The sequence below is a fragment of the Triticum dicoccoides genome, chromosome 4B, assembly GCF_002162155.2.
Source record: "Triticum dicoccoides isolate Atlit2015 ecotype Zavitan chromosome 4B, WEW_v2.0, whole genome shotgun sequence".
Lineage (NCBI taxonomy): Eukaryota > Viridiplantae > Streptophyta > Magnoliopsida > Poales > Poaceae > Triticum > Triticum dicoccoides.
Window position 1 is genome coordinate 657161812 of NC_041387.1, and position 72089 is coordinate 657233900.

Here is a 72089-nt window from a genome sequence, read left to right on the forward strand (position 1 = left end):
CGAACCCCGGGATGCATTTACGTGTCGATCATCAACAGTCACAAATTTGGCCGATTCTTGTCCTTTCGTGCACTATTACTCACTGTTTTGGGGTCCGAGAGCGATTTCCACGTTTGACGATCCCCTGGGTGCGTTTACGTGTCCATCGTCAACACTCATAGTTTTGGCTAATTCTGACCCATTTCGTGCACTATTACTCACCATTTTGGGGCCTCGAAGCAATTTCCATAGTTGTTCAACCTTAACGTGCACTTACGAGTCCGCCATCAAAACTCACAATTTTGGCTTATTCTGGTCCGTTTTGAGCACTTGTACTCATCGTTTTGGGTTGCCAGAGCGATTTCCACGATTGACGATCCTCGGGGTGCGTTTACGTGTTCGATGTCAACACTCATAGTTTTGGCCAATTCTGGCCCATTACGTGAACTATTACTCACCGTTCTGTGGTCCCAAAGCGATTTCCATAATTGTTGAACCCCAAGGTGCGCTTATGTGTCGGACATCAACGCTCACGATTTTTGTCCATTTTGACCCATCTCGTGGACTATTACTCACCATTTTGGGGTCCCAAAGCGATTTCCATGGTTGTTCAACCCCAAGGTGCGCTTACGTGTCGATGATCAACAATCACAGTTTTGGCCGATTCTGCCCTGTTTCATGGACTATTACTCATTGTTTTGGGGTCCCGGAGCGTATTCCATGATTGACGTACCCTGGGGTGCGTTTACGTGTCGTTCACCAGCAATCCTAGTTTTGTCTGATTCTATGCTCTTTCATGGACTATTACGCACCGTTTTGGGGTCCCAAAGTGATTTCCATGGTTGTTGAACCCCAAGGTGTGCTTACATTTTGGTCGTCAAGACTGACAGTTTGGGACGATTCTGGCCAGTTTCTTGGACTATTACTCAGTTTTGGGGTCCCGAAGTGATTCCCACGATTGACGAACCCCGGGATGCGTTTACGTGTTGCTCATCAACACTCACAATTTTGGCCGATTCTGATGCGTTTTATGCATTATTACTCACCGTTTTGGGGTCCAGGAGCGATTCCACGATTAACGATCCCCGGGGTGCGTTTACGTGTCGTCGTCAACACTCACAGTTTTGGCCAATTCTGAGCCGTTTCGTGGACTATTACTCACCGTTTTGGGGTCCCGAAGCAATTTCCATAGTTGTTCAACCCTAAGGTGCGCTTACGTGTCGCTCATCAACCCTCACAGTTTTGGCCGATTCTGACCCATTTCGTGGACTATTCCTCATTGTTTTGGGGTCCCAGAGTGATATCCATGATTAACGAACCCCGGGGTGCATTTACGTGTCGGTCATCAACACTCACAGTTTTGGCCGATTCTGCCCTATTTCATGGACTATTACTCATTGTTTTGGGGTCCCGGAGCGATTTCCACAAGTGACGTACCCCGGGGTGCGTTTACGTGTTGTTTACCAGCAATCATAATTTCATTCGATTCTCGGCTCTTTCATGGACTATTACGCACTGTTTTGGGGTCCCAGAGGTATTTCCACGATTGATAATCCCCGGGATGTGTTTATGTGTCTGTCGTCAACACTCACAATTTTGGCCGATTCTGGCCCGTTTCATGGACTATAACTCACCGTTTTGGGGTCCAAAGCGATTTCCATAGTTGTTGAATCCCAAGTTACACTTACGTGTCGGTCATCAACACTCACAATTTTGGCCTATTCTGGTCCGTTTCGTCCACTATTACTCACCATTTTGGGGTCCAAAAGCGGTTCCCATGGTTGTTGAACCCTAACGTGCGCTTACGTCTCCGTCATCAACAATCGCAGTTTTGGCTGATTCTGCCCTGTTTCATGGACTATTACGCATTGTTTGGGGTCCCGGAGTGATTTCCACGATTGATGTATCCCGGGGTGCATTTACGTGTCGTTCACCAGCAATCCTAGTTTTGTTCGACTCTTGGCTCTTTCATGGACTATTACTCACCGTTTTTGGGTCCCAGAGCTATTTCCACGATTGACGATCCCCGGGGTACGTTTATGTGTCCGTCATCAACACTCGCAATTTTGGCTGATTCTGGCCCATTTCGTGGATTATTACCCACCGTTTTGGGGTCCCAAAGCGATTTCCATGGTTGTCGAACCCCAAGGTGCGCTTATGTGTCAAAAATCGCAGTTTGGGGCGATTCGGGCCAGTTTCTTGGTCTCTTACAGTTTTGGGGTCTCGGGATGATTTCTAGATTGATGAACCCCAGGGTGCATTTATGTGTCGGCCATCAACACTCACAATTTTGGCCAATTCTGGACCGTTTCCTGCACTATTACTCACCGTTTGGGGGTCCCGGAGCGATTTCCACGTTTGAGGACCCCTAGGGTGAGTTTACGTGTCCGTCGTAACCACTCATAGTTTTGGGCAATTCTGAGCCGTTTCGTGGACTATTACTCACCGTTTTGGGGTCACGGAGCGATTTCCATAGTTGTTGAAACATAAGGAGCGCTTACGTGTTGGTCATCACCACTTGCAGTTTTGGCCGATTCTGGCCCGTTTCATGGACTATTGCTGACTGTTTTGGTGTCCCAGAGTGATTTCCACGATTAACGAACCCCAGGGTGCATTTACGTGTCGGTCAACAACACTCACAATTTTGGATGATTCTGGTCCGTTTCAAGCACTATTACTCATCGTTTTGGGGTGCCAGAGCGATTTCCATGATTGACTATCCCCGGGGTGCGTTTACGTGTCCATTGTCAACACTCACAGTTTTGGCCAATTCTGTTACGTTTGGTGGAGTATTGCTCACCGTTTTGGGTCCCGAAGCAATTTCCATAGTTGTTGAACCCCAAGGTGCGTTTACATGTCGGTCATCAACACTCACAGTTTTGGCTGATTCTTGTCCGTTTCGAGCACTATTACTCATCGTTTTGGGGTGCCAGAGCGATTTCCATGATTGACGATCCCCGGGGTGCGTTTACGTGTCCGTCGTCAACACTCATAGGTTTAGCCAATTCTGAACCATTTCGTGGACTATTACTTACCGTTTTGGTGTCCGAAAGTGATTTCCATAGTTGTTGAACCCCAAGTGTCGGTCATCAACACTCAAAATTTTGGCCTATTCTGGCCCATTTCGTGGACTATTACTCACTGTTTTGGGGTGCTGGTGTGATATCCATGATTAATGAACCTCGAGGTGTGTTTACGTGTTGGTCATCAACACTCACAGTTCGGCCGACTCTGGGCCGTTTCGTGGACTATTACTAGCTTTTTTGGGGTCTTGGAGTGATTTCCACGATTAACGAACCCCGTGGTGCGTTTACATGTCGGTCATCAACACTCACGGTTTTTGCCGATTCTACCATGTTTCATGGACTGTTACTCATTGTTCTGGGGTCCCAGAGCGATGGCCACGATTGACATACCCCGAGGTGCGTTTACGTGTCGTTCACCAGCAATCCTAGTCTTGTTCGATTGTGGGCTCTTTCATGGACTATTACTCACCATTTTGGGGTCCCAGAGCTATTTCCACCATTGACGATCCTTAGGGTGTGTTTATGTGTCCGTCGTCAACACTCACAATTTTGCCCAATTCTGGCCCGTTTCATGGACTATTACTCACCGTTTTGGTGTCCCTAAGCGATTTCCATAGTTGTTGAACCCCAAGGTGCTCTCACGTGTCGGTCATCAACACTCATAGTTTTGGCCGATTCTGGCCCGTTTCATGGACTATTACGTACCGTTTTTGGGGTCCATGAGTGATTTCCACGATTATTGAACCCCGGGATGTGTTTACATGTCGGTCATCAACACTCACAATTTTTGTTGATTCTGGTCTGTTTCGAGAACTATTACTCATCGTTTTGGGTCACCGAAGCAACTTCCATAGCTGTTGAACCCCAAGGTGCGTTTACATGTCGGTCATCAACACTCACGGTTTTGTTGATTCTAACCCGTCTCGTGGACTATTACTCACCATTTTGGGGTTCCAAAGCGATTTCCATGGTTGGTGAACCCCAAGGTGCGCTTACGTCTCGGTCATCAACAATCGTAGTTTTGGCAGATTTTGCCCTGTTTCATGGACTATTACTCATTGTTTTGGGGTCCAAGAGCCATTTCCATGATTGACGTACCCCGGGGTGCTTTTCGTGTCGTTCACCAGCAATCCTAGTTTTGTTCGATCCTGGGCTCTTTCATGGACTATTACTCACCGTTTTGGGTTCCCAAAGTGATTTCCATGGTTGTTGAACCCCAAGGCGTGCTTACGTGTTGGTCGTCAATACTCGCAACTTCGGCCGATACTGGCCCGTTTCTTGCGCTATTACTCAATTTTGGGGTCCCGAAGTGATTTCCACGATTGAGAAACCCCGGGGTGCGTTTACGTGTCGGTCATCAGTACTCATAATTTTGGCCGATTTTGGTCCGTTTCATGCTATATTACTCACCGTTTTGGGATCCCAGAGCGATTTTCACCATTAGCGATCCCCGTGGTGCGTTTATGTGTCCATCGTCATCACTCACAGTTTTGGCCAATTCTGACCCGTTTCATGGACTATCACTCACCGTTTTGGGGTCCCTAAGCAATTTGCATAGTTGTTGAACCCCAAGGTGTGCTTACGTGTCGGTCATCAAGAGTCACAGTTTTGGCCGATTCTGGCCCATTTCGTGGACTATTACTCACTATTTTGGGGTCCCGGAGTGATTTCCACGATTCACGAACCCCGGGTGCATTTACGTGTTGGTCATCAACACTCACGGTTTTGTTGATTCTGACACGTCTCGTGGACTATTACTTACCATTGTGGGGTTCCAAAGCGATTTCCATGGTTGGTGAACCCCAAGGTGCGCTTACGTCTCGGTCATCAACAATCGCAGTTTTGGCCAATTCTGCCTTGTTTCATGGACTATTACTCATTGTTTTGGGGTCCCAGAGCCATTTCAATGATTGACGTACCCCGGGGTGCGTTTCGTGTCATTAACCAGCAATCCTAGTTTTGTTTGATCATGGGCTCTTGCATGGACTATAACTCACCGTTTTGGGTTCCCAAAGTGATTTCCATGGTTGTTGAACCCCAAGGGCTGCTTACGTGTTGGTCGTCAAGACTCGCAGTTTCGGCCGATTCTGGCCCGTTTCTCGGACTATTACTCAGTTTTGGGATCTCGAAGTGATTTCCATGATTGACGAACTCTGGGGTGCGTTTACGTGTCGGTCATCAACACTCACAGTTTTAGCCAATTCTGACCAGTTTCATGGACTATTACTCACAGTTTTGGGGTCCCACAGCAATTTCCATAGTTGCTGAACCCCAAGGTGCGCTTACGTGTCGGTCATCAACACTCACAATTTTGGTCGATTCTGGCCCGTTTCGTGGACTATTACTCATTGTTTTAGGGTCCCTGAGTGATTTTCACAGTTAACAAACCTCGGGATGTGTTCACGTGTCGGTCATCAACACTCACAATTTTGGTTGATTCTTGTCCGTCTCGAGCATTATTACTCATCGTTTTGGGGTGCCAGAGCGATTTCAACAATTAACGAACCCCATGGTGCGTTTACGTGTCGGTCATCAACACTCGCGGTTTTTGCCGATTCTGCCCTGTTTCATGGACTATTACTCATTGTTTTGGGGTCCCAGAGCGATTTCCACGATTGACGTACCACGGGGTGCGTTTACGTCTCGTTCACCAGCAATCCTAGTTTGTTTGATTCTGGGCTCTTTCATGGACTATTACTCACCTTTTTGGGGTCGCAGAGCTATTTGCACGATTGATGATCCCCAAGTTGTGTTTATGTGTCCATCATCAACACTAATAGTTTTAGCCAATTCTAAACCATTTCGTGGACAATTACTTACCGTTTTGGTGTCCGAAAGCGATTTCCATAATTGTTGAACCCCAAGTTGCGCTTATGTGTCGGTCATGAACACTCACAATTTTGGCCCATTCTGGCCCGTTTCGTGGACTACTCACTGTTTTGGGGTGCTGGTGTGATATCCATGATTAATGAACCCCGAGGTGCGTTTACGTGTCGGTTATCAACACTCACAGTTTCGGCCGATTCTGGGCCGTTTTGTGGACTATTACTAGCTATTTTGGGGTCTTGGAGTGATTTCCATGATTAACGAACCCCGTGGTGCGTTTACGTGTCGGTCAACAACACTCACTGTTTTTGCCGATTCCGCCCTGTTTCATGGACAATTACTCATTGTTCTGGGGTCCCAGAGCGATTGCCACGATTGACATACCCCGGGGTGCGTTTCTGTGTCGTTCACCAGCAATCCTAGTTTTGTTCGATTCTGGGCTCTTTCATGGACTATTACTCACCGTTTTGGGGTCATAGAGCTATTTCCACCATTGACGATCCTCAGGGTGTGTTCATGTGTCCGTCGTCAACACTCACAATTTTGCCCAATTCTGGCCCGTTTCATGGACTATTACTCACCGTATTGAGGTCCCTAAGCGATTTCCACAGTTGTTGAACCCCAAGGTGCGCTCACGTGTCGGTCATCAATACTCATAGTTTTGGCCGATTCTAGCCCGTTTCCTGGACTATTACGTACCATTTTTGGGGTCCATGAGTGATTTCCACGATTAACGAACCCCGGGATGTGTTTACGTGTCGGTCATCAACACTCACAATTTTTGTTTATTCTGGTCTGTTTCGAGCACTAATACTCATCGTTTTGGGTCCCCGAAGCAATTTCTATAGTTGTTGACCCCAAGGTGCGTTTACATGTCAGTCATCAACACTCATGGTTTTGTTGATTATAACCCGTCTCGTGGACTATTACTCACCATTTTGGGGTTCCAAAGCGATTTCCATGGTTGGTGAACCCCAAGGTGCGCTTACGTCTCGGTCATCAACAATCGCAGTTTTGGCCAATTCTGCCTTGTTTCATGGACTATTACTCATTGTTTTGGGGTCCCAGAGCCATTTCAATGATTGACGTACCCCGGGGTGCGTTTCGTGTCGTTAACCAGCAATCCTAGTTTTGTTTGATCATGGGCTCTTGCATGGACTATTACTCACCGTTTTGGGTTCCCAAAGTGATTTCCATGGTTGTTGAACCCCAAGGGCTGCTTACGTGTTGGTCGTCAAGACTCGCAGTTTCGGCCGATTCTGGCCCGTTTCTTGGACTATTACTCAGTTTTGGGATCCCGAAGTGATTTCCATGATTGACGAACTCCGGGGTGCATTTACGTGTCGGTCATCAACACTCACAGTTTTAGCCAATTCTGACCAGTTTCATGGACTATTACTCACAGTTTTGGGGTCCCAAAGCAATTTCCATAGTTGCTGAACCCCAAGGTGCGCTTACGTGTCGGTCATCAACACTCACAATTTTGGTCGATTCTGGCCCGTTTCGTGGACTATTACTCAGTGTTTTAGGGTCCCTGAGTGATTTTCACAGTTAACAAACCTCGGGATGTGTTCACGTGCCGGTCATCAACACTCACAATTTTGGTTGATTCTTGTCCGTCTCGAGCATTATTACTCATCGTTTTGGGGTGCCAGAGCGATTTCAACAATTAACGAACCCCACGGTGCGTGTACGTGTCGGTCATCAACACTCGCGGGTTTTGCCGATTCTGCCCTGTTTCATGGACTATTACTCATTGTTTTGGGGTCCCAGAGCGATTTCCACGATTGACGTACCACGGGGTGCGTTTACGTCTCGTTCACCAGCAATCCTAGTTTGTTTGATTCTGGGCTCTTTCATGGACTATTACTCACCTTTTTGGGGTCGCAGAGCTATTTGCACGATTGATGATCCCCAAGTTGTGTTTATGTGTCCATCATCAACACTAATAGTTTTAGCCAATTCTAAACCATTTCGTGGACTATTACTTACCGTTTTGGTGTACGAAAGCAATTTCCATAATTGTTGAACCCCAAGTTGCGCTTATGTGTCGGTCATCAACACTCACAATTTTGGCCCATTCTGGCCCGTTTCGTGGACTATTACTCACTGTTTTGGGGTGCTGGTGTGATATCCATGATTAATGAACCCCGAGGTGCGTTTACGTGTCGGTCATCAACACTCACAGTTTCGGTCGATTCTGGGCCGTTTTGTGGACTATTACTAGCTATTTTGGGGTCTTGGAGTGATTTCCATGATTAACGAACCCCGTGGTGCGTTTACGTGTCGGTCAACATCACTCACTGTTTTTGCCGATTCCGCCATGTTTCATGGACAATTACTCATTGTTCTGGGGTCCCAGAGCGATTGCCACGATTGACATACCCCGGGGTGCGTTTATGTGTCGTTCACCAGCAATCCTAGTTTTGTTTGATTCTGGGCTCTTTCATGGACTATTACTCACCGTTTTGGGGTCATAGAGCTATTTCCACCATTGACGATCCTCAGGGTGTGTTTATGTGTCCGTCGTCAACACTCACAATTTTGCCCAATTCTGGCCCGTTTCATGGACTATTACTCACCGTATTGAGGTCCCTAAGCGATTTCCACAGTTGTTGAACCCCAAGGTGCGCTAACGTGTCGGTCATCAATACTCATAGTTTTGGCCGATTCTGGCCCGTTTCCTGGACTATTACGTACCGTTTTTGGGGTCCATGAGTGATTTCCACGATTATTGAACCCCGGGATATGTTTACGTGTCGGTCATCAACACTCACAATTTTTGTTGATTCTGGTCTGTTTCGAGAACTATTACTCATCGTTTTGGGTCACCGAAGCAACTTCCATAGTTGTTGAACCCCAAGGTGCGTTTACATGTCGGTCATCAACACTCACGGTTTTGTTGATTCTAGCCCGTCTCGTGGACTATTACTCACCATTTTGGGGTTCCAAAGCGATTTCCATGGTTGGTGAACCCCAAGGTGCGCTTACGTCTCGGTCATCAACAATCGTAGTTTTGGCAGATTTTGCCCTGTTTCATGGACTATTACTCCTTGTTTTGGGGTCCAAGAGCCATTTCCACGATTGACGTACCCCGGGGTGCTTTTCGTGTCGTTCACCAGCAATCCTAGTTTTGTTCGATCCTGGGCTCTTTCATGGACTATTACTCACCGTTTTGGGTTCCCAAAGTGATTTCCATGGTTGTTGAACCCCAAGGCGTGCTTACGTGTTGGTCGTCAATACTCGCAACTTCGGCCGATTCTGGCCCGTTTCTTGCGCTATTACTCAATTTTGGGGTCCCGAAGTGATTTCCACGATTGACAAACCCCGGGGTGCGTTTACGTGTCGGTCATCAGTACTCATAATTTTGGCCGATTTTGGTCCGTTTCATGCTATATTACTCACCGTTTTGGGATCCCAGAGCGATTTTCACCATTAGCGATCCCCGTGGTGCGTTTAGGTGTCCATCGTCAGCACTCACAGTTTTGGCCAATTCTGACCCGTTTCATGGACTATCACTCACCGTTTTGGGGTCCCGAAGCAATTTGCATAGTTGTTGAACCCCAGGGTGTGCTTACGTGTCGGTCATCAAGAGTCACAGTTTTGGCCGATTCTGGCCCATTTCGTGGACTATTACTCACTATTTTGGGGTCCCGGAGTGATTTCCATGATTCACGAACCTCGGGTGCATTTACGTGTTGGTCATCAACACTCACGGTTTTGTTGATTCTGACACGTCTCGTGGACTATTACTCACCATTTTGGGGTTCCAAAGCGCTTTCCATGGTTGGTGAACCCCAAGGTGCGCTTACGTCTCGGTCATCAACAATCGCAGTTTTGGCCAATTCTGCCCTGTTTCATGGACTATTACTCATTGTTTTGGGGTCCCAGAGCCATTTCAACGATTGACGTACCCCGGGGTGCGTTTCGTGTCGTTAACCAGCAATCCTAGTTTCGTTTGATCATGGGCTCTTGCATGGACTATTACTCACCGTTTTGGGTTCCCAAAGTGATTTCCATGGTTGTTGAACCCCAAGGGCTGCTTACGTGTTGGTCGTCAAGACTCGCAGTTTCGGCCGATTATGGCCCGTTTCTTGGACTATTACTCAGTTTTGGGATCCCGAAGTGATTTCCATGATTGACGAACTCCGGGGTGCGTTTACGTGTCGGTCATCAACACTCACAGTTTTAGCCAATTCTGACCAGTTTCATGGACTATTACTCACGGTTTTGGGGTCCCAAAGCAATTTCCATAGTTGCTGAACCCCAAGGTGCGCTTACATGTCGGTCATCAACACTCACAATTTTGGTCGATTCTGGCCCGTTTCGTGGACTATTACTCACTGTTTTAGGGTCCCTGAGTGATTTTCACAGTTAACAAACCTCGGGATGTGTTCACGTGTCGGTCATCAACACTCACAATTTTGGTTGATTCTTGTCCGTCTCGAGCATTATTACTCATCGTTTTGGGGTGCCAGAGCGATTTCCACAATTAACGAACCCCACGGTGCGTTTACGTGTCGGTCATCAACACTCGCGGTTTTTGCCGATTCTGCCCTGTTTCATGGACTATTACTCATTGTTTTGGGGTCCCAGAGCGATTTCCACGATTGACGTACCACGGGGTGCGTTTACGTCTCGTTCACCAGCAATCCTAGTTTGTTTGATTCTGGGCTCTTTCATGGACTATTACTCACCTTTTTGGGGTCCCAGAGCTATTTGCACGATTGATGATCCCCAAGTTGTGTTTATGTGTCCATCATCAACACTAATAGTTTTAGCCAATTCTGAACCATTTTGTGGACTATTACTTACCGTTTTGGTGTCCGAAAGCGATTTCCATAGTTGTTGAACCCCAAGTTGCGCTTATGTGTCGGTCATCAACACTAACAATTTTGGCCCATTCTGGCCCGTTTCGTGGACTATTACTCACTGTTTTGGGGTGCTGGTGTGATATCCATGATTAATGAACCCCGAGGTGCGTTTACGTGTCGGTCATCAACACTCACAGTTTCGGCCGATTCTGGGCCGTTTTGTGGACTATTACTAGCTATTTTGGGGTCTTGGAGTGATTTCCATGATTAACGAACCCCGTGGTGCGTTTACGTGTCGGTCAACAACACTCACTGTTTTTGCCGATTCTGCCCTGTTTCATGGACAATTACTCATTGTTCTGGGGTCGCAGAGCGATTGCCACGATTGACATACCCCAGGGTGCGTTTATGTGTCGTTCACCAGCAATCCTAGTTTTGTTCGATTCTGGGCTCTTTCATGGACTATTACTCACCGTTTTGGGGTCATAGAGCTATTTCCACCATTGACGATCCTCAGGGTGTGTTTATGTGTCCGTCGACAACAATCACAATTTTGCCCAATTCTGGCCCATTTCATGGACTATTACTCACCGTATTGGGGTCCCTAAGCGATTTCCACAGTTGTTGAACCCCAAGGTGCGCTCACGTGTCGGTCATCAATACTCATAGTTTTGGCCGATTCTAGCCCGTTTCCTGGACTATCACGTACCATTTTTGGTGTCCATGAGTGATTTCCACGATTAACGAACCCCGGTATGTGTTTATGTGTCGGTCATCAACACTCACATTTTTTGTTTATTCTGGTCTATTTCGAGCACTATTACTCATTGTTTTGGGTCCCCGAAGCAATTTCCATAGTTGTTGAACCTCAAGGTGCGTTTACATGTCGGTCATCAACACTCATGGTTTTGTTGATTATAACCCATCTCGTGGACTATTACTCACCATTTTGGGGTTCCAAAGCGATTTCCATGGTTGGTGAACCCCAAGGTGTGCTTACGTCTCGGTCATCAACAATCGCAGTTTTGGCAGATTCTGCCCTGTTTCATGGACTATTACTCATTGTTTTGGGGTCCAATAGCCATTTCCACGATTGACGTACCCCGGGGTGCTTTTCGTGTCGTTCACCAGCAATCCTAATTTTGTTCGATCCTGGGCTCTTTCATGGACTATTACTCACCGTTTTGGGTTCCCAAAGTGATTTCCATGGTTGTTGAACCCCAAGGCGTCCTTACGTGTTGGTCGTCAATACTCGCAATTTCGGCCGATTCTGGCCCGTTTCTTGGACTATTACTCAATTTTGGGGTCTCGAAGTGATTTCCACGATTGACGAACCCTGGGGTGCGTTTACGTGTCGGTCATCAGTACTCATAATTTTGGCCGATTTTGGTCCGTTTCATGCAATATTACTCACCGTTTTTGGATCCCGGGGCGATTTCCACGATTCATGATCCCCGTGGTGCGTTTACGTGTCCATCGTCAGCACTCACAGTTTTGGCCAATTCTGACCCGTTTCATGGACTATCACTCACCATTTTGGGGTCCCGAAGCAATTTCCATAGTTGTTGAACCCCAAGGTGCGCTTACGTGTCGGTCATCAACACTCACAGTTTTGGCCGACTCTGGCCCGTTTCGTGGACTATTACTCACTGTTTTAGGGTCCCTGAGTGATTTTCACAATAAATGAACCCCGGGATGTGTTTACGTGCCGGTCATCAATACTCACAATTTTGGTTGATTCTGGAAAGTTTCAAGCACTATTACTCAACCTTTTGGGGTGCCAGAGCGATTTGCACGATTGATGATCCCCGGGGTGCGTTTACGTGTCTGTCGTCAACACTCATAGTTTTGGCAAATTCTGACACGTTTCATGGACTATTACTCACCGTTTTGGGGTCCCAAAGCGATTACCATAGTTGTTGAATCCCAAGTTGCGCTTACGTGTCGGTCATCAACGCTCACAATTTTGGCCAATTCTGGTCCATTTCATGCACTATTACTCATCGTTTTGGGGTCCCTGAGCTATTTCCACGATTGAGGATCCCAGGGTGTGTTTATGTGTCTGTTGTCAACACTCATAGTTTCGGCCAATTCTGGCCTGTTTCGTGGACTATTACTCATTGTTTTGGTGCCCCGATGCGATTTCCATAGTTATTGAACCCCAAGGTGCGATTACGTGTCGGTCATCAACACTCACAGTTTTGGCCGATTCTGGCCCATTTCATCGACTATTACTCACTATTTTGGGGTCCCGGAGTGATTTTCATGATTCACGAACCCCGGTTGCGTTTACGTGTTGGTCATCAACACTCACGGTTTTGTTGATTCTGACCCATCTCGTGGACTATTACTCACCATTTTTGTGTTCCAAAGCAATTTCCATGGTTGGTGAACCGTGCGCTTACGTCTCGGTCATCAACAATCACAGTTTTGGCCGATTCTACCCTGTTTCATGGACTATTACTCATTGTTTTAGGGTCCCAGAGCCATTTCCACAATTGACGTACCCCGGGGTGCGTTTCGTGTCGTTAACCAGCAATTCTAGTTTTGTTTGATCATGGGCTCTTTCATCGACTATTACTCACCGTTTTGGGTTCCCAAAGTGATTTCCATGGTTGTTGAACCCCAAGGGATGCTTACGTGTTGGTCATCAAGACTCGCAGTTTTGGCCGATTCTGGCCCGTTTCTTGGACTATTACTCTGTTTTGGGATCCCGAAGTGATTTCCACGATTGACGAACCCCGGGGTGCGTTTACGTGTCGGTCATCAACACTCACAGCTTTACCCAATTCTGACCCATTTCATGGACTATTACTCATAGTTTTGGGGTCCCAAAGCAATTTCCATAGTTGCTGAACCCCAAGGTGCGCTTACGTCTCGGTCATCAACACTCACAATTTTGGTCGATTCTGGCCCGTTTCATGGACTATTACTCATTGTTTTAGGGTCCCTGAGTGATTTTCACAATTAAAAAACCCCGGGATGTGTTCACGTGTCGGTCATCAACACTCACAATTTTGGTTGATTCTGGTCCGTCTCAAGCACTATTACTCATCGTTTTGGGGTGCAAGAGCGATTTCCACAATTAACGAACCCCATGGTGCATTTACGTGTTGGTCATCAACACTCGCGGTTTTTGCCGATTCTGCCCTGTTTCATGGACTATTACTCATTGTTTTGGGGTCCCATAGCGATTTCCATGATTGACGTACCCCGGGATGCATTTACGTCTCGTTCACTAGCAATCCTAGTTTTATTTGATTCTGGGCTCTTTCATGGACTATTACTCGCCTTTTTGGGGTCCCAGAGCTATTTGGACGATTGACGATCCCCAAGTTGTGTTTATGTCTCCGTCGTCACCAATCATAGTTTTAGCTAATTCTGAACCATTTCGTGGACTGTTACTTACCGTTTTGGTGTCCGAAAGCGATTTCCATAGTTGTGAACCGCAAGTTGGGCTTACGTGTCGGTCATCAACACTCACAATTTTGGCCCATTCTGGCCCGTTTCGTGGACTATTACTCACAGTTTTGGGGTGCTGGTGTGATATCCATGCATGATTAATGAACCCCGAGGTGCGTTTACGTGTCGGTCATCAACACTCATCGTTTCGGCCGACTCTGGGCCGTTTCGTGGACTATTACTAGCTCTTTTGGGGTCTTGGAGTGATTTCCACGATTAACGAGCCATGTGGTGCGTTTACGTGTCGGTCATCAACACTCACGGTTTTTGCCGATTCTGCCCTGTTTCATGGACTATTACTCATTGTTCTGGGGTCCCAGAGCGATTGCCACGATTGACATACCCCGGGGTGCGTTTACGTGTCGCTCACCAGCAATCCTAGTTTTGTTCGATTCTGGGCTCTTTCATGGACTATTACTCACCATTTTGGGGTCCCAGAGTTATTTCCACAATTGACGATCCTCAGAGTGTGTTTATGTGTCCGTCGTCAACACTCACAATTTTGCCCAATTCTGGACCGTTTCATGGACTATTACTCATCGTTTTGGGGTCCCTAAGTGATTTCCATAGTTGTTGAACCCCAAGGTGCGCTCACGTGTCGGTCATCAACACTCATAGTTTTGGCCGATTCTGGCCCTTTCATGGACTATTACGTACTGTTTTTGGGGTCCATGAGTGATTTCCACGATTAACGAACCCCGAGATGTGTTTACGTGTCGGTCATCAACACTCACAATTTTTGTTGATTCTGGTCTGTTTCGAGCACTATTACTCATCGTTTTGGGTCCCCGGAGCAATTTCCATAGTTGTTGAACCCCAAGGTGCGTTTACATGTCAGTCATCAACACTCACGGTTTTGTTGATTCTAACCCATCTCGTGGACTATTACTCACCATTTTGGGGTTCCAAAGCGATTTCCATGGTTGGTGAACCCCAAGGTATGCCTACGTCTCGGTCATCAACAATCGCAGTTTTGGCAGATTCTGCCCTGTTTCATGGACTATTACTCATTGTTCTGGGATCCAAGAACCATTTCCACGATTGACGTACCCCGGGGTGCTTTTCGTGTCGTTCACCAGCAATCCTAGTTTTGTTCGATCCTGGGCTCTTTCATGGACTATTACTCACCATTTTGGGTTCCCAAAGTGATTTACATGGTTGTTGAACCCCAAGGCGTGCTTACGTGTTGGTCGTCAATACTCGCAATTTCGGCCGATTCTGGCCCGTTTCTTGGACTATTAGTCAATTTTGGGGTCCCGAAGTGATTTCCACGATTGACGAATCTCGGGGTGCGTTTACGTGTCGGTCATCAGTACTCATAATTTTGACCGATTGTGGTCCGTTTCATGCAATATTACTCATCGTTTTGGGATCCCATAGCGATTACCACGATTAACGATCCCCGTGGTGCGTTTACGTGTCCATCGTCAGCACTCACAGTTTTGGCCAATTCTGACCCGTTTCATCGACTATCACTCACCGTTTTGGGGTTCCGAAGCAATTTCCATAGTTGTTGAACCCCAAGGTGCGCTTAAGTGTCGGTCAACAACACTCACAGTTTTGGCCGATTCTGGCCCATTTCGTGGACTATTACTCACTGTTTTAGGGTCCCTGAGTGATTTTCACGATTAACGAACCCCGTGATGTGTTTATGTGTCGGTCATTTCAGGCACTATTACTCATCCTTTTGGGGTGCCAGAGCGATTTCCACGATTGATGATCCTCGGGGTGCGTTTACGTGTCTGTCATCAACACTCATAGTTTTGGCCAATTCTGACACGTTTCATGGACTATTACTTACCGTTTTGGGGTCCCGAAGCAATTACCATAGTTGTTGAATCCCAAGTTGCGCTTACGTGTCGGTCATCAACATTAAAATTTTGGCCAATTCTGGTCCATTTCATGCACTATTACTCATCGTTTTGGGGTCCCTGAGCTATTTCCACGATTGATGATTGCCAGGGTGTGTTTACGTGTCTATCGTCAACACTCACAGTTTCGGCCAATTCTGACCCGTTTCATGGACTATTACTCATTGTTTAGGTGCCCCGATGCGATTTCCATAGTTATTGAACTCCAAGGTGCGCTTACGTGTCGGTCATCAACACTCACAGTTTTGGCCGATTCTGGCCCATTTCGTGGACTATTACTCACTATTTTGGGGTCCCGGAGTGATTTCCACGATTCATGGACCCCAGGTGCGTTTACGTGTTGGTCACACTCACGATTTTGTTGATTCTGACCCATCTCGTGGACTATTACTCACCATTTTGGGGTTCCAAAGCGATTTCCATGGTTGGTGAACCCCAAGGTGCGCTTACGTCTCGGTCATTAACAATCGCACTTTTGGCCGAGTCTGCCCTTTTTCATGGACTATTACTCATTGTTTTGTTGTCCCAGAGCCATTTCCACGATTGACATACCCCGGGGTGCGTTTCGTGTCGTTAACCAGCAATCCTAGTTTTGTTTGATCATGGGCTCTTTCATGGACTATTACTCATCGTTTTGGGTTCCCAAAGTGATTTCCATGGTTGTTGAACCCCAAGGTGTGCTTACGTGTTGGTCGTCAAGACTAGCAGTATCGGCCGATTCTGGCCCGTTTCTTGGACTATTACTCAGTTTTGGGATCCCGAAGTGATTTCTACGATTGACGAACCCTAGTGTGCGTTTACGTCTCGGTCATCAACACTCACAGTTTTAGCCAATTCTGACCCGTTTCATGGACTATTACTCACAGTTTTGGGGTCCCAAAGCAATTTCCATAGTTGCTGAACCCCAAGGTGCGCTTACGTGTCGGTCATCAACACTCAAAGTTTTGGTCGATTCTGGCCCGTTTCATGGACTATTAATCACTGTTTTAGGGTCCCTGAGTTATTTTCACAATTAACATCTGGGATGTGTTCACATGTCGGTCATCAACACTCACAATATTGGTTGATTCTGGTCCGTCTCGAGCACTATTACTCATTGTTTTGGGGTGCCAGAGAGATTTCCACAATTAACGAACCCCATGGTGCGTTTACGTGTCGGTCATCAACACTCACAGTTTTTGCCGATTCTGCCCTGTTTCATGGACTATTACTCATTGTTTTGGGGTCCCAGAGCGATTTCCACGATTGGCGTACCCCGGGGTGCGTTTACGTCTCGTTCACCAGCAATCCTAGTTTTGTTCGACTCTTGGCTCTTTCATGGACTATTACTCACCGTTTTGGGGTCCCAGAGCTATTTCCACGATTGACGATCCCCAAGTTGTGTTTATGTGTCCGTCGTCAACACTCACAATTTTGCCCAATTCTGGCCTGTTTCATGGACTATTACTCACCGTTTTGGGTTCCCGAAGCGATTTCCATAGTTGTTGAACCCCAAGGTGCGCTTACGTGTCGGTCATCAACACTCACAGTTTTGGCTGATTCTGGCCAGTTTCATGCACTATTACTCATTGTTTTGGGGTCCCAGAGCTATTTCCACGATTGATGATCCCCGAGATGTGTTTTTTGTGTCTGTCGTCAACACTCACAGTTTGGGCCAATTCTGACCCGTGGACTATTACTCATTGTTTTGGGGCCCCGAAGCGATTTCCATAGTTGTTGAGCCCCAAGGTGCGCTTACATGTTGGTCATCAACACTCATAGTTTTGGCCGATTCAGGCCCATTTCATGGACTATTACTCAGTATTTTGGGGTCCCAGAGTGATTTCCACGATTCTCGAACCCCGGGTGCATTTACGTCTCGGTCATCAACACTCATGGTTTTGTTCATTCTGACCCGTCACGTGGACTATTACTCACTTTTTTGGGGTTCAAAAGTGATATCCATGGTTGGTGAACCCCAAGGTGCGCTTACGTCTTGGTCATCATTAATCGCAGTTTTCGCCGATTCGGCCCTGTTTCATGGACTATTACTCACTGTTTTGCGGTCCCAGAGCCATTTCCACGATTGACGTACCCCGGGGTGCGTTTCGTGTCGTTCACTAGCAATCCTAGTTTTATTCGATCCTGGGCTCTTGCATGGACTATTACTCACCGTTTTGGGTTCCCAAAGTGATTTCCATGGTTGTTGAACCCCAAGATGTGCTTCCGTGTTGGTCGTCAAGACTCGCAGTTTCGGCCAATTCTGGCCCGTTTCTTGGACTATTACTCAGTTTTGGGGTCCCGAAGTGATTTCCACGATTGACAAACCCCGGGGTGCGTTTACGTGTCGGTCATCAACACACACAATTTTGGCCGATTCTGGTCCGTTTCATGCACTATTACTCGCCATTTTGGGATCCCGGAGAGATTTCCACGATTAACGATCCCCGGGGTGCGCTTACGTGTTTGTCATCAACACTCATAGTTTTGGCCAATTCTGACCCGTTTCGTGGACTATTACTCACTGTTTTAGGGCCCCTGAGTGATTTTCACGATTAACAAACCCCGGGATGTGTTTACGTGTTGGTCATCAACACTCACAATTTTGGTTGATTCTGGTCCGTTTCGAGCACTATTACTCACTATTTTGGGGTCCTTGAGTGATTTCCACGACTGACGATCCCCGGGGTGCGTTTACGTGTCCGTCGTCAACACTCATAGTTTTGGCCAGTTCTGACCCGTTTCATGGACTATTACTTACCATTTTGGGGTTCCAAAGCGATTTCCATGGTTGGTGAACCCCCAGGTGCGCTTACGTCTCGGTCATCAACAATCGCAGTTTTGGCCGATTATGTCATGTTTCATAGACTATTACTCATTGTTTTGGGGTCCCAGAGCCATTTCCACGATTGACGTACCCCAGGGTGCGTTTCGTGTTGTTCACCAGCAATCCTAGTTTTGTTCGATCATGGGCTCTTTCATGGACTATTACTCATCGTTTTTGGTTCCCAAAGTGATTTCCATGGTTGTTCATCCCCGAGGTGTGCTTACGTGTTAGTCGTCAAGACTCGCAGTTTCGGCCGATTATGGCCCGTTTCTTGGACTATTACTTAGTTTTGGGGTCCCGAAGTGATTTCCACGATTGACGAACCCCGGGGTGCGTTTACGTGTCGGTCGTCAACACTCACAGTTTTGGCCAATTCTGACCCATTTCATGGACTATTACTCACCGTTTTCAGGTCCCGAAGCAATTTCCATAGTTGTTTAACCCCAAGATGCGCTTACGTGTCGATCATCAACACTCATATTTCTGGCCGATTCTGGCCCATTTTGTGGACTATTACTCACAGTTTTAGGGCCCCTGAGTGATTTTCATGATTGACAAACCCCGGGATGTGTTTACATGTTGGTCATCAACACTCACAATTTTGGTTGATTCCGGTCCGTTTTGGACTATTACTCGCCGTTTTGGGGTCCCGGAGTGATTTCCGTGATTAATGTACCCCGAGGTGCCTTTACGTGTCGGTCATCAACACTTGCGGTTTATGTCGATTTCGACCCTTTTCGTGGACTATTACTCACAATTTTGGGCTCCCGGAGCGATTTCTTTGGTTGTTGAGCCCCAAGGTGCTCTTACATGACGGTCATAAAAAATATCAGTTTTGGTCGATTCTGGCCTATTTCATGGACTATTACTCATTGTCTTGGGGTCCCGGAGGGATTTTCACGATTGACGTACCACGTGGTGCTTTTACATGTCGGCCATCAACACTTACAATTTGGGCCGATTCTGGCCCATTTCTAGGGCTATTACTCAGTTTTGGGGTCCCGGAGTGATTTCTACGACTGACGAACCCTGGGGTGCATTTACATGTCGATCATCAACACTCACAAATTTGGCCGATTCTGGTCTGTTTCGTGCACTATTACTCGCCGTTTTGGGGTCCCAGAGCGATTTCCACGTTTGAAGATCCCCGGGGAGCATTTACGTGTCCGTCATCAACACTCATAGTTTTAGCCAATTCCGCCCCGTTTCGTGGACTATTACTCACTGTTTTTGGGCCTCGAAGCGATTTCCATAGTTGTTGAACCTTATGGTGCGCTTACGTGTCCGTCATCAAAACTCACAATTTTGGCTTATTCTTGTCCGTTCCGAGCACTTGTACGCATCATTTTGGGGTGCGAGAGCGATTTCCCCGATTAACGATCCTTGGGGTGCGTTTACATGTTCGTCGTCAACATTCATAGTTTTGCCCAATTCTAACCCATTTAGTGAACTATTACTCTGTTTTTGTCGATTTTGACCCGTCTCGTGGACTATTACTCACCGTTTTGTGGTCCCGAAGTGATTTCCATAATTGTTGAACCCCAAGGTGCGCTTATGTGTCGGTCATCAACACCCATTTCGTGGACTATTACTCACTATTTTGGGGTCCCAGAGTGATTTCCACGATTCACGAACCCCGGGTGCGTTTACGTGTCGGTCATCAACGCTCACTGTTTTTGTCGATTTTGACCCGTCTCATGGACTATTACTCACCATTTTGGGGTCCCAAAGCGATTTCCATGGTTGTTAAACACCAAGGTGCGCTTACGTGTCGATGATCAACAATCGCAGTTTTGGCCGGTTCTGTCCTTTTTCATGGACTATTACTCATTGTTTTGGGGTCCCGGAGCGTATTCCAGGATTGACCTACCCTGGGGTGCGTTTATGCACTGTTTTGGGGTCCCAAAGTGATTTGTCCGATTCTGGGCTCTTTCATGGACTATTACGCACTGCTTTGGGGTCCCAAAGTGATTTCCATGGTTGTTAAACCCCAAGGTGTGCTTACGTGTTGGTCGTCAAGACTCGCAGTTTGGGACGATTCTAGTCTGTTTCTTGGACTATTACTCAGTTTTGGGGCCCCGAAGTGATTTCCACGATTGACGAACCCCGGGATGCGTTTACGTGTTGGTCATCAGCACTCACAATTTTGGCCGATTCTGATGCGTTTCATGCTCTATTACTCAACATCTTGGGGGCCCTGAGCGATTTCCACTATTAACGATCCCCGGGGTGCATTTACGTGTCGTCGTAATCACTCATAGTTTTGGCCAATTCCGACCCGTTTCGTGGACTATTACTCACCTTTTTGGGGTCCCGAAGCAATTTCCATAGTTGTTGAACCCCAAGGTGCGCTTACGTGTCGGTCATCAACACTCGCAGTTTTGGCCGATTCTGACCCATTTCGTGGACTATTACTCACTGTTTCTGGGTCCCAGAGTGATTTCCACTATTAACGAACCCCAATTTGTGTTTACTTGTCGGTCATCAACACTCACAATTTTGGTTCATTCTGGTCCGTTTCGTGGACTATTAGTCACTGTTTTGGGGTCCCAGAGTAATATCCATGATTAACGAACCCCGGGGTGCGTTTACATGTCGGTCATCAACACTCATAGCTTCGGCCGATTCTGGGCCGTTTCATGGACTATTACTAGCTGTTTTGGGGTCTGGGAGTGATTTCCACTATTAACGAACCCCGGGGTATGTTTACGTGTCGGTCATCAACACTCAAAGTCATTGTTTGGGGTCCCGGAGCGATTTCCACGATTGACGTACCCTGGGGTGCTCTTACGTGTTGTTTACCAAAAATCCTAGTTTCATTCGATTCTGGGCTCTTTCATGGACTATTACTCACCATTTTGGGTTCCCAGAGGTATTTCCACGATTGACAATCCCAGGGGTGTGTTTATGTGTCCGTCGTCAACACTCACAATTTTGGCCGATTCTGGCCCGTTTCATGGACTATCACTCACCGTTTTGGGGTCCCAAAGCGATTTCCATAGTTGTTGAATCCCAAGGTGCGCTTATGTCTCGGTCATCAACAATCTTAGTTTTGGCCGATTCTGCCCTATTTCATGGACTATTACTCATTGTTTTGGGGTCCTTGAGCGATTTCCACGATTGACGTATCCTTGGGTGCGTTTACGTGTCGTTCACCAGCAATCCTTGTTTTGTTCGACTCCTGGCTCTTTCATGGACTATTACTCACCGTTTTGGGGTCCCAAAGCTATTTCCATGATTGACGATCCCCGGGGTGCGTTTATGTGTCCGTCGTCAACACTCGTAATTTTGGCCAATTCTGGCCCGTTTCATGGACTATTACCCACCATTTTGGGGTCCCAAAGCGATTTCCATGGTTGTCGAACCACAAGGTGCGCTTACATGTCGACAATCACAGTTTGGGCCGATTATGGCCCGTTTCTTGGTCTATTACTCAATTTTGGGGTCTCGGAGTGATTTCTACGATTGATGAACCCCGGGGTGCATTTATGTGTCGGCCATCAACACTCACAATTTTGGGACAATTCTGGACCGTTTCGTGCACTATTACTCACCGTTTAGGGGTCGCTGAGCGATTTCCACGTTTAAGGTTCCCAGGGTGAGTTTACGTGTCCATCGTCAACACTCACAGTTTTGGCCAAGTCTGACCCATTTCATGGACTATCACTCATCGTTTTGGGGTCAATAAGCGATTTCCATAGTTGTTGAACCGTAAGGTGCGCTTACGTGTCGGTCATCACCACTCGTAGTTTTGGCCAATTTTGGCCCGTCTCGTGGACTATTACTCACTGTTCTGGGGTCCCAGAGTGATCCACAGTAGCTCGCCTCGATCCAACGGCCTGTATCTCTCCATTTCTTGATCAAACGGCCGAAAATGCATTAAGAGCCAGATCCGACGGCCGAGAATGCCTAAACTCTGAGGAGGCTGGGGCTCTCCCAGTATGTATCTTACGTGATGCATGCAGTAAGAGCAACTCCAACGGGCCGACCCAAACGGACGGCGCATTTGTCCGCCTTTTGTCCCTTTGGGTCGGCCTCCCGTTCGGCGTCCGCCCAGTTTTGCATTTGGGTCGGCAGTGCGCCCAATGCGCCGAGCCATTTCATGTCCGCACTCAACTTTTAAAAAAAGACCCGCGGCTGATCATGCCCGCAGCCATGTCTCATGCCGGCACCATGCCAGCGCCGGCATACAATGCCGGCTTCAGAAAATATCACAAAGTTCATGATGTCGCACTCGCCAGCAGGCCGCCACACATGCCAGCACACAAAAAAGAGTGAGACTTGAGTTCAACCACTCCATCGCGGCTCCCGCGGTCTTGCCGGCATACAAAAAAGATGACGCTTCCCGCCATAGATCACTCATCGTCGAACTTGAGCATGTCGGCATGCATCTTCTCGAACCCATGGCCTATTCCTTGGCGACACGGTGTTGAGATCCACCTTCATGATCTCCACCCCGGTCATCATGCTCACGAGAGCCACTTCTTTTGCCTTGGTCTTGGCATTGGCGGCCTCGATCTCTAGCATCTTGGCTTGCTTCTCCGCCTCTAACTCGAACATCTTGGCTTGCTTCTCGTCCAGGTCAAGCCTCCTCCTTTGGATCTCCATGAAAGCGTCCATTTGCTCTGCCTTGAAACGCCAGCACTCTTCCTCCCTTGAGTCCTTATTCATCATGCCATCCACGCTTGCGATCAAGGCGTTGGTGGCCGCATCTCACTTGTCCTCTTTCTTGGAGTTGGTCTTCCCCGCAGCCGTGCCGGCTCACCCTTGTGACGCCCGGATAATTAAACTACAGTGATCCTCTGTTACTGATGCCTTGTCACCATTGTTACTCTTGCTAAGCCTCACAGTTTCAAACATAGGTCAAATTCAAATTCCGAAAACAAGTGAAATTCTTATTTCTTCAAACTGTCAAGTAAAAATGTTCGATGGGTTGAATATCCGCCAATTAATTATCATGAATGATTCAACATCATTTGAGATATTTAATTTCCCTTGGAGATTAAAACAGTTCCAAATCAGTTTTTCTTATACTTCCCATTTGTGAAAAATCCAAATCAATTCAAACTCATCCCAAACTTTTTGTGGTAGTGCCAATTATTGTAACATATTTATGTGGCCAAGTTACACATTTTTACAAAGACCAATTGGCAGCTCAAAATATTGCAAACTTATTCTGCAACATAGTAAAAATAAATAGAAAGAAAAGGCCTAACTACTATGGGTTAACGGGCTCTAGTGCCCTTATGCACTTTGGCCCGTCTAACAACATTGGCCCAGCCCACCACCACCTCATCCCCAACCTCACTACAAGAGGCGGGGGGATCGTGGCGGCAATCCCATGGCGCCCCTGGTCCCGTGGCAGCCATCCTGCTCCCTCCCTGTGGTTAAGAGGACGCCCTCGCCCTCTGCCCTCCCTTGCCGAACCCTAGCCGCCTTTCCTTCCTCTCCCCCGTGCTGCGACCTCCTCTGCTCGCCCTACCCGAGCGACACCGTCGCCAAGCCGCCTCCACAGAAGCGGCCACCGGACTCCCCAAGCCCTGAGACCGCGACCAGGAGGACAACCACCGTCAACTTCGTCAATCCCGAGCATCAACTCGAGCGGAGCCGCATCGATTCACCGCCATCGAGCTCGTCCTTGAACTTCCGCAACGACTACTGCCGCTGTCGATTCGCCTCCGCCCCGGATCATCATCTTCCTCGGCTCGCTGTCGTCTTCTTCAACGCCGGCACCCGCTACGGCTACTAAGCCCCCCACCGGGCCATCGTGCGCCTCCCCGGTGAGCACGGCACGTCCTCCCCCTCTCCCCTACTCCCTTCGTCCCCGTAGCCCCGCTAGCCGCCATGGCCGTAGGTCGTCTTCGCCGCTCCGATTCGTCGCCTCCAAGCCATCCCCGGCCCCCTCGACCTCATCATCGAGATCGTGGGGAACCTCTTGTCCGATTCGTGCTTTTCCCGGTCTCGATCCGTGCACCTCTGCACCGTTGCTTGTCATAGCCGGGCCCGGTTCCCGCCGTCGTCGCGCCCGGGCCACACCCCGCTTCAGCCCGGCGCCACAGCCCTCCAGCCCCGCCGCGCCCCGCGTGGCCTCCGCTGCGCCGCGCCCTGCCGACCCCTACGTATCTATAATTTTTTATTGTTCCATGCTATTATATTACCCCTTTTGGATGTTTATGGGCTTTATTTTACACATTTATATCATTTCTGGGACTAACCTACTAACCGGAGGCCCAGCCCATATTGCTGTTTTTTTGCCTATCTCAGTATTTTGAAGAAAAGGAATATCAAATGGAATCCAAACGGAATGAAACCTTCGGGAGCATGATTTTTGGAACGAACATGATCCGGAGAGCTTGGAGTGCAAGTCAAGAAGCTTCCGAGGGCCCCACGAGATAGGGGCCCCCTGTAGGGCACGCCCCCCTGTCTTGTGGGCCCCTTGGGCGGCCACCGACGTACTTCTTCCTCCTAGATATACCTACGTACCCCGAAAACATCCAGGAGCACCACGAAACACAATTTCCACCGCCATAACCTTCTGTATCCACAAGATCCCATCTTGGAGCCTTCGTCGGCACTCTGCCGGAGGGGCAGTCGACCATGGAGGGCCTCTACATCAACATCCTTGCCCCTCCGATGAGTTGTGAGTAGTTTACCACAGACCTACGGGTCCATAGTTATTAGCTAGATGGCTTCTTCTCTCTTTTTGGATCTCAATAGAATGTTCTCCCCCTCTCTTGTGGAGATCTATTCGATGTAAACTCTTTTTGCGATGTGTTTGTCGAGATCTGATGAATTGTGGGTTTATGATCACGTTTATCTATGAATAATATTTGAATCTTCTCTTAATTCTTTTATGTATGATTGAGTTATCTTTGCAAGTATCTTCGAATTATCAGTTTGGTTTGGCCTACTAGATTGGTCTTTCTTGCCATGGGAGAAGTGCTTAGCTTTGGGTTTAATCTTGCGGTGTCCTTACCCAGTGACAGAAAGGGTTGCAAGGCATGTATTGCATTGTTGCCATCGAGGATAACAAGATGGGGTTTATATCATATTGCATGTGTTTATCCCTCTACATCATGTCATCTTGCTTAATGTGTTACTTTGTTCTTATGAACTTAATACTCTAGATGCAGGCAGGAGTCGGTCAATGTGTGGAGTAATAGTAGTAGATGCAGGCAGGAGTCGGTCTACTTGTTATGGACGTGATGCCTATATGCATGATCATGCCTAGATAATGTCATAACTATGCGCTTTTCTATCAATTGCTCGACAGTAATTTGTTCACCCACCGTAATACGTATGCTATCTTGAGAGAAGCCTCTAGTGAAACCTATGGCCCCCGGGTCTATCTCTTATCATATTTGCTTTCAATCTACCTTTATTTGCATCTTTACTTTTTGCATTTATATCATAAAATAACAAGAATATATTTATCTTATCATACTATCTTTATTAGATCTCACTTTCGCAAGTGGGACTTTTGAGGAGCCTCCTACTGGATTGATACCTTGGTTCTCAAAACTAAGGGAAATACTTACGCTACACTTTGCTGCATCACCCTCTCCTCTTCGAGGAAAACCAACGCAAGCTCAAGACGTAGCAGGGCCACACCCCGCTTCAGCCCAGCGCCGCCGCCCTCCAGCCCCGCCGCGCCGCGCCCTGCCGGCCCCCTCGCCGCTCCAGCCGGCGCCCTGTAGCCACGGCTACCCTGCCGGCGCCCCGCGGCCTGGCGCTCTCCCCTGGGCGCGTGCCCAAGTGGGCTAGCGCCCCAGCGCCCGCGCCCGCTCCGTTAAACGCCGGCTCTAGTGGCCAGATGGGCCACTGCCAGCAGGGCCCCACCGGCCCCCTTTTTCTTAAAAACAATTAATTAATTAGTTAAATAATTAATTAAAAAGCAAATTAACTTAATTAACAAGGGATTAATTAGCCTAATCACTGGATTAGTTAAAACTGAGATTTAATTAACTAGACCTAGCCTATGACAGGGGGCCCCATCCCCTGTTGACCAGTTAAACGTTGACTGGTCAACCGGGACCCCCTAGCCCACCCCGTCAGCCACTGGGTACACTTTTGTGTACACTGTGTTGGGTGCGCCTAGGTTTTTAGCATTTATTTTCGAATTAAATTAAATTGCAGAATATTGTTTAAAACTTCGAAAATTCTTATAAAATAAACCGTAGCTCGGATGAAAAACTTTTCTACATGAAAGTTGCTCAGAACGACGAGACGAATCCGAATGCGCGGTCTGTTCGCCCGCCATACATCCCTAGCATAGCAAACATGCAACATTTCCCCTCTGGTTCATTTGTCTGACAGACGTCCGGAACCGGGAAAACTTTCCCAGATGTTTCCCCCTTCGCCAATACCGCCTAGCGCCGCATTAGAACACGTCTAGCTCTGCATGTTGTCCTGTTATGCTCTTGCTTGCTATGTGTTTACTGTTTTCTCCCCCCTCTTCTCTTCGGTAGACCCCGTGACGGCTGCCGATGCCGCTGTGATCGACTACGTCGACGACGACCCCTCCTTCTCGCCTGAGCAACCAGGCAAGCCCCCCCTTTGATCATCCCGATATCGCTCATTCTATTCCCTCATGTTTGCATTAGATTTTGCTATTGTATTTGATTGCTCCTATTCTGATGCATAGCCTGGTTTTGTACCTTCTTATCCTAAACTGCTTAGTATAGGTTGGCTAGTGATCCATCAGTGACCCCCACTTTTCCTTGTTGCCCCTGCTTCATCATCGACGCCTCGATCGGCATGATCGACGACCAGAGCCCGACACCTCACATCACATCACACCCCTTTTGTTGCTCGACTCTATAGATCTACTATCGAGTGCCGAGGGTGATCCCTCATAACGCACTCCTGATGATAAGTCTGTAGTGTAGCTATTCGGTCGTGGTCATCGAGGGTGATTTCCTCTTTCACCATTCCTGATACGGCTCTGTCGTTCAACACCTCAAGTGTGAACCTCGAGGGTGGTCCCTCTTATGTTCACCTTGATGATTACATTGAGTGGAATCCACCGGGGGTGATTCCTCGGGTTTTCCCCTTGATGTTTGGACACACGGTTACCTTGACTTTACTTGAGACCTTGGTGAAAGTCGGGCGGGCCCGGAGAGCACCCGCAAGATGGTTACGTGGCACCGCCGAGCTTTCTAAACCCTTGTCGTAAGTCCACGAAACGGGGCGACGGGGTCACTTTCGATCGTGAGTCTCTGCAAGCTAATAATACACTATGGTTTGGGTATTTGTTCTGAGTTGGCCTCTGGCCTTTACGCACTAACCACCACGCGAGAATAGATATGGGCCTCAACGTCGCAGTATCAGCCGAAGCTTTCAGATGTCCAGTTCAGCGGTGCGGCACGGTCGGATCATGCTGGCCATCCGAGGCGGTGCTGGTATCGACCCTGCTCGCAACGACCTGGAGTGCTGCGGGCGATGGGCCCAAGACCCCGAAGTGCTTAGGATGTAGACCGGCGGGGACCTCTTTGTTGAGCCTAGGTAGGGCTGCGACGTGTTGATCTTCCGAGGGAGGGCATTGACCCCAAAAAGGTGTGTCCGGCCGAGTGATCGAGCGTGTTGGGTAACGTGGTGCACCCCTGCAGGGAAGTTATATATTCGAATACCGTGTCCATGGTAATGGACGTTCAGACTTATATACTGATCTTATACAACTATAAATGGATACTTGAGATATGTGGCTCCGGGATTGCTTTCTCGCAAGGAGTCGAGGAAGGATCTCTGGGCATTAATGTTACAATATGTTTGTTAAATATTAAACTGCTATTCTTTACTCTTCTACATGCTCCAAGATGCTTGGAGCTGCTTGAAGATGCTAGTCTTCGATAGGCTAGGCTTTCCCCCTCTATTCTGGCATTCTGCAGTTTAGTCCACAGATACAACCCTTCCATTTAATACAAATGCATACTTAGTATAGATCTGATTCTTGCGAGTACTTTGGATGAGTACTCACGGTTGCTTTGCTACCCCCTTTTCCCCCTTCTTTCTTCTTTCCGGTTTTTGCAACCAGATGGTGGATCCATGGAGCCAGATGCCACTGCCGACGGATAATGCTACGTGAAGACCGCCAACGACCAGGAGTTGTTAGGAGGTCCCAGGCAGGAGGCATTGCCTCTTCGATTGTGTTGCTTTTGTGCTAGCCTTCTTAAGGCATCCTTGTTTAACTTATGTCTGTACTCAGATATTGTTGCTTCCGCTGACTCTTGTGTATCGAGCTTGTATTCGATCCCTCAAGGCCCCTGGCTTGTAATATAAAGCTTGTATTATTTTGATTTGTGTGTAGAATTGTGTTGTGATATCTTCCCGTGAGTCCCTGATCTTGATCGTACACATTTGCGTGTATGATTAGTGTACGATTGAATCGGGGGCGTCACAGCCCTCCCCAACATCCTCCACGGCTTTCTTCCCCCCACGCGCCTTGAGTGCGGCATATTGCGTCTTGAACTTCTCCTCGTCCTTGATGACCCGATAGAAATGGGAGAGGTTGACGCACTTGCCATTGTGTTGAACCTTGAATGCCTCCAAAGCTTGAAATGCCTACAAAATGTTTCCATGAAAGCATATGGGCAAGTGATATGCAAATGAACACACAAATGATGAACTTGATGACACAAAAGAGGGCGGCTTGCTAGCATACCATGTCTTGCATGCCAGTGCCGCTCACAGGGCAGGCCTTGACACTCTCAAGAGTGGCGCAAAACTTGCTGCACTCTTGTTGGATCACCCTCCACCGCTTGGAAATGGAGATCCACCCGTGCGTGCTCACAAATTGGTAAGGCGGAAACTTCTTGCGCTCATGAAACGCTTGGTGGACACGAATCCAAAAGGTTGAATGCTTTTGCTCGGCGCCCATCTTGGGGTCTTGTCCAATGTCTCGCCAACACTCGCAAAGAAGCTTGTCCTCGGCCGCCGTGTACGCCTTCGTGCGCTTGCTCTTGCGCTTCGGCTTAGGATCAGTGGCTTGGTTGGCAAGCTCTTCCTCGAACAAAGGCTCCACATCGATGTCGCACTCGTCCTCTTCCTACAGCATGCAGTCGTCCGGCACTCGTGGTCGAGGGGGAAGTCGTCCAGGTCGATGCCGACCTGATCACGCATGAAGGCCACCTGGTCGGGATCATAGCGAACGGCCGGCATGAACGCCCCGCGGCCATCCTGGCTTTGTGTCTCCTCGGGATCGTAGCTAGCGGCCGGCGCACCGCCCTCGAAGATGAGGTTCTGCATGTAGTCCTCGTCGACAGCGGACGACATTTCCTCGAATAGGTTGCCGACGTCCGGGAGCATGCCGCCCGGTGTCTGCCGGGCGCATTTCCTCGAGCCGCCGGATGACGAGCCACCGGCCTCCGGGGTGGCGTTGAGGTCGATGGGCGCGGGCGCGGGCGTCGAAGGCGCGACCACGCTCACGTCGGGCGAGCACTCCCCGGAGAGGTGGTAGGCCTGCGGGTAAACGTGGAAGCCGGGGATCGGGTTGCAAGCCGACGCGCGGGGCGAGTCGGGCAGCACCATCCGACGAAACATTGATGAGCCGGTGCTGGCCGCGGCGACGGCAGCTTGGACGAGGCCATCCTGGCTAGGGTTTAACCCTAGCATGTAGAGTGCCCCCCTGTTGCCGCCGCGATGCGGGCGTTGGTGGCCTCCTGCTGCGCGGCGGCGATGACGGCGGCCTCATTCCTCGCGTCCGCGGCGTGCCTTCGGCCCTTCCTCTTGGCCGACTTGCGTTCCCGCTGTTCGGGCGTCAGCGCCTTCTTTAGCTTGGTCCTGGCAACCGTCTTGCGCGGGGCACGAGGCTTGCCTTTCCCAAAGGGGGCGGTGGCGCCGGATGAGGCGAGGGAGGCGAGGCCGGCGGCGGCGTCGAGGTCGATGGCGTCGTCCATGGCTGGTTGGGGCGGGAGCGCGCGCAGGCGGCATTGTTTTTGGGGGGAAATGGGGGGAAATGGTGGTGGCTGCAACCGACCGGCGGGCCCGGGAAGAGGAGTAGGCGCGCGCGTCCGTCTCGTGTCCGTGCCGACGCAAATCCGGCTCAAAAATGGGTCGGGAATGGATCGCCATGCGGATGCCAAGCGGAGACGCGTCCGTTTGGGTCGCTGCGTTGGGCCGCCTTTTTTGTCCGCACCGACCCAAACGGACGGTGGGGGACGAAATGGGTCACCCCATTGAGTTGATCTAACCATCTTGGTTTGTGCCACATGTGTGTAATGTGGTATGTCAAGGCAAAATGCACCATTGATTCGATCTTCGAAACACCAAATGATCTTCCAATGGTAGACTATTTCGTAGAGATGAACGCCGATGGTTAAATTTCTACTCTATGTTTCTCGAGGAAATTATCCAAGAGGTGAGCATGGATATCATCATTCCAATAGGTGAGCATGAATATCATCACCATGTCAAGAAATTGTTTGCCCACAATATCATGATTGAGGGGCTCCTTAAAAAAACAGGTTCATGAATTTTCCATCATGCTACCAGTTTATTTGTGATCTTCACATCGGGGCGGAGGACGTGGGTGAGCTCAATCTCGTTGGTGCAGAGGAGGCGGAGCACACCGGACATAGTTATAGCCGACGAGCTGGAGCGAAAGGTGGAGATCGAGGTCAAAGCTAGAGCACGAGGTCGAGGTGGGAACGACAAGATTCACATACTAGGGGTGGCCGGGCAAGCCGAGATGTTGACATGGCTGATATGCATGATGGTGGGATGTGCTTTGGGCCTAGCACAAAGGGATGCGGCTTAAGTAGCGGCAACGTTGTAGGTAGAGAGGGAGAGGCAAAACCTGCGAGGTAGACGGGGAGGAGAACCCATAGGGCCTAGGAGAGGGAAAAAATGGGTGAGCAGAGGCGGAGGATGGAAAAAATTTAAGGTGTGGCAAACTTTGAAGTAAAAAAAACTTCATGTTGCATACCTCGGTCTTGAGGATTTTCAAGGAGTTGACTATGAAAAGATGTTTGCATCTGTTGCTCGACTCGAGACGGCGAGGTTGCTCCTAGCTATGGCAGCACAAGAGGATTGAAAGGTTTTTATATGAATGTTAAATCTACTTTCCTCAACAATGATCCCATAGAAGAAATGTACGGGGAACAACTTCTTGGTTATGAGAAAAAAAGATAAAGAAGAGAAAATTTGCAAGCTCAACAAGGCACTATATGTTAATGTATAAGGCCAACTCCACCACGCGACCCCAAACGGACGTTTGTTTTGTCAGTCCGTTTGGGTAGGGCAATGGGGTCGTGTCCGGGCCTGTCCTGGGATGCGGTGGTCGTGCGCCCAGCGCGCGGCCGCATCCATTTGCCCCATACCGTCCGTCAGGGCCTAAAATGACCATATTTTCATATGAAAACAAGTTTGCAGTTCCAAATATTAATTGTTTGAAAATTAAAATAGTTTTACAACCCAATCGAAATTGTCTCTAATAAAGATAGTTTTACAACCAAATCGAAATTGTCTTGAATGAACATAAAATGAACCAATACATCTATCGGTTGCCAATATGCTCCCACACGTGCTAAACCAAGTCATTTTGAAGAGCCTTATGAGTATGCCAATCACGCAGATCACGATGGAACTGGACAAACTGATCAAACGTGGCCGGTTCTTGGTGCAGGGACTCAACATTGTCACCTTGAAAATCAAATCTGGTCGAAGATACTGTCATCCCGCTCGTCCTCGACGATCATGTTGTGCATGATTACACAAGCAGTCATCACCTCCCAAAGCTTCCTTTCATCCCATGACAGTGCAGGGCATCGAACGATGCCCCATCGGGATTGAAGCACACCAAAAGCACGTTCCACATCTTTTCTAGCACTCTCTTGCATTTGGGCAAATCTCTTTCTCTTCTCACCTTGGGGCTTCGAGATTGTCTTCACAAAAGTTGACCACTTAGGATATATAGCATCAGCTAGATAGTATCCTTTGTTGTACTGGTGACCGTTGATCTCAAAGTTGATAGGTGGGGAGCGGCCTTCTGCAAGCCTCGCGAAGATTGGAGAACGTTGCAGCACGTTGATATCATTGTGAGAACCTGCCATGCCGAAGAAAGAATGCCATATCCAAAGATCCTGCGATGCCACCACTTCTAATATGACAGTGCACTCGTTGACATGCCCCTTGTACTGGCCCTGCCAAGCAAATGGACAGTTCTTCCACTCCCTATGCATACAATCTATGCTGCCAAGCATGCCTGGAAAGCCTCTAGCTGCGTTGGTTGCCAACAATCTCTCTGTATCAGCGGCAGTTGGCTGCCTCAAGTACTCTGGGCCAAACACCTCAATCACAGCCTGGCAGAACTTGTACATTGACATCAGACATGTTGTCTCGCTCATACGCACGTACTCATCCACCAGATCGCCTGGAACTCCATACGCAAGCATGCGGACGGCCGCGGTGCATTTTTGGTTAGAGGAGAACCCAAGCTTGCCAAGGGCATCCGTCTTGCACTCGAAGTATGGGTCATGAGCAACCTCTCCCTCTCGGATACGATTGAACACATGCCTTGCCATTCGAAAACGGCGAATGAATTTATCCAGCTTGAAGAGCGGTTTGTTGGAAAAGTAATCGGCATAGAGCAGGGCGTGGCCTCTCTTCCTGTTGCGGTTCAGGTTGGGAGCACGGCCAGGGACTAACCCCCTGTACCGAGGAAGCTGCCGTTGAATGTGGTCGTGAACGACTAGTGCAGGAACCACAAGATCTTCATCATCCAACGACGAATCGTCCGATGAACAAACGAAGTGGTGGAAGAAGAACTCATCTCCACTGTCCATACCTTTGTGTGTCAAAATGTCGAACACCTTGCGGTCGTGGTGGCGAAGAGGCCGCGATGATCACCTGGATGCAGCAAGGGTGGTTGTCGGCCGGCTATTGGCTGCTCTGGAGCCGTCGGAAGCTGCCGCGGCCGCCGTGGTACGTCGCCGATGGTAGTGTCTCCTATGCTTCCGGCAAAGACGGCGACGGCCAAACCTCCTCCGATCGACGGCCAAAACTACGACGAAAGCGTGGGCGTAGTGGTGGCCATGTCTACACGTGGTTTTGTTGATTCTGACCCATCTCGTGGACTATTACTCAACATTTTGGGGTTCCAAAGCAATTTCCATGGTTGGTGAACCGTGCGCTTACGTCTTGGTCATCAACAATCACAGTTTTGGCCGATTCGGCCCTGTTTCATGGACTATTACTCATTGTTTTAGGGTCCCAGAGCCATTTCCACGATTGACGTACCCCAGGGTGCGTTTCGTGTCGTTAACCAGCAATCCTAGTTTTGTTTGATCATGGGCTCTTTCATGGACTATTACTCACTGTTTTGGGTTCCCAAAGTGATTTCCATGGTTGTTGAACCCCAAGGGCTGCTTACGTGTTGGTCGTCAAGACTCGCAGTTTCGGCCGATTCTGGCCCGTTTCTTGGACTATTACTCAGCTTTGGGATCCCGAAGTGATTTCCATGATAGACGAACCCCGGGGTGTGTTTACGTGTCGGTCATCAACACTCACAGTTTTAGCCAATTCTGACCCGTTTCATGGACTATTACTCACAGTTTTGGGGTCCCAAAGCAATTTCCATAGTTGCTGAACTCCAAGGTGCGCTTACCTGTCGGTCATCAACACTCACAATTTTGGTCGATTCTGGCCCGTTTCGTGGACTATTACTCACTGTTTTAGGGTCCCTGAGTGATTTTCACAATTAACAAACCCCGGGATGTGTTCATGTGTCGGTCATCAACACTCACAATTTTGGTTGATTCTGGTCGGTCTCGAGCACTATTACTCATCGTTTGGGGGTGCAAGAGCGATTTCCACAATTAACGAACCCCACTGTGCATTTATGTGTCGGTCATCAACACTCGCGGTTTTTGCCGATTCTGCCCTGTTTCATGGACTATTACTCATTATTTTGGGGTCCTAGAGCGATTTCCATGATTGACGTACCCTGGGGTGCGTTTATGTCTCGTTCACCAGCAATCCTAGTTCTGTTTGATTCTGGGCTCTTTCATGGACTATTACTCACCTTTTTGGGGTCCCAGAGCTATTTGCACGATTGACGATCCCCAAGTTGTGTTTATGTGTCCGTCATCAACACTCATAGTTTTAGCCAATTCTGAACCATTTCGTGGACTATTACTTACCGTTTTGGTGTCCGAAAGCGATTTCCATAGTTATTGAACCCCAAGTTGGGCTTACGTGTCGGTCATCAACACTCACAATTTTGGCCCATTCTGGCCTGTTTCGTGGACTATTACTCACTGTTTTGGGGTGCTGGTGTGATATCCATGCATGATTAATGAACCCCGAGGTGTGTTTACGTGTCGGTCATCAACACTCACAGTTTTGGCTGATTCTGGGCCGTTTCGTGGATTATTATTAGCTGTTTTGGGGTCTTGGAGTGATTTCCACGATTAACGAGCCCCGTGGTGCGTTTACGTGTCGGTCATCAGCACTCACGATTTTTGCCGATTCTGCCCTGTTTCATGGACTATTACTCATTGTTCTGGGGTCCCAGAGCGATTGCCACGATTGACATACCCCGGGGTGCGTTTACGTGTCGTTCACCAGCAATCCTAGTTTTGTTCAATTCTGGGCTCTTTCATGGACTATTACTCACCATTTTGGGGTCCTAGAGCTATTTCCACCATTGACGATCCTCAGGGTGTGTTTATGTGTCCGTCGTCAACACTCACAATTTTGCCCAATTCTGGCCCGTTTCATGGACTATTACTCACCGTTTTGGGGTCCCTAAGCGATTTCCATAGTTGTTGAACCCCAAGGTGCGCTCATGTGTCGGTCATGAACACTCATAATTTTGGCCGATTCTGGCCCGTTTTGTGGACTATTACGTACCGTTTTTGGGGTCCATGAGTGATTTCCACGATTAACGAAGCCCAGGATGTGTTTACGTGTCGGTCATCAACACTCACAATTTTTGTTGATTCTGGTCTGTTTCGAGCACTATTACTCGTCGTTTTGGGTCCCCGAAGCAATTTCCATAGTTGTTGAACCCCAAGGTGCGTTTACATGTCGGTCATCAACACTCACGGTTTTGTTGATTCAAACCCGTCTCATGGACTATTACTCACCATTTTGGGGTTCCAAAGTGATTTCCATGGTTGGTGAACCCCAAGGTGCGCTTACGTCTCGGTCATCAACAATCGCAGTTTTGGCAGATTCTGCCCTGTTTCATGGACTATTACTCATTGTTTTGGGGTCCAAGAGCCATTTCCACGATTGGCGTACCCCGGGGTGCTTTTCGTGTCGTTCACTAGCAATCCTAGTTTTGTTCGATCCTGGACTCTTTCATGGACTATTACTCACCATTTTGGGTTCCCAAAGTGATTTCCATGGTTGTTGAACCCCAAGCGGTGCTTACGTGTTGGTCGTCAATACTCGCAGTTTCGGCCGATTCTGGCCCGTTTCTTGGACTATTACTCAATTTTGGGGTCCCGAAGTGATTTCCACGATTGACGAACCTTGGGGTGCGTTTACGTGTCGGTCGTCAACACTCACAGTTTTGGCCAATTCTGACCCATTTCATGTACTATTACTCACCGTTTTGGGGTCCCGAAGCAATTTCCATAGTTGTTTAACCCCAAGATGCTCTTATGTGTCGATCATCAACACTCACAGGCCGATTTTAGCCCATTTCGTGGACTATTACTCACAGTTTTAGGGCCCCTGAGTGATTTTCATGATTGACAAACCCCGGGATGTGTTTACGTGTTGGTCATCAACACTCACAATTTTGGTTGATTCTGGTCCATTTTGGACTATTACTCGCCGTTTTGGGGTCCCGGAGTGATTTCCATGATTAACGTACCCCTAGGTGCCTTTACGTGTCGGTCATCAACACTTGCGGTTTATGTCGATTCTGACCCTTTTCATGGACTATTACTCACCATTTTGGGCTCCCGGAGCAATTTCTTTGGTTGTTGAGCCCCAAGGTGCTCTTACGTGACGGTCATAAAAAATATCAGTTTTGGTCGATTGTGGCCTATTTCATGGACTATTACTCATTGTTTTGGGGTCCCGGAGCGATTTTCATGATTGACGTACCACGTGGTGCTTTTACATGTCGGCTATCAACACTTACAATTTGGGCCGATTCTGGCCTGTTTCTTGGGCTATTACTCAGTTTTTGGGTCCCGGAGTGATTTCTACGACTAACGAACCCTGGGGTGCATTTACGTGTCGATCATCAACACTCACAAATTTTGCCGATTCTGGTCTGCTTCGTGCACTATTACTCGCCGTTTTGGGGTCCCAGAGCGATTTCCACGTTTGAAGATCCCCGGGGAGCGTTTACGTGTCTGTCATAAACACTCATAGTTTTGGCCAATTCCGACCCGTTTCATGACTATTACTCACCGTTTTTGGGCGTCGAAGCGATTTCCATAATTGTTGAACCTTATGGTGCGCTGACGTGTCCGTCATCAAAACTCACAATTTTGGCTTATTCTTTTCCGTTTCGAGCACTTGTACACATCATTTTGGGGTGCGAGAGTGATTTCCCCGATTGACGATCCTCGGGGTGCGTTTACATGTTCGTCGTCAACACTCATAGTTTTGGCCAATTCTGACCCATTTAGTGAACTATTACTCTGTTTTTGTCGATTTTGACCCGTCTCGTGGACTATTACTCACCGTTTTGTGGTCCCGAAGCGATTTCCATAATTGTTGAACCACAAGGTGCACTTACGTGTTGGTCATCAACACTCACAGTTTTGGCAGATTCTGACCCATTTCATGGACTATTACTCACTATTTTGGGGTCCCAGAGTGATTTCCATGATTCACGAACCCCAGGTGCGTTTACGTGTCGGTCATCAACGCTCACTGTTTTGGTCAATTTTGACCCATCTCGTGGACTATTACTCACCGTTTTGGGGTCCCAAAGCGATTGGCATGGTTGTTGAACACCAAGGTGCGCGTACGTGTCGATGATCAACAATCGCAGTTTTGGCCGGTTCTGTCCTGTTTCATGGACTATTACTCATTGTTTTGGGGTCCCGGAGCGTATTCCAGGATTGACCTACCCTGGGGTGTGTTTACGCACTGTTTTGGCGTCCTAAAGTGATTTGTTCAATTCTAGGCTCTTTCATGGACTATTACGCACTGCTTCGGGGTCCCAAAGTGATTTCCATGGTTGTTAAACCCCAAGGTGTGCTTACGTGTTGGTTGTCAAGACTCGCAGTTTGGGACGATTCTAGTATGTTTCTTGGACTATTACTCGGTTTTGGCGCCCCGAAGTGATTTCCATGATTGATTAACCCCGGGATGCATTTACGTGTTGGTCATCAACACTCACAATTTTGGCCGATTCTGATGCGTTTCAACGTCTTGGGGCCCCTGAGCGATTTCCACTATTAACGATCCCCGGGGTGCATTTACGTGTCGTCGTAATCACTCATAGTTTTGGCTAATTCCGACCCGTTTCATGGACTATTACTCACCGTTTTGGGGTCCCGAAGAAATTTCCATAGTTGTTGAACCCCAAGGTGCGCTTACGTGTCGGTCATTAACACTAACAGTTTTGGCCGATTCTGACCCATTTCATGGACTATTACTCACTGTTTCTGGGTCCCAGAGTGATTTCCACTATTAACGAACCCCAATTTGTGTTTACTTGTCGGTCATCAACACTCACAATTTTGGCTCATTCTGGTCCGTTTCGTGGACTATTAGTCACTGTTTTGGGGTCCCAGAGTGATATCCATGATTAACGATCCCCGGGGTGCGTTTACATGTCGGTCATCAACACTCACAGCTTCGGCTGATTCTGGGCCGTTTCGTGGACTATTACTAGCTGTTTTGGGGTCTCGGAGTGATTTCCACTATTAACAAACCCCGGGGTATGTTTATGTGTCGGTCATCAACACTCAAAGTTTTTGCCGATTCTGCCCTATTTCATGGACTATTACTCATTGTTTTGTGGTCCCGGAGCGATTTCCACGATTGACGTACCCCGGGGTGCGCTTACATGTTGTTTACCAACAATCCTAGTTTCGTTCGATTCTGGGCTCTTTCATGGACTATTACTCACCGTTTTGGGGTCTCAGAGGTATTTCCAGGATTGACAATCTGAGGGGTGTGTTTATGTGTCCGTCGTCAATACTCACAATTTTGGCCGATTCTGGCCCGTTTCATGGACTATTACTCACCGTTTTGGGGTCCCAAAGCGATTTCCATAGTTGTTGAATCCCAAGGTGCGCTTATGTCTCGGTCATCAACAATCTTAGTTTTGGCCGATTCTGCCCTGTTTCATGGACTATTACTCATTGTTTTGGGGTCCTGGAGCGATTTCCATGATTGATGTATCCTGGGGTGTGTTTACGTGTTGTTCACTAGCAATCCTTGTTTTGTTCGACTCTTGGCTCTTTCATGGACTATTACTCACCGTTTTGGGGTCCCAGAGCTATTTCCACGATTGACGATCCCCGGGGTGCGTTTATGTGTCCGTCTTCAACACTCGCAATTTTGGCCGATTCTGGCCCGTTTCATGGACTATTACCCACCGTTTTGGGGTCCCAAAGCGATTGCCATGGTTGTCGAACCACAAGGTGTGCTTACATGTTGACAATCGCAGTTTGGGCCGATTCTGGCCCGTTTCTTGGTCTATTACTCAGTTTTGGGGTCTCGGAGTGATTTCTACGATTGATGAACCCCGGGGTGCATTTATGTGTCGGCCATCAACACTCACAATTTTGGGACAATTCTGGACCATTTCGTGCACTATTACTCACCGTTTAGGGGTCGCGGAGCGATTTCCACGTTTAAGGATCCCAGGGTGAGTTTACGTGTCCGTCGTCAACACTCACAATTTTGGCCAAGTCTGACCCATTTCATGGACTATTACTCATCGTTTTGGGGTCAATAAGCGATTTCCATAGTTGTTGAACCCTAAGGTGCGCTTACGTGTCGGTCATCACCACTCGTAGTTTTGGCCGATTCTGGCCCGTTTCATGGACTATTACTCGCTGTTTTGGGGTCCCGGAGTGATCCACAGTAGCTCGCCTCGATCCAACGGCCTGTATCCCTCCATCTCATGATCAAATGGCTGAAAATGCATTAAGAGCCAGATCTGACGGCCGAGAATGCCTAAACTCTGAAGAGGCTGGGGCTCTCCCAGTATGTATCTTACGCGATGCATGCAGTAAGAGCAACTCCAACGGGCCGACCCAAACGGACGGCGCATTTGTCCGCCTTTTGTCCGTTTGGGTCGGCCTCCCGTTCGGTGTCCGCCCATTTTTGCATTTGGGTCGGCAATGCGCCCAACGCGCCGACCCATTTCATGTCCGCACTCAACCTTTAAAAAAAGACCCGCGGCCGATCATGCCAGCAGCCATGTCTCATGCAAGCACCATGCCAGCGCCGGCATACAATGCCGACTTCAGAAAATATCACAAAGTTCATGATGTCGCACCCGCCAGCAGGCCACCACACATGCCAGCACACAAAAAAGAGTGAGACTTGAGTTCAACCACGCCATCGCAGCTCCCGCGGTCTTGCCGGCATACAAAAAAGATGACGCTTGCCGCCATAGATCACTCGTCTGCGAACTTGAGCATGTCAGCACGCATCTTCTCGAACCATGGCCTATTCCTTGGCGACACGGTGTTGAGATCCACTTTCATGATCTCCACCCCGGTCATCATGCTCGCGAGAGCCACTTCTTTCGCCTTGGTCTTGGCATTGGCGGCCTCGATCTCTAGCATCTTGGCTTGCTTCTCCGCCTCTAACTCGGACATCTTGGCTTGCTTCTCGTCCAGGTCAAGCCTCCTCCTTTGGATCTCCATGAAAGCGTCCATTTTCTCCACCTTGAAACGCCGGCGCTCTTCCTCCCTTGAGTCCTTCTCATTCATCATGCCGTCCACGCTTGCGATCAAGGCATTGGTGGCCGCATCTCGCTTGTCCTCCTTCTTGGAGTTGGTCTTCCCCGCAGCCATGCCGGCTCGCCCTTGTGACGCCCGGATAATTAAACTACAGTGCTCCTCTGTTACCGATGCCTTGTCACCACTGTTACTCTTGCTAAGCCTCACTGTTTCAAACACAGGTCAAATTCAAATTCCGAAAACAAGTGAAATTCTTATTTCTTCAAACTGTCAAGTAAAAATGTTCGATGGGTTGAATATTCGCTAATTAATTATCATGAATGATTCAACATCATTTGAGGTATTTAATTTCCCTTGGAGATTAAAACAGTTCCAAATCAGTTTTTTCTTATACTTCCCATTTGTGAAAATTCCAAATCAATTCAAACTCCTCCCAAACTTTTTGTGGTAGTGCCAAATATTGTAACGTATTTATGTGGCCAGGTTCCACATTTTTACAAAGACCAATTGGCAGCTCAAAATACTGCAAACTGATTCTGCAACAGAGTAAAAATAAATAAAAAGAAAAGGCCTAACTACTTTGGGATAACGGGCTCTAGTGCCCTTATGCACTTTGGCCCGTCTAACAACATTGGACCAGCCCACCTCCACCTCATCCCCAACCTCGCTACAGGACGCGGGGGGATCATGGCGGCCATCCCATGGCGCCCCTAGTCCCATGGCAGCCATCCCTGCTCCCTCCCTGTGGTTAAGAGGACGCCTCGCCCTCTGCCCTCCCTTGCCGAACCCTAGCCGCCTCTCCTTCCTCTCCCCCGTGCTGCGACCTCCTCTGCTCGCCCTACCCGAGCGACACCGTCGCCATGCCGCCTCCACAGACGCGGCCACCGGCCTCCCCAAGCCCTGAGACCACGACCAAGAGGACAACCACGGTCAACTTCGTACATCCCAAGCATCAAATCGAGCGGAGCCGCACCGAATCGCCGCCATCGAGCTGGTCCTTGAACTTCCGCACCGACTACTGCCGCTGTCGATTCGCCTCCCCCCCGGATCATCATCTGCCTCGGCTCGCCGTCGTCTTCTTCACCGCCGACACCCGCTGCGGCTACTAAGCCCCCCACCGGGCCATCGTGCGCCTCCCCGGTGAGCACCGCACGTCCTCCCCCTCTCCCCTACTCCCTTCGTCCCCGTAGCCCGTTAGCCCCCATGGCCGTAGTCTTCGCCGCTCCGATTCGTCGCCTCCAAGCCGTCCCTGGCCCCCTCGACCTCACCATCGAGATCGTGGGGAACCTCTTGTCTGATTCCTGCTTTTCCCGGCCTCGATCCGTGCACCTCTGCACCATTGCTCGCCATAGCCGTGCCCGGTTCCCGCCGTCGTCGCGCCCGGGCCACACCCCGCTTCAGCCCGGCGCCGCAGCCCTCCAGCCCCGTCGTGCCCCTACGTATCTATAATTTTTGATTGTTCCATGCTATTATATTACCCCTTTTGGATGTTTATGGGCTTTATTTTACACATTTATATCATTTTTAGGACTAACCTACTAACCGAAGGCCCAGCCCATATTGCTGTTTTTTTGCCTATTTCAGTATTTCGAAGAAAAGGAATATCAAATGGAGTCCAAACGGAATGAAACCTTCGGGAGCGTGATTTTTGGAACGAACATGATCCGAAGAGCTTGGAGTGCAAGTCAAGAAGCTTCCGAGGGCCCCACGAGATAGGGCCCCCCCGTAGGGCGCGCCCCCCTATCTCGTGGGCCCCTCGGGCGGCCACCGACGTACTTCTTCCTCCTAGATATACCTACGTACCCCGAAAACATCCAGGAGCACCACGAAACACAATTTCCACCGTCGTAACCTTCTGTATCCGCGAGATCCCATCTTGGAGCCTTCGCCAGCACTCTGCCGGAGGGGGAATCGACCACGAAGGGCCTCTACATCAACATCCTTGCCCCTCCGATGAGTTGTGAGTAGTTTACCACAGACCTACGGGTCCATAGTTATTAGCTAGATGGCTTCTTCTCTCTTTTTGGATCTCAATACAATGTTCTCCCCCTCTCTTGTGGAGATCTATTCGATGTAAACTCTTTTTGTGGTGTGTTTGTCGAGATCCGATGAATTGTGGGTTTATGATCAAGTTTATCTATGAATAATATTTGAATCTTCTCTGAATTCTTTTATGTATGATTGAGTTATCTTTGCAAGTCTCTTCGAATTATCAGTTTGGTTTGGCCTACTAGATTGGTCTTTCTTACCATGGGAGAAGTGCTTAGCTTTGGGTTCAATCTTGCGGTGTCCTTACCCAGTGACGGAAAGGGTTGCAAGGCACGTATTGTATTGTTTCCATCGAGGATAACAAGATGGGGTTTATATCATATTGCATGTGTTTATCCCTCTACATCATGTCATCTTGCTTAATGCGTTACTCTGTTCTTATGAACTTAATACTCTAGATGCAGGCAGGAGTCGGTCGATGTGTGGAGTAATAGTAGTAGATGCAGGCAGGAGTCGGTCTACTTGTTATGGACGTGATGCCTATATGCATGATCATGCCTAGATAATATCATAACTATGCGCTTTTCTATCAATTGCTCGACAGTAATTTGTTCACCCACCGTAATACTTATGCTATCTTGAGAGAAGCCTCTAGTGAAACCTATGGCCCCCGAGTCTATCTCTTATCATATTTGCTTTCAACATACCTTTATTTGCATCTTTACTTTTTGCATTTATATCATAAAATACCAAAAATATATTTATCTTATCATACTATCTTTATTAGATCTCACTTTCGCAAGTGGCCGTGGAGGGATTGACAACCCCTTTATTGTCTTGGTTGCGAGTTGTTAGTTTGTTTGTGTATGTGCGTGGGACTTTTGAGGAGCCTCCTACTGGATTGATACCTTGGTTCTCAAAACTGAGGTAAATACTTATGCTACACTTTGCTGCATCACCCTCTCCTCTTCAAGGAAAACCACACCCCGCTTCAGCCCGACGCCGCAGCCCTCGAGCCCCGCCGCGCCCCGCGCGGCCTCCGTCGCGCCGCGCCCTGCCGGCCCCCTTGCCGCTCTAGCCGGCGCCCTATAGCCACGGCTACCCTGCCGGCGCCCCGCGGCCTGGCGCTCTCCCCTGGGCTCGTGCCCAAGCGGGCTAGCGCCCCAGCACCCGCACCCGCTCCGTTAAACGCCCGCTCTTGTGTCCAGATGGGCCAGTGCCAGCAGGGCCCCACCGGCCCCCTTTTTCTTAAAAAACAATTAATTAATTAGTTAAATAATTAATTAAAATGCTAATTAACTTAATTAACTAGGGATTAATTAGCCTAATCACCGGATTAGTTAAAACTAAGATTTAATTAACTAGACCTAGCCTATGACAGGGGGGACATCCCCTGTTGACCAGTCAAACGTTGACTGGTCAACCGGGACCCCCTAGCCCACCTCGTCAGCCACTGGGTACACTTTTGTGTACACTGTGCTGGGTGCGCCTAGCTTTTTAGCTTTTATTTTCGAATTAAATTAAATTGCAGAATATTGTTTAAAACTTTGAAAATTCTTATCAAATAAACCGTAGCTCGGATGAAAAACTTTTCTACATGAAAGTTGCTCAGAACGACGAGACGAATCTGAATACGTGGTATGTTCGCCCGCCACACATCCCTAGCATAGCAAACATGCAACCTTTCCCCTCTGGTTCATTTGTGTGACAGACGTCCGGAACCGGGAAAACTTTCCCAGATGTTTCCCCCTTCGCCAGTACCACCTAGCGCCGCATTAGAACACGTCTAGCTCTGCCTGTTGTCCTGTTATGCTCTTGATTGCTATGTATTTACTGTTTTCTCCCCCCTCTTCTCTTCGGTAGACCCCGTGACGGCTGCCGATGCCGCTGTGATCGACTACGTCGACGACGACCCCTCCTTCTCGCCTGAGCAACCAGGCAAGCCCCCCCCCTTGATCATCCCGATATCGCTCATTCTATTCCCTCATGCTTGCATTAGATTTTTGCTACTGTATTTGATTGCTCCTATTCTGATGCATAGCCTGCTTTTGTACCTGCTTATTGTTACCTACCTGCTTATCCTAAACTTCTTAGTATAGGTTGGCTAGTGATCCATCAGTGACCCCCTCTTGTCTTTGTTGCCCCTGCTTCATCATCGACGCCTCGATCAGCATGATCGACGACCAGAGCCCGACACCTCACATCACATCATGCCCCTTTTGTTGCTCGACTCTGTAGAGCTACTATCGAGTGCCGAGGGTGATCCCTCATAACGCACTCCTGATGATAATTCTGTAGTGTAGCTATTCGGTCGTGGTCATCCAGGGTGATTTCCTCTTTCACCATTCCTGATACGGCTCTGTCGTTCAACACCTCAAGTGTGAACCTCGAGGGTGGTCCCTCTTACGTTCACCTTGATGATTACATTGAGTGGCATCCACCGGGGGTGATTCCTAGGGTTTTCCCCTTGATGTTTGGACACACGGTTACCTTGACTTTACTTGAGACCTTGGTGAAAGTCGGGCGGGCCCGGAGAGCACCCGCAAGATGGTTACGTGGCACGGCCGGGCATTCTAGGCCCTTGTCGTAAGTCCAGAGACGGGGCGACGGGGTCACTTTCGATTGTGAGTCTCTGCTCGTCTCCGCAAGCTAATAATACACTATGGTTTGGGTATTTGTTCTGAGTTGGCCTCTGGCCTTTACGCACTAACCACCACGCGAGAATATATATGGGCCTCGACGTCGCAGTATCAGCCGAAGCTTTGTCAGACATCAGTTCAGCAGTGCGGCACGGTCGGATCATGCTGGCCATCCGAGGCAGTGCTGGTATCCACCCTGCTCGCAACGACCCGGAGTGCTGCGGGCGATGGGCCCAAGACCCCGAAGTGCTTAGGATGTAGACCGGTGGGGACCTCTTTGTTGAGCCTAGGTAGGGCTGCGACGTGTTGATCTTACGAGGGCGGGCATTGACCCCAAAAAGGTGTGTCCAGCCAGAGTGATCGAGCGTGTTGGGTAGCGTGGTGCACCCCTGCAGGGAAGTTATATATTCGAATACCGTGTCCATGGTAATGGACGTTCAGACTTATATACTGATCTTATACAACTATAAATGGATACTTGAGATATGTGGCTCCGGGATTGCTTTCTCGCAAGGAGTCGAGGAAGGATCTCTGGGCATTAATGTTACAATATGTTTGTTAAATATTAAACTGCTATTCTTTACTCTTCTACATGCTCCAAGATGCTTGGAGCTGCTTGAAGATGCTAGTCTTCGATAGGCTAGGCTTTCCCCCTCTATTCTGGCATTCTGCAGTTCAGTCCACAGATACAACCCTTCCATTTAATACAAATGCATACTTAGTATAGATCTGATGCTTGCGAGTACTTTGGATGAGTACTCACGGTTCCTTTGCTACCCCCTTTTCCCCCTTCTTTCTTCTTTCCGGATGTTGCAACCAGATGGTGGATCCATGGAGCCAGATGCCACTGCCGACGGATAATGCTACGTGAAGACCGCCGACGACCAAGAGTAGTTAGGAGGTCCCAGGCAGGAGGCCTTGCCTCTTCGATCGTGTTGCTTTTGTGCTAGCCTTCTTAAGGCATCCTTGTTTAACTTACATATGTACTCAGATATTGTTGCTTCCGCTGACTCTTGTGTATCGAGCTTGTATTCGATCCCTCGAGCCCCCCCCCCCTGGCTTGTAATATAAAGCTTGTATTATTTTGATTTGTGTCTAGAGTTGTGTTGTGATATCTTCCCGTGAGTCCCTGATCTTGATCGTACACATTTGCGTGTATAATTAGTGTACGATTGAATCGGGGGCGTCACAGCCCTTCCCAACATCCTCCACGGCTTTCTTCCCCCCACGCGCCTTGAGTGCGGCATATTGCGTCTTGAACTTCTCCTCGTCCTTGATGACCCGATAGCAATGGGAGAGGTTGAAGCACTTGCCATTGTGTTGAACCTTGAATGCCTCCAAAGCTTGAAATGCCTAGAAAATGTTTCCATGCAAGCATATGGGCAAGTGATATGCAAATGAACACGCAAAGGATGAACTTGATGACACAAAAGAGGGCGGCTTGCTAGCATACCTTGTCTTGCTTGCCGATGCCGCTCACAGGGCGGGCCTTGACACTCTCAAGAGTGGCGCAAAACTTGTTGCACTCTTGTTGGATCACCCTCCACCGCTTGGAAATGGAGATCCACCCGCGCGTGCTCACAAATTGGTAAGGCGGAAACTTCTTGCGCTCATGAAACGCTCGGTGGACACGAATCCAAAAAGTTGAATGCTTTTGCTCGGCGCCCGTCTTGGTGTCTTTTCCAATGTCTCGCCAACACTCGCCAAGAAGCTTGTCCTCGGCCGCCGTGTACGCCTTCGTGCGCTTGCTCTTGCGCTTCGGCTTAGGACCGGCGGCTTGGTTGGTGAGCTCTTCCTCGAACAAAGGCTCCACATCGATGTCACACTCATCCTCTTCCTCCAGCCCGCAGTCGTCCGGCACTCGTGGTCGAGGGGGAAGCCGTCCAGGTCGATGCCGACCTGATCACGCATGAAGGCCACCTGGTCGGGATCATAGCCAGCGGCCGGCGTGAACGCCCCGCGGCCGTCCTGGCTTTGTGCTCGTCAGGATCGTAGCTAGCGGCCGGCGCACTGCCCTCGAAGATGAGGTTCTGCATGTAGTCCTCGTCGACGGCGGACGACATTTCCTCGAACAGGTTGCCGGCGTCCGGGAGCACGCCGCCCGGCGTCTGCCGGGTGCGTTTCCTCGAGCCGCCGGATGACGAGCCACCGGCCACCCGGGTGGCGTTTAGGTCGATGGGCGCGGGCGCGGGCGTCGAAGGCGCGACCACGCTCACGTCTGGCGAGCACTCCCCAGAGAGGTGGTAGGCCTGCGGGTAGACGTGGAAGCCGGGGATCGGGTTGCAAGCCGACGCGCGGGGCGAGTCGGGCAGCACCATCCGAGGAAACGCCGACGAGCCGGTGCTTGCCGCGGCGACGGTAGCTTGGACGAGGCCACGCTGGCTAGGCATGTAGAGCGCCCCCCTCTTTGCCGCCGCGACGCGGGCGTTGGTGACCTCCTGCTGCGCGGCGGTGACGACGGCGGCCTCATCCGTCGAGTCCGCGGCGTGCCTCCGACCCATCCTCTTGGCCGACTTGCGTGCCCGCTGTTCGGGCGTCAGCGCCTTCTTTAGCTTGGTCCCGGCGACCGTCTTGCGCGGGGCACGAGGCTTGCCTTTCTCGAAGGGGGCGGCGGCGCCGGACGAGGCGAGGGAGGCGAGGCCGGCGGCGGCGTCGAGGTCGATGGCGTCGTCCATGGCTGGTTGGGGCGGGAGCGCACGTGGGCGGCAGTGTTTTTGGGGGAAAATGGGGGGAAATGGTGGTGGCTACAACCGACCGACAGGCCCGGGAAGAGGAGTAGGCGCGCGCGTCCGTCTCGTGTCCGCGCCGACGCAAATCCGGCTCAAAAATGGACCGGGAATGGACCGCCATGCGGATGCCAAGCGGAGACGCGTCTGTTTGGGTCGGCGCGTTGGGCCGCCTTTTCTGTCCGCGCCGACCCAAACGGACGGTGGGGGACAAAATGGGTCACCCCATTGAGTTGCTCTAACCATCTTGGTTTGTGCCACATGTGTGTAATATGGTATGTCAAGGCAAAATGCACCATTCGATTCGATCTTCGAAACACCAAATGATCTTCCAATGGTAGACTATTTCGTAGAGATGAACGCCGATGGTTAAATTTCTAGTCTGTGTTTCTCGAGGAAATTATCCAAGAGGTGAGCATGGATATCATCACTCGAAGAGGTGAGCATGAATATCATCACCATGTCAAGAAATTGTTTGCCCACAACATCATGATTGAGGGACTCCTTAAAAAAAACAGGTTCATGAATTTTCCATCATGCTACCAGTTTATTTGTGATCTTCACATCCGGGCGGAGGACGTGGGTGAGCTCAATCTCGTTGGTGCAGAGGAGGCGGAGCACGCCGGACATAGCTATAGCCGACGAGCTGGAGCGCAAGGTGGAGATCGAGGTCAAAGCTAGAGCACGAGGTCGAGGTGGGAACGACAAGATTCACATACTAGGGGTGGCCAGGCAAGCCGAGATGTCGACATGGCTGATCTGCATGATGGTGGGATGTGCTTTGAGCCTAGCAGGTCAGGACGATGTAGGCGGCACAAAGGGATGCGGCGTAAGTGGCGGCAACGTTGTAGGTGGAGAGGGAGAGGCAAAACCTGCGAGGTAGACGGCGAGGAGAACCCATAGGGCCTAGGAGAGGGAAAAAATGGGTGAGCAGAGGCGGAGAACGGAAAAAATTTAAGGTGTTGCAAACTTTTAAGTAAAAAAAAGTTCATGTTGCATACCTCGGTCTTGATGATTTTCAAGGAGTTGACTATGAAAAGATGTTTGCATCTGTTGCTCGACTCGAGACGGCGAGGTTGCTCCTAGCTATGGCAGCACAAGAGGATTGAAAGGTTTTTATATGAATGTTAAATCTACTTTCCTCAACAATGATCCCATAGAAGAAGTGTACCGGGAACAACTTCTTGGTTATGAGAAAAAAAGATAAAGAAGAGAAAATTTGCAAGCTCAACGTGGCACTATATGTTAATGTATAAGGCCAACTCCACCGCACGACCCCGAACGGACGTCCATTTTGTCCGAATTCTGTCCGTTTGAGTAGGGTAATGGGGTCGTGTCCGGGCCTGTCCTGGGATGCGGTGGCCGTGCGCCCAGCGCGCGGCCGCATCCGTTTGCCCCATCCCGTTCGTCAGGGCCTAAAATGCCCATATTTTCATATGAAAACAAGTTTGCACGTCCAAATATTAATTGTTTGAAATTAAAATAGTTTTACAACCCAATCGAAATTGTCTCTAATAAAGATAATTTTACAACCAAATCGAAATTGTCTTGAATGAACATAAAACGAACCAATACATCTATCGGTTGCCAATATGCTCCCACACGTGCTCAACCAAGTCATTTTGAAGAGTCTTATGAGTATGCCAATCACGCAGCTCACGATGAAACTGGACAAACTGATCAAACATGGCCGGTTCTTGGTGCAGGGGCTCAACATTGTCACCTTGAAAATCAAATCCTTGGTCGAAGATACTGTCATCACGCTCGTCCTCGACGATCATGTTGTGCATGATTACACAAGCAGTCATCACCTCCCAAAGCTTCCTTTCATCCCATGACAGTGCAGGGCATCGAACGATGCCCCATCGGGATTGAAGCACACCAAAAGCATGTTCCACATCTTTTCTAGCACTCTCTTGCATTTGGGCAAATCTCTTTCTCTTCTCACCTTGGGGCTTCGAGATTGTCTTCACAAAAGTTGACCACTTAGGATATATAGCATCAGCTAGATAGTATCCTTTGTTGTACTGGTGACCGTTGATCTCAAAGTTGATAGGTGGGGAGCGGCCTTCTGCAAGCCTCGCGAAGATTGGAGAACGTTGCAGCACGTTGATATCATTGTGAGAACCTGCCATGCCGAAGAAAGAATGCCATATCCAAAGATCCTGCGATGCCACCGCTTCTAATATGACAGTGCACTCGTTGACATGCCCCTTGTACTGGCTCTGCCAACCAAATGGACAGTTCTTCCACTCCCTGTGCATACAATCTATGCTACCAAGCATGCCTGGAAAGCCTCTAGCTGCGTTGGTTGCCAACAATCTCTCTGTATCAGCGGCAGTTGGCTGCCTCAAGTACTCTGGGCCAAACACCTCGATCACAGCCTGGCAGAACTTGTACATTGACATCAGACATGTTATCTCGCTCATACGCACGTACTCATCCACCAGATCGCCTGGAATTCCATACGCAAGCATGCGGACGGTCGCGGTGCATTTTTGGTAAGAGGAGAACCCAAGCTTGCCAAGGGCATCCGTCTTGCACTCGAAGTATGGGTCATGAGCAACCACTCCCTCTCGGATACGATTGAACACATGCCTTGCCATTCGAAAACGGCGAATGAATTTATCCGGCTTGAAGAGCGGTTTGTTGGAAAAGTAATCGGCATAGAGCAGGGCGTGGCCTCTCTTCCTGTTGCGGTTCAGGTTGGGAGCACGGCCAGGGACTGACCCCCTGTACCGAGGAGGCTGCCGTTGAATGTGGTCATGAACGACTAGTGCAGCCACCACAAGATCTTCATCATCCGACGACGAATCATTCGATGAACAAAGGAAGTGGTGGAAGAAGAACTCGTCTCCACTGTCCATACCTTTGTGGTCAAACTGTCGAACACCTTGCGGTCGTGGTGGCGAAGAGGCCGCGATGATCACCTGGACGCAGCAAGGGTGGTTGCCGGCCGGCTACTGGCCGCTCTAGAGCCGTCGGAAGCTGATGCGGCCGCCGTGGTACGTCGCCGGCGGTCGTGTCTCCTCTGCTACCGACAAAGACGGCGACGGCCAAACCTCCTCCGATCGACGGCCAAAACTACGACGAAAGTGCGGGCATGGTGGAGGCCATGTCTACACGTGGTTTGGTATGGACGGCTGGGGGCTGCACCGTGCGGAGGCGGTCGGAGCATAGCGGCGGCGCCGGCGGCGGGGCGGGGCGGGAGAGAGAGGGTCGAAGCGTTGGGAGGGAGGGACTGCTAGTGTCCCCGACAGGCGGGCCACGGGGAGACAAGGGCGTGCGTCGCGGCCGTCCACGCGCATCCGTTTCACCCCAAACCGAGCGCAACTTTGGACCGGGGATGGGTCGAAAACGGACGAATTCCGGACATTTGTCCGTTTGAGACCGTGCGTTAGGCCGCGCTATTCGTCTGTTTTACTCCAAACGAACACATCCGGACAAGATGGGGTCGCGCGGTGGAGTTGGCCTAAGGGCTAGTGACCTAGAGGTCGGAACAAAGTTAGACCTGTCTCAGTTTCAAGAGGTATTCCTTCCAGCTCGTAGTCTATACAAGAAAATCCAAAAGCTCAACCTGCTAGTTGAAGTGTATGTCGACGATCTGGTTATAATCGAAAATAGCATGTTGGTCTATCCCTAGTCGCATAGTCCGTAACGCTTTGAGCACGGTAAGTCGGTTTTGTACTGTCAAAGAAAATATATCCAAAAAGGTACAAATTGCATGCGTCATCAAAAAGTTCTCCTTTCAGTTTTCTGATCGCAAGTTACGAAAAAGTTCTGTCAAGGGCAAACCACCGAGATAATCGATCAGATCGTTGTGCAGCAGAAGATGCAGTTAGACGTGCATGTGCTAGACAGCACATCAATCAAGCTACCTGCTTGTGTTTGTGTGCTTCCTAGCTTTGCATATAGCATGTGCTTGGCAGCTCATCAATTAAGCTGCGTGCTTGTGTACTTTCAATCTGGGTTTGCATATAAATGCCTTGCGCTTGGCTAAGTGTCTAACAAACAATATATTCATAGGTATAAAAAGTTTTTGACATAGAGTCAAGGTGTGGCGGCCGCCACACCTTGCCCCCTGGAGTCCTCCGCCAGCGTGTGAGTGTGACCGACTAGAGGGGAAGAGCTTGTCCTAGAGCCTTTGCGGGATGATGAAGGACAACAAGTTAAGAGGGTATCTCCACCTCAGTCTCCTTAAGACACCCGGGGAAACTAATTGAGAATGGTTTCAGATTATTATTTTTCCTAGAAAGAACATGATTTTATTCATTAAATGAATAAACTTTATCGGATCGACAAAAACTAAACGACATACCGATAAGAAAGATCTTGGATAAAACAAAAAAAAACTACATTAAGGTTTTCTGAAGTTATTGCCTCTAGCTCCATGTTTTGCATAAATAGTCTCTCTCTTTTGACCGTCCTACTCTATTTTTTCCTTGAGGTCCAGTGAGAAAACTACGGAAGGTCAAGCTTGCGCAAGATGGACCGATATCATAGATTCGGAAAAACCACAATGAGCTACCCATCCAAATAGATGAGGACCTAAGATCATTCAATATGTTGTGACAAGAATACAACTTATGAAAGTTCAGAAAAAAAAGAATACAACTTCTGCAAGGCATACTACCAACGCACTGCCCCATTGTGGGAAAAAGATGAGGAACGCTAAAAAAATAAAGTAGGAGTATCAATGATCGGGCCGAACCTGACCTCACACTTATCACGCCAACGCCGATTTGACAAGTTGAATTGCCAAACGGTAACCGTTTAGATCAAGATCCCACGACCAGAGGGACAAAAAGACAACATGATTCCCTATGTGCGATGCGGGCACAATGGCCACACCGGACAAGGTTAAACTCGTGAGACTTTTATTCACACCACGTTATCTTTATCGTCGAAACATTGATACCATGAACACATGGGACTAACATTGAAAAAAAATGTAGACTACCCTCTAACATTGATCATGATTCTTCGTGACTTTTAATGTCAAGTGGTCATCCTAAAGAACCGAGCTTCCCTCCGATGAGGTTTGTCTCGCGTCCCCTTCATACCTTTCGAGAAACTTTATATTGTTCTTCTCAGGTCGGTCGGTCCATGTACTCGAACTGGCTTAGAACTTCATCAAGTTTGGCCTTTAAAAAAACTATACGCACTACATTGTTTGAGTGTCAATGGATGACTCAAAGCCACAAAAAGAAAAAAAAACGTTTTCATCATCTGACAACAAGATAAGATTGCCAGCTCCGTCGGCTGGCCAGAGGTTCGAAAACCGTTGGGCAATGGGAGGGCACGCCTACCCGAATCTCCTCCCTTTTTTCCCCACGACCGGACCCTGCACAGGCGGCATCGCCACCGGCACGGTCAGTTCGTCGTCATGCCGCTACTCCGTCCACTGCCGCCGCACCAGTAAGGTCGTCGTCGGGAGGAGAAGCGCGGCGGCGAGTGTCTCCTGCTCCGCCGCATCCGCGCAGGCGCCGCCGTCGCAGAGCACAATCAAGGTACTGCTACCACATGGCATGGAATTGATTAAGGGGGTCATTCGCTAGCCGCCTACGTTGGAATGTCATGTCTGACGCCATGCTGTTCCCCTGGCGACGTACGTTGGGAATTGATTCAGGTGGTCATCGTCGGCGCGACCAAGAAGATGGGGAGGGCGGCGGTCACGGCGGTGAGCAGGGCGAGGGGGATGGTGCTCGCGGGCGCCACTGACACCCAGTGCATCGGGATGGACGCAGGACAGGTGCGCGCGTGCTTGCTCACCACTCGTTCCCATGTGCTCTGCCTCTGTTGTTCTTCGCCTGTTGTTAGTTGGTACAGTTTGGAAGTGCTGTGTGTTGTTTCTTCAGATAAGTGGCATGGAAGAAGCTCTCGAGATCCCCGTGCTCAATGATCTCACCATGCATGGTCCTGGGCTCCATAGCACAGGTATTAACTTGAGTCTCCATTCGTGGAATGTTGATTCATCTCGTGCTTCCTTTTCGGGTGAGCGCTTCGCTGACGGCAGATTCTGCTACTTGCAGACAAGAGCGGCTGGTGTGGTTGTCGATTTGAGTGAACCTTCATCCGTCTACGACAATGAAGCAGGTAAATTATCTAGTTAACGTACTATGAGCTCCATGGGCATGGGCATGCATCCAGAAGCGCAAGTACAAGTTCAAGTAGGAGTAGCAAATCAAGACTAGTACCTCGAGGAAGTACAATTTCAGAAATCACAACAATTGATAGTAATATATAGATATAACGAGAAAGCTACTTTCCAGTCGGATGGATTTTTGCAACAGATCCAAAGACGTGAAGCTAGTAATCGAAGTCCAGACTAAACTGTTGAGGATTGCTTCACTGGCCAGCTGGACTAACACAACTGTTGGTGCAATTTTATGTTTTTTCTTTGTAGATCTTTAAGGTATTAATAAGGTGAGTCACTTGGCCTGTCGAATGTAACCAAGATTTAATTTGCGTGCGTTTCTTTCATGATTTTAGTACATGTTTATATGAGCAGTGAAACATATTATGTCTTCCTCTAATGACTTTGTGTCTTTCTCTAATGGTTAGGCTCCAACGAGGGAAAACGAGGCATCCTTGCCTTGCGCTATTTGTTCATACACCAAGCAATGAATTTGATTTTCTTTGTAGAAGTTCGGGCTAACCAGATGTGTACTCAAGGGGCGGGAGATATGTGGGTAAAGAAGTTTAATAGGTTGTAATGGATATTTGAGTTCAGAAGGGCCCATTAACCAACTAACCCAACTATATTTTGTGTTCATTAGATAGACAACTAAAGATTTGATAACTTACGTACAAACATCGCGGTATTTTTTGATCTGGGAAAACATTTGTTGAAATATATACTCCGATAACTTATGTGTAAATAACATATGCTATATGCACCGCGGACGTCATAATCTACGTACAAACACCGCGGTAACTTTTGACCCAAGGAAAAAGTTATTAAAAGCATATCCCAGTAACTTATGTGCAAATAAAATGGTAAGAGATGCACCGTACACCTATAACTCACGTACAAACATAGTGTTAACTCTTTGACCCGGTGAAAAGTTGTTGAAAATATACCACCGTTAACTTTTGTGTAAATGGCACGATGAAATACACACTGCGAGCTTGATAACTTACAGACAAACACCATGATAACTTTATCCAAAAAAATTAAGTGTTGAAACTATACCCCCGGTAACTTCTGTGGAAATTGGATGGTAATTTATGCATCGTAGACCTGATAACTCATGTACAAACACTCGAATATCTTTGGCCCGAAAAAAGTTGTTGAATACACACCCTGGTAATGTGTGTATTAATAGCATGGTATACAAAACGCAGTGCTGCCAACTCACGGTTAAACACCATGGTAACTTTTGACCCGCGGAAAAATGTTGTTGTGGACATACCCCAAGTAACTTATGTGTAAATAGCATGATAATTTACCTACCCGCAGAGTTGATAACTCTCGTACAAACACCATGGTAATATTTTGGCCCGGGGAAAAAATTGTTGAAAACATACCTCCGATAACTTGAGTGTAAACAACATGATAACTTTTGATCAGGGAAGAATTCTTGAAAACATACCCACAATCAATTTTGTATAAATGGTGTGGCAATATATATGAACAATAGACCTGATAACTCACACACAAGCACCACGATAACTTTTTGACTCTCGGAAAAAAGTTCTTAAAAAGCATGCTCCGGTAACTCTTTGTGTAAATAGTATGATAACATATGCATATCAGAGATGATAACTGATGCAAAAACACCATGTAACTTTTTTGACTCGGGGATGAAAATTGTTGAAAACAACACCCCGGTAATTTGTGCAAATAGCATGGTAATATACGCACAACCGAGCTGATAAGTCACGTACAAACACTGTGATACCTTTGACTAGGTGAATTTTTTCTTTGAAAAACATAACTCCGATAAATTTTGTGTAAATGACATGGTAATATTCGACCGTATACCTGCTAACTTACGTACAAACACCGTAGTAACTTTGACCGGAGCAAAAAAAAGTTGTGGAAAAACATCCCGTGATAATTTCTCCGTAAATAACATAGTATTTTACGCACCACAGACCTCATCATAGGTGGCCAGCGGGGCGAACTAGGATCGGTCCGAACCGACACACGCGTAAACAGGCCTAACCCGACATGACCCACAAAGTTCTATATATAAGCAGGCCTTGCCGTGTCTGCTTGTAGACCTCACCTTACGGCCCAGGCACAACACCGATGCTAGAAGGTGGTATTGCAAACCTGGTAATTAACTTACAATATCATGGTAATATTTTACCTAGGCAAAAAGTAGTCAAAGCAAACCTCTAGTAGCTTCAATGTAATTAAACACCATGATAAGTTACATACCGAGGGGTGATAACTTACGTAGTATAGGCGTGGTAACTTTTGAACTGAATTTTTTTTGTCAAAACATAGCAAGATGGGATCTAGTTTCGAAGATCTCACCGCGGCGAATTTTTACGTGAAAACAGATTTTCAATCGAAGCTATGGTTTAAGCTACAAAACATTTTAAAGTTTTCAATTAGGTGGAATTTCCGCTAACATCAGCAATTTTCTCCTATATGCATTCATGAATCTGTTAGAGAAGAGGATGGAGCGAATGCATTCAGTTATGTATTTGCAAAAGAAACAACAACCACAGACTACTGCTAGATGGATCAGAGTACTACTATATGAATCGTTCGTATCTATCGTTAAAATCCTCAGTCGGAAGTTAGCAAAGTCCTAGATATAATGCCATTCAGAACTGAATTCATACGTCCTTCAGTTACTTGGTACTCTGCAGCAGGGTTAGATCATTATTTTCCCGTAAAAAGGGCCGTTATTTATAGAATCTAAACTACATTGCAAAACATACTGGGTTAGCTGCTTGCCAGGTTAACGATTCTTTGATAGATGCATCGGCCTCTATAACCTCTCCAGGATAATCTAATACACAATTCAACCAATCAAAAATGTTTTACATGAAAGCAGCAACATTTGACTTAAGCATTGTTTTATATGTTCCAAATCTGAGATGGATACCGTAACTGAGCTCTCGGCATTCTGCGAGAAGGCAAGCATGGTAAGACTTACTATGGTTATATTATTTCTAAAATCATCAAACTGATATGGGCTTTTGGATTTGTTTCGTGTGCACAAAATTGGCTGGAAGTAAAAAAACTTCCTAAAAAAGTATAGAAAAAGAAATAGTTCATGCTTTTATAAGTAGTATAGATAATATATGATAAAAGTCGGAATCATATTCAGCTAGGTAGCTACCAAACCAAATAATTTCATACTCCAGCTAAAGGGTCTGCTGAGAATCCAGACATTGATAGAAGAGAATGGATAGAGAAGTCAGTACAATCGGATAAATTTAAACTTATTTCAATCAACATGTCAGCTATACAATTTTAACCAAAGGGTGGTTTGGATGCACCAGCAAGGTCGCCATGACCGTAGACAGAGCATCGTCGGAGTAGCACCCCACTAGTCGGACCTCACGGAGCCATAGCAGATAATCCATGCCGACTGGTATAATGTTGCCCCACTTCCTCATGTTGAGATGGAGGGTTCGTAGGTTGGGCATGGTCCCAGCCTCGAACACAAGTTGCTTCGGTGCCTCGAGTTCAAAGTATTCCAGAACCTGGAATAGTCCCTTGCCCAATATAACATGAGGTGCATTCAATTTGAGGTAAACAAGGGAGGGAAGCTCTCCCAGAAGATGAATCTGCTCAGTTGATGTCTCCTCAACACGCAGCTCTAGGATGCGGAGGTAATGGAGACCACCTATCCATTTGGGAACTTGGGGGAATTTCCAATCTTCAAGTCCAAGGTACTCAATATGCTGGAAGGGATTGAATAATGAGGCCAGCAAATTATTGTCTTCTTCACACAAGCAATGCAAGCTGAGGCGTTTGAGGTTATGGAGCTTTCCAATGGAGCATGCCAAAGCATCAAGTTTTGGTGTCTCCAAAAACGCCCCAAATCCCGCCAGCTCCAGTTCTGTCAGGTTGATGAGCTTGCCGAGACCCATAATATCCTCCACCGAGCTCAGTACGAGAAACCCTCGTAGGGTACGCAATGATTTCATGTTTCCGATCCCTCCAATCAGTCTTGAAGCAACTGGAAGGCACAAATAGGACAAGCGGGGCAAATGAACTATATCTGAGGGTATTTCCATCATCTCTCCACAGCTTAAGTGTATCGTCTCCAAGTAAACAAACCCTTGAAGTTCTGTTGGAAGCTCTATGCCATATGATGCTTCAACTTTCAAATACCTCAACAAAAATAACTGGCTAATGGCAGTTAAGTCAACAATCTCCTTCTCATCTACCATGACATCATAAATGTTGAGCACCCTGAGATACTTGAACAGCAAAAGGGATGGCATGTAGTTCCTGAACAGTGAAAATGATCGAACATGTACAAGTGATATGCAAGCAATAATAGTTGTGTCATATGTGGCACTTGCTCCACCCGTAGCCATGGAGCTCAGGGATAAACGACGAACCTTGTGCTTGCAGCTATGCAGCCTTTCCATGTCATCAGCATTGTATGCCACACATATAAAATTATCTTCTGCACACTTGCTTAGAATCAAATCAAGCATCAAATCATGTACTCTACATGACACCACCTCCCCCAAAAGAGTATGTTCAGGCTGAATCATGTTTCTATTGATAAGCTCATTGAAGTAACTCCTAGAAACATCCTCCAAATCTTGCCCAGGCAAATTGCTGATAAAGCCTTCAGCTATCCACTGTCGAATCAGATCAATTGTGTTGATCACATGGTCCTCAGGATACATACCAAGGTACAGAAAACAAGCCCGGAGATGAGAAGGAAGATGCGTGTAACTAAGGTTTAATATACTCTTCATATCTTCTAGTGAAGAATTTTTGGTAGACTGAGCTCGTAGAGAAGTCCTTATACCGTCCCAGTGTTTCTTTATTCTCGCTTGAGTAGCTAATAGGCCAGCTATAGTGATGATTGCAAGGGGCAATCCGCCACACTTCTTCAGAATTTCAGCAGCGGCGTCTTCAAGGTAGGGTGGACAGCCATCTTCTGATGCAAATATTCTTTTGAAAAACAATTTCTTTGAATTTTGTTTGTCCAGGGGCTTCAATTTATAAATGTACTCAGGGCCACTTTGACAAGCCGCACTAGCCACAACTTCTACCCTTGTTGTTACTATTACTCTACTCCCATTACCATCATTTGGGAAGGCATGACTGATAACATTCCATATGGATGGATCCCACAAGTCATCAACCACAATAAGGTACCTGCCAAATTGTTTACACGTTTAAAAAGTAAGATATGAATATAAACTGAAGAGAAAAGCATACAAAGTTTTTCAGTGAACTAGATCCAACATGATCTTTTGAGAAAATCATGCAAGTTTTCAATGAATTAGATTCAAATCTTGTTCCTGAAGGATCCTTTAATACGTCAGCCCAAATAACACAGCCTAACAAAGACTGATCATCGTAGGTTGGCCGACTTATTACTATAATCATTCATAGTAGGTTATCTTTCTTTCCCTACGAACCTGTAACAGCCCCCTCGTCCCTGCCTCCTCTCTCCACCTGCACGTAGATTTTTTACCCTTCTATTTCTTGGCGCAAACATGGGCATTGAGGATTTGAGGTGGAGTAATGGAATACAGTAATTAAGTTGAAAAGATGAAAAGAAAAATGGCCCAATCTTCTACATAGAGATGTCGTGGATTTTACTGGGATTTTTGTTGTCACATGTAAACAAGGTGATATTACCTTGAAGCCTAATTGCCTACTGATATTAAAAGATGGAGCAGGAGAACAAACACATGAATAGTTAAGGGTAAAACGATAGAACATGACTATTAGGGATATGGGGATATGATTTAATAGTACACTAAGAATTGTCATACTGAGTGGTAAAATTGTATCAAACTTCAAACCTATATGTAGCATATGTCTGATCACATTGAGTTCATAGATACAAGTGTCACTAAAAACTTAACCGAGTAGCCCATTACAGTGACTTCTAGAAGTTATTACCTCTTTTCCGTCAGATGTTCCGATATGTCTTCGATGATGTGTTCCACTTTGCGAGCGTAAGAAGGCTCCTTCATACGAAGTTTTGCCTCTAGGCGCTTGAGAAGCATGCTCAAATCTGGTCTTTGTGAAACTGAAAAGAATGCCTTACAATCGAATTCCCCTTTAATCTCGTCAAACACTTGCTTGGCAAGTGTAGTTTTGCCAAGACCTCCGAATCCCACAATGGACACCACCTTGAGTTCCTCCTGAGTATCCATCAACCACTTGGCAACCTCTTTCTTTGGGCCATCAATACCCACAAGGGTGGCTTTCGCATTGTTAGCCACTCGAAGATGAGGTTCAACAGCCAGAGAGACGGGGGTAGGCTTCCAATCATCAATCTTGTACCTCTCACGCCGAGCATTTGTCTCTAGAGCGCGAGTCTTAAGCTCTTCCATCTGGTCAGCAATTTGACGAAGCTCGCATAACCTCTTGTGAAGTTCAGTAGTCTCTGGGATGAAGCCTGCCTCAACATTGCCACCTCCATGTCGGCACATGAAGTCATCCATGCAATTCTCAATGTCATAGGAAATCTCCCTGACATCGTCCCTCCAGTTTTTGAGCTCTAAAGTGAGTTCAGCCTTCAGCTCCAGATCCTTGAGGACAGCATTTATGGAGTTCGACTCCTTCTCCAGGAACAATGCCTGTTTGCTTACCTCAGCGAGGAGCAGCTTGTACTTGTCGCCGATGAGCGCGGTGGATTTGCCGGGGAGGAGCTCCATCACACCAGTCGCCTCGCTCGTGATTGCTTCCATCTCCTCCCTCTCTTGGCTCATTTTGCTACCCTCGTGCTCCACCTCCAGCGCTGATGGTTGCAATTGGGATGGTGCAGCAGAAACAGCCATCGACTTCGTCTCATCCACCAGCTCAGAAACACACCTTCTCTGCAACAAAATGTAAATGGAGTTATGAGATATCATTAAAAGGAGGTAGCATGCATTTTATAACAGAAAATCGAGACATGTAGCCATATAAATGCGACATGTAGCTGATGTAGAACATGACATGGCTACCTAATGACTAGGGTGTTGGATTATAAAAAACACTAGGATTGCTTGACTAGGACATCTAACTCATGTAAGTTGATTGCTTCTTGATACATCATCTAGTTCCACATGTACTGTTGTCAAAACAAAAAAACTTATCGGAGATGTATACGTCATTACTCATTAGTGAACATACCTGGATCAAGGAAGAAACCTCAGGTTCTATATTATTCAGGAAACCCATAATACTCTCTACAGTGGGCCTCGTGTTTCTTTCACGATGGACACACCGTATTGCAATTTTGATGCATCTCTCCACTTGGTATAAATATGCTGTCACATTCCTTTTTGTCCAATATGCAAGTACCTGTGAAGTCGATGAGCACAAAGATTGACAGAACTGAAGATGCAGGAGAGTGCAGAAGTATGACAAACGGTATTTGTTCCTTGTATTAGCAAACAAAAAAGTGACAATTCGACACATGGTTGACACAGAAAAATGATTTTTTTCCAGCCTAGTAGTTATAGGATAAATCTGTATAGCTTGTTAATCAGTCCCATCGTCCCATAAATACGTCTGCCCAATATAACGCTCGATGCCCATCGCTGAATTTATTCGAGAAATGGTGGCTCATGAGCGGCGAGTGGTCCGCCGTTCTTGTGTGTGAATCGGATACGGCGGCAGGCGCGGGCTTGGTCTGGTGCAGCTCGGCAAAAACGAGGTTTGCTGGATCATGAGGATCTAGCACGATGCACTATGCGTTGGCTCGATCTCCTTGGGAGCTGCTGCCAACGAACTTCACCGAGGCGGTGCATTTGGCAGCGAGGCTGCTAGACGTTGTCATGGCACGTACGACAACCATCGACTAGACATTGGTGCGGCAGTGGTCGGAAGCAACGCGATGGCATCTTCCCTTCCAGCGTCTTCTCCTTTGGCTGGCTAGTTCTATGTGAGCAGGCCGGTAAAATGGTGGATGGTGACTATAGTGGCAGACATCGCCGATGCATTCTCTCTGAGTGAAAACTCATGATCTTGCCTTCTCCTTGATTAGAACGCGTGAATGGCGGTTCCTTCTTGAAGGTATTGTCTTGGAGAGTTACACCCTTTGTCTACTACTAATATGTTGTCATAGGTTTGGTGGTACGATTTGGCGATGATGTCGCAAGGCATGTCCTATATGGAAAGTCTACAAAAACATTATCTCTTTGTAAGCCGTTTGTGGCATTATCATTAACTAATAATATATGGCAGTGTGCATCACTCGATGCAGAGACTAAGAGTCTCTCCCTCTTTCCAACAAGAAAAGCTCGAGTTGAAAATATTCTTTTTCTTACATGATCAGTAAATTCTGCGTCCTCCACCTCCCTGAATTTGACGTAACCTTGAGGTCCTGCCATTATGTCTATGATAGTAACACCTAAACCGAAAATATCCGTCTTGTCTGAAACCTCGCTTTGCTTTCTTAATTCTGGTGGCATGTACTTCCTGCATGATGTCATAAAATTATTATGGACACGATCAGTATAAAGAAAACATCATCGATTTGGTTACATGAGAAAAAGAGTCATTTGAAAATGAGACATTCGCATTCCACGGTGCACTTACATTGTTCCTGCAACTGTTTCGACAGTCACATGGCTACGACTTCCTGTGAAGATCCTCGACAATCCAAAATCCGCAATTTTTGGTGCCATGTATTTGTCTAGTAATATGTTAGCAGGTTTTAGATCCAGGTGAAGAATTAAGTTCTGGTGAAGACAATATAAACCTTCGCATATCCCTTTTATGATTTTGTAGTGTGTGCACCAATCATTTCCCAGAGATTGCTCTGCATAAGTAGACAATGCAACTGTTACAGTATTCCCCACATGTCAAATTAAGGATTTTTTTTTGAGAAATGCCATGTTAAGGAATTTAATTTACTTAAACAGAAGAGAGAAGGGCCTAAAGTGAAGTGCCACCTTACCAGAAAGGCGTTTCTCTAGGCTTCCACCTTCCATGTATTCAAAGCAAAGAACTTTGTATATGTGGTTACCAAAAACTGGTCCGCCTGCACCTTTTGGCTCGTAATATTTCTTCTGCACCTCATTGCAATAACCAACTAACTGTACAATGTTTGGATGATTGAAGACCTTCATATGGTTTTTGAGTTCACTCATAAATTGTTCGTCATCAATTCCTTTTGCCGCATGAAGCAACTTCACAGCAATCGCATCCCCTTTGTAAACTGCCTGTTTGGCATAACTAATTAATTTGGAAAAATATATTACCATGTATATCGTCAATTCTTTCTAATTTTGAGTCTGTTATGTCAAAATTTCAAGTTTTGCTAATTTTGAAGTGGTTTATTTACGTATAAGTTCAGTGTTTGAAATATGCCCTAGAGGCAATAATAAAATGGTTATTATTGTATTTCCTTATTCATGATAATTGTCTATTGTTCATGCTATAATTGTATTAACTGGAAACGTAATACATGTGTGAATACATAGACCACACATGTCCCTAGTGAGCCTCTAGTTGACTAGCTCGTTGATCAATAGATGGTTATGGTTTCCTGACCATGGACATTGGATGTCATTGATAACGGGATCACGTCATTAGGGGAATGATGTGATGGACAAGACTCATTCCTAAGCATAGCACAAGATCGTGTAGTTCATTTGCTAAACCTTTTCTAATGTCAAGTATCATTTCCTTAGACCATGACATTGTGTAACTCCCGGATACCGTAGGAATGCTATGGGTGTACCAAACGTCACAACGTAACTGGATGGCTACAAAGGTACACTACATGTATCTCCGAAAGTGTCTGTTGGGTTGGCACGAATCGAGACTGAGATTTGTCACTCCGTATGACGGAGAGGTATCTTTGGGCCCACTCGGTAATGCATCATCATAATAAGCTCAATGTGACTAAGTAGTAGTCACGGGATCATGCATTATGGAACGAGTAAAGAGACTTGCCGGTAATGAGATTGAACAGGGTATAGGGATACCGCCGATTGAATCTCGGGCAAGTAACATACCAATGGACAAAGGGAATTGTATACGGAATTGATTGAATCCTCGACATCGTGGTTCATCCGATGAGATCATCATGGAACATGTGGGAGCCAACATGGGTATCTAGATCCCGCTATTGGTTATTGGCCGGAGAACGTCTTGGTCATGTCTGCATGGTTCCTGAACCCATAGGGTCTACACACTTAAGGTTCGGTGACGCTAGAGTTGTTATGGGAAATAGTATGTGGTTACCGAAGGTAGTTCGGAGTCTCGGATGTGATCCCGGACGTCACGAGGAGTTCTGAAATGGTCCGACGGTGAAGATCGATATATTGGACGAAGGGTAGTGGAGTCTGGAAGTGTTCCGGGGGTACCAGGCTATGGCCAGCATGACCGAAAGGTGTTTCGGGAGCCTCGGCAAGTGTTGGAGGGCCTCATGGGCCAAAGTGGAAGGGGCAAACCAGCCCACTAAGGGGTGGTGCGCTCCCACACCCTTTCCCACGTTATTTGGGGAGGTGGGGCGCCTCCACCTGGCTTGGGAGGCAATCCTCCACCTGCTTGGCTTGGGGGGCAAGTCTCCCTAGGATTTTCCCTAGGGAGATCCAATCTGCTTGGCCGCTGCCCCCTAGGGGAAACCCTAGGGTGCCTCCCCCTCTCCTCTTGCCCCTAGTGGAGGGGTGGGAGGGCAGCCGCACCTCTTCCCTGGCGCAGCCCTCTCCCTCCTCCAACACCTCCTCCTCCTCCGTAGTGCTTGACGAAGCCCTGCTGGAGAACCACGAGCTCCACCACCACCACGCCGTCGTGCTGTCGGAGCTCTCCCTCAACTTCTCCTCTCTCCTTGCTGGATCAAGAAGGAGGAGACGTCCCCGGGCTGTACGTGTGTTGAACGCGGAGGCGCCGTCCATTCGGCGCTAGATCGGATCTTCCGCGATTTGAATCGCCGCGGGTACGACTCCATCAACCGCGTTCTAGTAACGCTTCCGCTTAACGATCTTCAAGGGTATGAAGATGCTCATCCTCTCCCTCTCTTGTTGCTAGAATCTCCATAGATTGATCTTGGTGATGCGTGGAAAATTTTGAATTATTGCTACGTTCCCCAACATGCAGGGCCTCTTCTGTTTTTCTGGCTCAAACTGTGGGCTGTGGGGCCTTCAAAATTGTAGTCGAATCACCGGTTCATTATGTATATGCGATTTAACTTGATCATCGATAAGATCAATCAATAACATATGAGATGTATGTCATAAGAAGCATACCGTCGAGTACATATTTGAAAGAAGTTTCCAATGTTATAATTTTGACAGTATACATCTCATATCTTATTAATCTTATTGATGGTTAAAGTAAATCTCAAAATATGTATATCCGAATAGAGGGAGTACTAGCACCGGCGGAGCTACGTGAGGGCAAACTTGTGCCCTGGCCCGCCCATGATTGGAGAAAAACGAACTATATACATGTGAAGTATGCTCAGCTCACTAGCCTAGTCCATGATCTATACGTGAGGGCAAACTCTTGCTCAGGGCATCTCCAGCCGCGCCCCCAGTAAGGCCTCCCCAGGCATTTTTTTTTTGCGCCGACGCCGAAAAAACGGCCCAGTCGCGCCCCCAGGAGCTCGATTTTCGCCCGCTTGGGCCGAAAACAGCGCCGGCGGACCCAGCCCGAACCCGGCGCGTTGGGGGGCGCCCGGGGGCGCCGGGGCGAGCTGTTTTGGCGCGAAAAAGAAGTGGGCCAGCCGCGTCAGCGACTCGGCGCCTCGTCTTCCCCCAACGGCCTCGGTTTCCCGCGGGGAATCAATGACAAGGCTGCCGCCGGTCAGCCTTGCCATTGATTCCTCACGGGCGGCGCTTCACGGGGCGGCGCGCCGACGCCTCCCTTCCCTCGAACGCGTACACACGGGGCGTACACACGGGCGCGGCCCGGCTATAAAAGCCAGCGGCCTCCACTCGCCTGTGCCCAAACCAGTCCCCCCTCGCCGCCGTCCAACCCCTCCCTCTCCCTGCCTCTCCCGAGCGCCGCCCTCCGGCCCCTCCCTCTACCTCTCCCGAGCCCGCCCCGCCCGCCGTTGCCATGGCAGAACGCTTCCCCGGAGACGAGGCGGCGGCCAACGGCTTCGGCCGTCGTTTGCTTCGCGAACAGGAGTCCTGGCTCCTGTTCCAGGCGAACATCCCGGCGCGCCGGACATGCGCGCCGGGCCATCAGGGTTTAGGCTCAGCGCCAGGGGAGTACACATTCCCCCGTTGCCCGACGCCGTGGCGAAGCCGAAGTACTTCACCGAGGAGGTCGAGATCGCGCGCGCCTCCCTCACCGACGGCCAACTCTCCCTCCCCCAGTACGCCGCCGACAACCACGCGGCCTGGTCGGCGTATTTCGAGCGCCGCCAGCAGCAGCGGTTGGCGTCCACCAACGGCGCGCCGGTGGTCGGCGGCCGGCAGAACAGTGAGGGGCGCCACCTCTGGTGGGGCGTCCTCGGTCGCACACTCGAGGGCGTGCTCACGTACCTCGAGGGCGGCAACGACCCGCCGTTGGCGTACCCCCCGGCGCAGCACCGACGCGTCGGGCCATGGGCGCCAAGGAGGTTCGGCTCCTCCTCCTCCTCTTCTTCCTCCCGATCCTCGTCGCAGTCCTCTGGCACTCCGGCCCTGCTCGGCTTCAAGGCCGAGCCTGCGGCGGAGTCGCCGCTCGGCCGGCGCACTCGCAGCGCCGGCATCGTCATCAACGAGGGCGGCCGGCGCGCCTCATCCTCGTCGGCTCCTCCGTGCTTCGTCAAGCCAAAGACGGAGCCGGGGCTGGCGCCGGTGAAGACGGAGCCGGGGCTTGCGCCGGTGAAGACGGAGCCGGGGCTTGCGCCGGTGAAGGCGGAGTTCGACGACGACGACACGGCCCTAGAATGGGCGCGCCAGGACTCCATTGCGATGGAGAAGGCGCGCCGGGAGAAGGTGAAGGAGCGCCCGCGCGCCGCCCTGCGCCGCTTCGAAGAGCGCCGACGCGGCCGCGATGAAGACGGGGTCGTCGTCCTACGCGACAGCGACGACGACGACGACGACGCGCCGCCGCCAGTCCGCCATGGCGACGCCGGGTCCAGCAGGGGCGCCCGCGTCAAGGAGGAGAAGGCCGACGAAGACGACGATGGCGGCGACGACTTCAGCGCCTTTCTTTTTTAGATTAGGTTTTAATGTCATGAAAATGGCGAATTTCACCGAAATTTGCCATGTTTGGCCGAAATTTAACTAGTTTTTATCATAACTTCGCCGAACGTCTCATCTTTTTTTAATACGCGCCTAGGGGCAGCCCTGGGGGCCAACGGTTGGGGGCCGACTCACCCCAGGGCCATTTTTTGCGCCGGCTCGCCCCGAGGCGGCCCTTTTTGACACCCCCTGGGGGGCCAACGGCTGGAGATGCCCTCGGCATGGCCCGCCCAGCGAGTTCTTTGTAGCGCCGCCACTGAGTACCAGTATGTGGTCGGCCACATGGTAGTTCTCCCACGGTCTTGTCCGAGAGCCTCCAATAACTGGTTGTCAACCATGGTCAGCGGTCCAGCTCCACGGGATCTACCAACCCCTCCACCCGCCGCAAGTAAATACTACAATCTGACCGGTGGGCCCTTCTTTCAGAGCTAATTTGACAAAATATGCCACACCCGACCGTGGTAGCAACATGGTCCCGCTGCGACATTTCATCGAACATCACACATGTACTGTCAATATCAGTGCAATGTCAACATCGGTGGGCAGAGGCGTCACCAAGGCCATGGAGGTCGAGGTGTGAACGAGGAAGGTGAATGAGGGCCTGTTTGGTTCCAATAAGTCACCTGACTTATAAGTCAGGTGACTTAAAACCAGTGACTTATAAGTCATGCCTGTTTGGTTGTCACCTGACTTATAAGTCACCTGCCACACCTTTCCACACTAATCAACATCATGCAGGTGGTGGGACCCACGCAAAAGAGGGTGACTTATAAGTTTTAAGTTGGGGTGGAGCAACTTATGACTTATAAGTTGGGGTGACTTATAAGTCGGGTCTGTTTGGCAAAATAAGTCACTTTTTTCACTTTTCGACTTATAAGTTGGTGACTTATTTGGAACCAAACAGGCCCTGAGTCGAGGGCGTGGTCCATCACTTTCTTTAGTGACTTGACTTCTCGGTTTCACCACGGCTTGCTTCCCTGCCACGTCCACCTAGCTCTGGTGACTCAGTCTCTAGAACAACTCCATCACGGATAAAGGAGAGCAGGGGAGGGAAATGGCAACAAGGCGGGCACTAGAGGCGCACCACCCCCGGACACGGGGATGGCCGGGTGATCACACTACCTTCCGGCAAGGTGGATAACCGGGTTACTGTCGGGTCGTGCAGGGAATGGAGCCCGCACGTTTGCTGCATTGTGGACATGTGTGACGACTCCGCCTGTGGATGGCGAACAACCGACGAGCCGGTGCTCGCCGCGGCCATGCGGTGGCTGTAAGAGTGGTCGGCGTGGGGCGACCAAACCCTAGCATGAGGAGGGCCTGTAGCGTCGCCTGATGCGTGGCCTTGGCAACGATGGCCTTGTTCTCCTAAGTGTCAGACTTTTGCTGCACGACGGCAACATCGATGGTGGTCTGCGGCGGCTTTCCTCTGTGCCTCCCTGGCCCTCCAGCCAGCCCTCTTCCCCGATTCTCGGACAAGCTCCTCCGACGTGAGAACTTTGTTGGGCTTCTTCCTCTTCGGGCACACGGGACGGGCGGCAGTGGCGGTCATATGGCGTTGGCGGTGGCTTTTGGCGCGGCAGTCATGGTAGGAGGAGGAGGGGGGAGGAAGGGAGAAAATGGGGAGGAAGTGCCCCTGACAGGCAGGTCAGCGGGAGGACATGGGCCGGCGTCGCGCGCATCCACGCCTTGTTCGTTTGGATGCAAATCCGACTCAAATTTGGGCCAGAATTGGATCGCGGATGGATGAAAAACAGATAGCGTCGGCGTGTTTGGCCGTGTTTTCAGTCCCTTTGTACGCAAATGGACAGGAACGGACTTAATGCGGTCGTGCCTTGGAGTTGCCCTTATCTCCATTAGCAACCACACAGGAAAAAAAATTGGGGCAACCTTATCCCTTTGGCAATTTTTCAATTCAGCCCTTTAGTTTTTGATATGTACATATTAATATCTCTAGTACATGTTCAACCCAGGCGACGCCACGTTTATGTTTATGAATTATGCACAAGAGGTTTGCCGAGTGTAACACTCGGCAAAGCCTTGTCCCCTTTGCCGAGTGCAACACTTGGCAAAGTTTCGACGACAGATGGCATTGACGCTGTTTGAACCGTTCTGTCCATGTTATTTATTTGTCGAGAACATTTTTTTGCACTCGGCATTCTTTTCACGTGTTTTTTTGAGTGCCCGTGAAAAAGAACTCGACAAACTTAACATTGTCAACGGGCACCAAGTCGAGTCGTGTTGTGGAGTGTTGCACTCGGCAAAGCCTTTGCCGAGTGCCCTGGGCACTCGCAAAAGAAAAAGAATAAGTAAAACTAAGACCTATTTAGCCACAACACAAACGCAGTGCGTTATTTTCAGTTCATTCAGAAAGTAGACTAACTGAAAGTGTTTTCCTACTAAACCAAGTTTAACACAACATTTCACCTCCTTAAACTTGGTGTACTGAGTTCGGGTCCATCATGCTGATTTTCTTATTCAGTTCCTGAAACCTGAACTTCGGCAGACTAGCCTCCTCTGGTCCTGCCCGTGGAGGTCACCAAGCTTACCGCCAAGGGTTGCCACCCGTGCCGGCTAGCCTTGGCGTCAGCGTCGTGCTCCCCGCTGCTGAACACGCCAGTGTCGGCGTCGTGCTCCCACACCTCCACATATTGTTAGCTTAATCTTGATTACTTGTATCTACGTATTTGCTTTTGTTCAGCATGTAGTTAATTGCTAGGGAGCTGCAGGCAGATGGAACTTCATTTGAACGCGCAAGAGGTGAGATGCTGAGGTGCCGCGCTATGTGGTGCAAGGCGAGATGCCATGGTGCCGTGTGTGAAACGGACGGACGAGACCTCAAGCCAATGATCATCAAAGTGTTGCAGCCGAGTGAAGCTGAGTTCTGTTGCATGCGACACGCAAGCTAGTTTGTTTGGTCCTAGTAATAGCTAGAGTTTGTTAGCTGCATGCGTGTGATTATGGCCCGGTCATCTGCCGTTGAGGATAGGGGCGTGAGGCCAACCCCTGTATATATATGTTGCACTTAACAAAGAAGGAGGCCGTGAGGGCTGGGAGAAAAACATGTAGCCACGGTGATAACCAAGGAAGTGTCTTTGGCAAAGTTGTTCCTCTTCCTTGGTTCATGTGTGTGTGTGTTTTCTCTGAGTTATTTTCATGGTGTGAGTTCTTGAGAGAAGCAGCAAGAGTTGTGAGAGGTTGAAAAAGAGGGGCGTTGCGAGAGGTGGCGCCAACACATATCAGCATGACGGCCGGTGGAGGGAACACAACCCTAGGTTAGAGGTATAGGCGCATCAGCTAGGCTTCAACGTGAATGTTATTACACGGCAATCAATGATATCTGTAAAGTCATGTCCCAACGTGGGCGACCCAGGGGATCCCTAGCCGCCGTCCTCTCGGCCCTCCTCCGCCTCCACCTATCCTCGCCGCCGTCCGCAGCGCCGCCGGGCAAAGCTTAGCCTGCTGGGCGGCGGCGGGCGTCTCTTCCCCTTGTCCATCGCAGCTGGCCCGGGGCAGCCAGATCGGACGGGGCGCCAGGCTAGCGTGGGGTCGGGCGGCGCGGCGGGCGGGTTTCTTGGCGACGTTGTGCGCTGCGCGGCGGCGGCGGTGGCCTGCTCGCGGCGTGGTGACGGCTGCGTGTTGGGCAAGATCGGTGGTCACGGGCGCTGCCGGGTTTAGATCGGATCCATCTGGGTCTTGGGCTTGAACGCCGGTGGCCGCCGTGGGGTGGTGGTGGTCGTCGCTGACCATGCTGGATCGCTGGATTCGGCACCTGGAGATCTACGATGGATACTTCTCGATCCTCCTTCATGGTGGGTTGAACCCCATGGCCCTCGCATCTCTGCAGGTTTCGGTTCGTGGTCCGTTGCCGGATCTGAAGTCGACGGAGGTTTGGCGGTATAGGATGGGGACCGGAGGAAACTTTGATCGGCTTGCTCGATCCGGCATCGGCGGCGTCTCTCGGCGATGTTACCCTCCGTGGAGGCGATGTCGAGGTCTCTCCTATCCACCTCGAACTCCTTCCGGACGAAAGTCCAAAATTCAGTCTGGATTGGGCGGCAGCAGCGTCCTTGGCGTCGTACCCTCCATGGAGGCGCCGTCTTGGGAGGTTCTGCTGTTCGGCGGAGAGATGTTGTGGGTGACTCCGCGTAGCTCCAACAGCGGCGACGGTCTGGAGGTTGCCAAGAGGTGCGGTGTTGTTTCTACCGAGTCGATGACGACGAGTATTGGCGGCATGGTGCAGCTGGATATCAATGACAGATGCGGCTGGATGAACGAGCGCAGGACGGTGGCGCTGTCTGGCACCATGGTGGCGTCGACAGCTGACCCGGCAAGGTCTTTGCGTTGGTACTTGCTCTGAAGAAGGTTAGGTGGATGACGGCGGCGGTAGCCTCAGTAAGTGCGCCAGACCGGTGTGTGACCCATTCCCGGTATGTGGCTGGGATGGGGCATCCGACATTAGATGTTAGGTTTTGGTGCGATGACCGTTTGGTATTAGGCTCGGACATTCGGCACCCCTGCATCAAGGGGATAGGAGAAGCGACAGGTGTCGCCGAGATGGTGGCTTCAGGCTTACTGATGTAATGCGTTGTAAGGTTTCTGAGAATAATTAATAAAATGGCTGCATGCATCGCTCAGATGCAGAGGCCGGGGGAATCCTCCTTTTCTAAAAAAGAAGTCATGTCCCAACACAGGTGGTTTTTGGACAGAAAAAAAAGTTAAACCGATGGTTTTTTAAAAACCGAACCCCAATTGTGATAGTTTCACATAATTAAGTCTGACACAATCATAGAAGGCAATGTGATCAACAGGTTAAAAAGACATAATTAGA

At 48.8% G+C, this 72089-nt stretch overlaps 2 protein-coding genes and 1 pseudogene across 2 annotated transcripts; 1 reads left to right on the forward strand and 2 right to left on the reverse strand.

Moving 5' to 3' along the window:
- Positions 1–31261: 31261 nt before the first annotated feature.
- LOC119293001 lies at positions 31262–50901 on the reverse strand. The gene is made up of 3 exons (XM_037571621.1): positions 50100–50901; positions 32681–33272; positions 31262–31373 (listed from the first exon to the last, which is right to left on the reverse strand). Exons 1-3 carry the CDS (start codon positions 50836–50838, stop codon positions 31262–31264), a joined length of 1443 nt encoding a protein of 480 aa, XP_037427518.1. The 5' UTR covers positions 50839–50901.
- Positions 50902–53255: 2354 nt separating this feature from the next.
- LOC119292105 lies at positions 53256–54762 on the forward strand (annotated as a pseudogene).
- A 2638-nt stretch (positions 54763–57400) lies between these two features.
- On the reverse strand, positions 57401–71008 carry LOC119293002 (disease resistance protein RGA5-like). The gene is made up of 6 exons (XM_037571622.1): positions 70675–71008; positions 62673–62769; positions 62402–62552; positions 60042–60964; positions 59072–59285; positions 57401–58795 (listed from the first exon to the last, which is right to left on the reverse strand). The coding sequence occupies exons 1-6, from the start codon at positions 71006–71008 to the stop codon at positions 57401–57403; spliced, it is 3114 nt and encodes a 1037-aa protein (XP_037427519.1).
- Positions 71009–72089: the final 1081 nt, after the last annotated feature.

Excerpts from the sequence above, each read along its gene's own strand:
- LOC119293001 (XM_037571621.1), bottom strand. The coding sequence starts at position 50,838 with ATGGACAGTGGAGACGAGTTCTTCTTCCACCACTTCCTTTGTTCATCG. Across the intron at positions 33,273-50,099 it reads TTCTTTCTTCGGCATGGCAG|AGGGAGAGGTTGCTCATGAC; the intron begins GTTCTCACAATG and ends ATCGTATCCGAG. Across the intron at positions 31,374-32,680 it reads GATGCTATATATCCTAAGTG|CTCGTCGGCTATAACTATGT; the intron begins GTCAACTTTTGT and ends CTTTCGCTCCAG.
- LOC119293002 (XM_037571622.1), bottom strand. The coding sequence starts at position 71,008 with ATGGTCAGCGACGACCACCACCACCCCACGGCGGCCACCGGCGTTCAA. Across the intron at positions 62,770-70,674 it reads GCGGACGGCGGCGAGGATAG|ACAAATACATGGCACCAAAA; the intron begins GTGGAGGCGGAG and ends ACATATTACTAG. Across the intron at positions 60,965-62,401 it reads ACGCAGAATTTACTGATCAT|AGAAGGTGTGTTTCTGAGCT; the intron begins GTAAGAAAAAGA and ends ATTTTGTTGCAG.